The sequence below is a fragment of the Ursus arctos genome, unplaced genomic scaffold, assembly GCF_023065955.2.
Source record: "Ursus arctos isolate Adak ecotype North America unplaced genomic scaffold, UrsArc2.0 scaffold_2, whole genome shotgun sequence".
Classification (NCBI taxonomy): domain Eukaryota; kingdom Metazoa; phylum Chordata; class Mammalia; order Carnivora; family Ursidae; genus Ursus; species Ursus arctos.
In genome coordinates, this window is record NW_026622874.1 from 44936572 (window position 1) to 45008660 (window position 72089).

The window sequence follows — 72089 nt, forward strand, 5'->3', positions numbered from 1 at the left end:
ACAGGACTCAAGGAGGAGTGGGACACTCAGAGTGTGAGAGAGCCTGGAGATGTAGAGGCTCTGAGACGCAGAGGCCAACATGCACAGCCCAACAGGAGCCTCTTGGAGATCACAGAAAGCATGGGAAGAAATGCAAGCAGCCTAAAAAATGCAAAGTCTGGCCCTTATCTGACATTCAGCAAGGAAACTGAAACCTCAGTCTTAGAACCACAAGGAACTAAATTCTGCTGACAACCTGAATAAGTTCGACAGCATATTATTCCATAGAGCCTCCTCTAAGGAAAGCAGCCTTGTGGAGTCTTGATTTTAGCCCCAGGAGACCATATACAGAATGATGAGGTGATAAATGGGTGTTGTTTTAAGCCACTAGATTTGTGATAATTTGATAATGCAGCAACAGAAAACTAATACACTGATTAAACAAGCTTTTTGGACTGCAAGTAGAAGAAAAACAACTCTTTCATTGTCTAACATATGTTTTTCTAAAAATTCTAAAACACATGTTCTAAATTTTATGATTATAACAGAATACATCCATTAGTTCTAAAAAGGTAAACTTGATTTTATTCCAAAATAATGTCCACATGATTTCTGTTCTACTCATTTATATGGGTGTAAATATCATTTTCTTCGTTAGAGAGGGAAGCAATTGCTTGATACTCCAATAACTTCACTGGATCAAACATAAATATTTTACAAGATATTGTTATATCTTATAAAATGTAAACAGATAATGTGAGGAAGCTCACTGCATTTGCATCTTAGAAAGCTCCATGAGCCAAAGACCACTTGAAAAAATTTGCCTGTTGGGTCAAAAAGGCATGTGGTTAATCTTGCATAACATAGAAAGGCCATTATATAGATGGAGATAAATTCTTTCAATGTGAAAAACATGCCACTTGCCATGTGGCTGTTGAATTCATGATCCAATTGTAAAATCTATCGTGTGTGACAATGCGGATGTTTCTTTCCAGGTATTTATGTAAGACTGAGATATTTCTCTTCAGCATTCCATTTCCCTTCTGTTCTGTAAAGGCATTTTTATTTACACGATTATTCTTGCCTTTGCATCCTTGAAAATAAGACAAAAAATTAAGACAATGCCTGGTGTCCACAGCCTTTGGAGCAGCTGCCTAAATACAACAGCAGCCAAACTACGTTTACACCCACTTAGGTTTCAGTAAGAGTCGAAGAAATGTGGGTCATGAACATTTGACAAAATGACTTGATAAAACAATAGTATGTTACAGAACAGTCACATAGAGTCATTTTTAAATGTTAAGTTTTATTTTCTAACAAGGGCAGTCAATGAAAAATTAAAACATTTTATACATCTAATGATTTCTAAATACCATACTCAATAGATCCACTGAAGATCTATTATCTGAGTTATTTCAAGCCCCTCCTACCAACACCTGCCAAATACCAGCTTCAGAAGAAAAATCACTTAATGTAAAACTAATTCACCATGTGATTCCTATGAAAAAACCTTTCTCTCTGTTATATGAAAAATATTTAATTTTATCTATTTATTATTGTAACAAATACTGAGTTCCTTTATCTGGAGCATTGTTCTTTGTGTAGGGGTTGCAGCAAAGGACAAATCAGATGAAGTTCATGGAAAGTGATTATAAAAAATAAAATAAAAGCGAACAAGCTATGTGTTGGTGACGGGTGTTACTATTTTGTTAGAGTGTTCAGAGAAGAAGGGTGTAGGCATGAGAATAAACTGAAAGAATGAGTCATGAAGATACCTGTGGGTAAGAGTCGCAGCCGCCAGAGCCCTGATATGGAAGTGCAATTGGCTTGTTAGCGGTACCACCAAGTAAACAACATAAACTAGTGAAGAAGTTGAACATGATGATAGAGGAAATAGCCAGAATAAGACTACGTAAGACCTTCTAACCTTCACAAGGATTCAGAACTCTATTGTAATTTTTTTTATCATAAAAAATCATGGCAAGTGATAAACACATTTTAAAAAGCATTACTCTCAGTTTGTTTCTCAGAATCCATAGAGGGTGGGGGAATGGGATAGACTGGTGATGGGTAGTAAGGAGGGCACGTATTGCATGGTGCACTGGGTGTTATACGCAACTAATGAATCATCGAACCTTACATCAGAAACCAGGGATATACTGTACGGTGACTAACATAATATAATAAAAAAACATTAAAAAAAAAAAAGCATTACTCTGACCACCCAAATAAATTGGTGGAAAAGCTGAGTCTGGTGGAGTGTCCTTTGTTATAGTCCAAACAATTAATGATGATGCCATGGAAAAGCATGAAAGCTATGGAAGTGATGAAAAAGAGAAAGATTGGGGGAGTATTTTAAAGAAAGAGCAGGAGTTGTTGGTGGATTAGATTTAAGGAATGAGGCAAAGAAGGGATTCAAGATGGTCACTGAGGTGTTTTCCCCAAGGGACTAGGTGAATGGTGGTACATTTGATTAAGATGGGGAGTAGTGAGAGACAATTTTTCAACAAAGTAGTTTTAGACCTGTTGAGTTTGAGGTACTTACTAAACAAATAAAAAAAGATACCAAGTTCAAAATTGAATATATAAATGCAGACCTCAGGAAAAAAGCTCTGATTTGAGATGTAAAATTAGGAGTCATCAATCTTCAAATTATATTTAATAGTATGGGGCTAGATGACTTACAGAATAGATTTGGACAGAAATGACATGAAGTCCAAGTTCTAAGTCATAGACATGATAATATTTAAAGTGCAAGAAGAGATGAAGACATCATTAAAAATCAAGAAGAAGAGGAGTGTGTGGTCTCCCAGAACAAAGTGAAGAAAGAGTTTCAAGAATGACAGAGTGATCAACTGGATATTTTTGAGGGTGGGGTAGGTTGTGGACTGGAAGACAGAATTTTGGATTTGGCCATGTCTGAAGTCCTAATTTAAATGAATGTAAGAAAAGAAGCGGAGAAGGGATACAAACACAGAGTGGAAGGAGTCAGGATAACTTTAGTAAAATGGTAGCTGAAGACAGACTATGGTGTTGTACACATTGAAGGAGCATGAGCTTGCTAGGAAGGGGGTGGTAACAATGGCCTGGGGTGGCAATGATCCACAAGGGGAGTCTCTACAAACCTTAGTCTAAGTAATTTATGGGAAGGGAAGGTATTGCTCAAAGAAGAATTTAAGAATACAAGGAAATCTGAGTTTCTAGAGAGCACATTAGAAGTTTTGAGAGGCTAGGAAAAGGTGTGAATCAGGTCAGTTTATGGCATGAATATGAGGATAAAAGTCCAGGAGATGAGAAATGACCTAGGAAACTTTAACTTTTTATGATGATTAAGGGAAACAGGATTAGTTGGCATTATCATCCTAGAGATGATTATTGTTTTAATGGATAATGAATTCCAATTCCACTTGGGATCGGTCTCTTGGGCAGTTTGTAGTGTTATGGTTGGAATTACTAAGTAAGTGAGGAAGGATGAGGCATAAGGTCTCTCCACAGTTATAGCTAGCTCTGATGAAAGTAATACTGAAGCCAGCTGAGGGTCTTCAATACAACTTTGTAGAAGAAGAAGAATTACATAAAGTGTGTGTGGGGGGGTGAGTGTGTACATATGCACTTCTCTCTTTATTCAACAACTACGTTTTTTACATTTTCCAAGAGCTAGACTCTGTGTTAGGTGCTGGAGATGTAATAATGAACAAAGCTGACATATTTCCTTTAATATTAAAGCTATTTATTTTACCTTCATTATGGCTTAGATGGATTTCAGGATCAGTCAATGGGTTAAAATCCCTCAATAATAAATCATCTCTTAAAAATACTACATTATCCTCTTTATTCTCATTTAAATTAATCTCGGAAAATACAATCCCCAAATAACATTTGACAAATTTTTATCTGTGGACACGAGATTCCTACTTTAAAAGTGTCTTGGGGCACGTGGGTGGCTCAGCTAGTTAAGCATCTGCCTTTGGCTCAGGTCATGATCTCAGGATCCTGGGATCAAGTCTGGCCTTGGGTTCCCTGCTCAGTGGGGAGTCTGCTTCTCCCTCTCCCTCTGCTGCTCCCCCTGCTTGTGCTCTCTCACTCGCATTCTCTCTCAAATAAACAAATGAGATTTAATATAAATAAATAAATAAATAAATAAATAAAAGTGACTTGGTAGGGCAGCTGGGTGGCTCAGTCAGTTGAGCATCTGACTCATGTTTCAGCTCAGGTCATGATTCAGGGTCATGAGATCGAGCCCCAGGCTGGCTCCATGCTCAACATGGAGTTGGCCTGAGCTTCTCTCCCTCTCCCTCTACCCCTCCCCCCACTTGCACACATTCTCTCTCTTAAATAAATTAAATTAAATTAAATTAAAAATAAAAGTGACTTGGTAGCTTAGTTTTTTCACTAAACTGTATGTACTTAACATAGAGTCAATATCATGAAGTCTGATGTTAAGTTTCATGTTTATGATTTCTCTTAGCACTGTGTTTCTTAATTGTCTATAAAATCTTTCTACATCAGAAATTCTGCTGGATAGTAAAAAAGAATGAAATTCTGTTTAGAGATTTTAATTTATAAATAAAAAGACACTCATTTGACTTTTCTTCTAGCTCCTGGGAGAAAGCTAATTTGACAATTTAAAATATTCCCTCCAGGCATCTAAACCTTAACAAATTTACTTAAGAGATTTCCTATTTGACGTAATAACCTTGCAAAGAGACAGGATTGCTTAATTTAGGCAGGTTTAATTGCCTTATGACCACAATTTTAAGAAAAGTATTCCAAAAATATTAAATATCTTATACCCTGGCTCTTTGGAAAATTAACAAAATGCTTCTATTAATTCTGAGATTACACGAGGCTTGCAAGGGTGGTTCCAAGCTGAATGAGGACTACTATTCACAATCCTTAATTATAAGAATTGATTCATGTCCACAACAATATCAAAGGGAATATTTGTTTTTAAATAACCAAAATTTAGTTTTCTCTACAGACCCTCAAACATTTTCCATTATGAATTTATGACATCATTATTATGAAGAAGTAAAATGTGTAAAAATCAGAATAATGAGTAAACCATTCATAATTTTGCATTTGTCACAAAAAATTTTTTATAAATCAATAAGAAAAATTAAAGGCATTTCAGCACTTCAGATCTTTTGCCTAAAATGGCAAGGAACTGGCATATTCAACATGTCAGACTTACATGGAAAGGATGCAGGAGACATTTGTAGTAAATTGGATGTGATCTGGACCACAATGACCTTAATTGAAATTGAAAAATTCACAGGAGACTGATTACAGAAGTGGGAAGTTAAAGATATGGAAATTACACTTGATAGACATGACACAATTTTAGCTAAGAATGAGAGCACTAAAGGCTATAAAAATGGAAAGTGATGGCCTGGAAAATAAGCAAGGAGCATGCAGCATCCAGGGCTTTTTTTCTAGAAACAAGGACTTTTTTTTTTAATGGAAAAATAATTACTACTGCCCTGATTTAACTCACTGAAAACCAATGTTGTACACTAACACAAACTGTAGAACTTTCAAAACATCTGAAAGTACTTTACCAATTAAAATTCATGTAAATAAGTTTTAAGAACTTCCTCTACTTTGGAAAACTTATATTGTTGAATACTAATAAGGGAGGAAAAGGAGAGAATTTAATACACAAGTTAGCGCTATTTGCATATTTTAGATGTTATGTGTTCTCAAAATATTTATGATTTGGAGGTGAGCTCCATTTTAGACTATTAACTCCTTGAAGGTGATCACAAAATCATATATACCTCTTTAACACCCACTCCCCAAACATCACTGGCAATTCTTCTTTAGTGTCTTATACCTTCTCTACTTGGCCTTTAAATGTATAAATGCTGACGGCGCAGAACTTCACTCAGATCCCTTTTAAATTTATTCTCTTTTCCAAGAGCATGTCATCTTTTTTTCATGGATTTTAATGCTCTAACTTCTCTCTTGAGGCCAGGACTCTATGTACAACAGTATATAATAGCCTTCACTATCTCCACATGGAAGTCAGACAGGTATTTCATGGTTGATGCTTTCAAAAGACAATTATATTTTTCCTCATACCCTAAACATGCTAACTGCCCCAGGCACCATCATCCAAATACCTGGGATAAAAGACTATACTTCTGTGATACTTTGATACTTTTTTTCCCTCTCATACTCCATATACTGTTCAATAGCATGTCATATCAGCTTTACCTCCCAAACATTCTATAAAATTCAAATTCTCCCTATCTCGTTTTAGTTCAGTCCTCCTCACAGCACAATATGGATCACTGACACATGAATGGAAAGACAATTTATCACTAGGAAAATCAAAGTTTTTACCTAAATACCTACAAACTGAATCTGTGATCAATTTATTTCAAGCAGAATTTATTCATCAGTTAAGTGCTAGGGATTGTAGAAATAAAATAAATATGACAGAGTTTAATTTTTGTCAAAACTTATATAACACTGACTACATGAGAGCACTTTTGAAAACACAGTGCTTACAAATATAACTCTTTTAATCCTCGTTGTAACCTTTAAGGAACATGCTGTCACTACTCAAATTAAGTGTCACAGAGAGGGACCGGAGTCTCAAAGGGATTGAGAAAATTGCCCAAGGACACACAGCTGATAAATACCAGAGCCAAGACTTGAACCTGAGCGTTATGGCTTCACCACACTGAGCAGTTCACCACCACACTATGCTCTTCTTGTTCCTGTAATGAACACATAAACCAGGGGGAAAATTACAAGAACAAATGATTTTAGTATATAATGTGTTAAATTCATGGTTACGGTGTTATAGAAGAACTCAAGTTTTTTAAAGACTGGGTAATATTTTCTAATTTAAGATATGATGAAAGACCTTCATTGAAAAAGAAATACCACGGAAAAGAAGCTGAGAGATGGGGGATAATAGCATTTTCACTAGCATCAAATTTGACCTGGTAGAGGGCATTAGATTCACTTAACTCACTTAAAACGTTTCTTTAGTGCCGACTGCAGGGCAAGCCCCGTTCTGGGAAAGAGGGATACAAGACACACTAATAGGGAGTTAGGTTCTAGACAAAGGAGAAAGAAAATAATCAACTGGAAAATACAGACAGTAAAGAACGCAGTGAGGAAATCAAGATAGGTTGAAGAGAGAGAGAAGCACGTGGGAAGGACACGATGGTGAGAAGAGGACTGCAAAGGCCACAAGGCAGGCATAAGACCGGCTGGCTGTGGCTGGTGAGGAACGCCACTGTACCTGAACACAGGGACCCAAGTACAGAAATGCGTAAGAGAAAATCTGAGAGTAGTCAGGGTCCATATAATACAGTCTTAAAAGCCATGGTAAGAACTTTCCAGTTGATTTTAGATGTAGTAAACTTTTGCAGGATTAGAGAAGAATTACTCATTTTCTGTCTTGGAACAGGTGAAGCTGCAGCTTACCACCACAAAATCTGTTTAGGCTACGTATCTGCTATGGGTTCACTGCGGTTTTTCACTACGTATCTTCTTTACTCTGAGATCCAGGCTGAAGGAACAAGCTCCGTCCAGGGCATTATTTTTCTGGCTGCCAAGGAAAAATAGCAATGGTACCCCAACCCCGCCATGGTGTCTCTTAATACTCCCTCTCAGAGGCAACACACACCACCTTACTCACATTTGAATAGCCAAAGTAAGCATACGGCAAAGTCGAAAGAGTGGGGTAAGGAAGTATCTATAATCCTTTAGCGGTAGGGGCTATGAACGATGAACAATTTACTACATTCACAGGTGCTGTGAAAAAAAAAATGGGGGCTAAAAACAGATAAAGATTTTGAGTGGAAAGCAGTGGGAGCCCAGTTACAAGCAGGATTAGCAAAAGATGACTGTGACCTGACTGGGGGTGATGGCGGAGGAAACAGAGAGAAGTGGACAGATTTGGGGTATGTTGTGGTGGCCATGTTGATAGGGTTTGGTGATGGACTGAATGAGGATGCGATGGTGAGGGAAAGAGATAAATGAAGATTGATCCCTGTGCTTTAAACAGAAGGAGCTGCAAATGTTCTTGGCTTTTGATACTTAGTACCATCTAAGCAGTGTTGAAAACATTTCATCTAAATGTGGCTACTCCTGATATTTTGTCAACAATGTCATAACTTAATTCCCTTTCCCATTTCCAGCAATAACAGATTGCACAATATCAAAATAATCAGGCCTTTCATAATAATTAGGAAAAATAAGAGAAAAGAATAAGCAGAGGTTCTGATAATTTATTTCTGTTTAATCAATGAATAAGGACAGTACCCACTACTGAGAACACATTAGAAGAAATATTAAAAAACATTTTTAGATCCCCATCATTTACTATAGACGTACAAAATAGCACACCATTGCTCCCCAAATTGGAAATAAAGCACCTAACCTACCAGATGCATATATTTTTAAAGATTAGAAAATAACAAAAACCATTATTGGCAAAGGTGGAATAAAAAGACAATTTCATGTAATTTTAGAGGAATCATAAATCAATCCAATATTCTAGAATATAATCTGGTGGTGTGTATTAAAGGTTAAAAATCAACCATGATCTTTACCCAGTGATTTCTATTCCTAGGAATCTGTCTTAGACCAATAACTAGAATTTTGACAAGATTTTATGAACAAAGGTGTTCTTGTAGCACTATAACATCAAACATAAGACTCAAACGATACATAATAACTGTCTTGTTAGTGGACATGATAGGATAGTTATGGAATATTTATTTAAATGACTAATATTAACAAGTTATTTTAACACATTAATTGAAAATGACATTTCATATATTAGATGAACAGCATCATCAGCTATATAGATTAATAGAAGTTCATATACAAATCATTAGAACAGAAACACCAAAAGCACATTAAAGTGCTAGTTTTACAGTGTAAGTGTATAATGTAGGCTTGTGTTGTAAGGCAAGAGGACGCAAGAGAGCAGGGACAGCAGAGACAGAAAAAAGAAATATGGTGTTAAACAGAAGAAAGGAAGGAGTTCATGGGAAAAAAATTGCTTGTAATGTGAAACAAATTCATTTACTTTATTTCTCAACATTGAATATAGACAGAGTATTTTCTTTATCAAAAATCACAACACCTCATGCAACCTATACAACTGTTAAAACTGATCTCCTTTTCGCCACAAAAGGAAATAATATTGAAATCATCATTGTCCAGAATAAACATCTTCGACAAAATCACTTACTGCAACAAGAAACTTCTCTCTTTTCAGAAAAGAATTAACCTTTCAAGTAAAAAGTAACAGACAAAAAATGAACCAACTACCCAATAATCCCATCTAAGAAATTGGTTAACCTAAGTAAGAAGCAATAACTCTTAGTGTTAATTCACAAAGACTTAATATAGATACTCTAAGCTATTACCCTAACAGCCATCCCATACCCAACTCACATGAATCAACTTAGAATATGTCACAGTTACCTCCTTCACCCTCTTTGAAATGATTCCCCTCACCCAGGAGCCCATACTTCTGCAGAAAATATTTTGTCTGGTGGGGGGTGGGGGGCATGTAACTTTTATTAAATTTACAAATTAGACTGAATAGTTATCCCAAAATTTGGCAACTTTGTGAGAAATTTTAAGGGGTGTGGTGTATTTTATGATTCAGTTGTTTTGCCCTTAGGGAACTCACCAATCCTATTGTGAATTAATTTTGTGTCAGAAATGGAGATAAGACGGCACAGCTTAAAATAGACTTCCTTTTAATTTAGGTCATAAAAGCTCCTCCTAAAAGTGATAGATTTTAAATGAAAATTTAATACTAAATTTGGTAGGACTTTTCTTTTGATGTTTCGTAATAAAAATCTAGGAGTAACAGAGTAAAAACCTTCCATTAAGTAACACTGAATCATATACAATTGACAGAATGAATAATCCACACAAGTGATGATTTTGGGACTAGTTGAAAATGTGATAAAATAAATAGAACATTATCCTTCCAGGTTCTAGTAAAAGTTCTAATTTTAGGATGTGAGCTAAGAGGTTTTAAAATAAAAATAAATCATGTTATGAGCAGGAGAAAAAAGAAACAAGATAAATTAATATGTACCTCTACTGGAAAACACATGGTGAGGAAAAAAAATCCAAGTAAAACCTTTACAAAATTGGACTTAAATTAATGGACATGTGAAAGAGGGCCCATCTAAGTAAAAAATCAATACACTGAATTAAGCTGTTCCTTCCAGTCTGTTATAACTATAAAAGTCAAGTATCTCCCTCAGTTGAAATGCCTCAATTTAACATCAGCTGAAGGTAAGTTTATATAGGGAAAATAGAATCAAGTGAGGGGGAAAAAATGCTTTAGAATGAAATAAATGGTTAATGTTAGTGGGATATATAGTTTAAAAGACACAAAAGCAAACACAGAGATACATAGATATGTTTAGCCAACAAATGTTGAGTTTAAATGAACAGTTTAATAATAACTTCTTTTTAAAAAAAGGCAATGAAGTCATGATTAGCAGAGTCTACTCAGCTCGCTGGTTACCAAGTCACTGTAATTTTTTTTCCTCAATGTTCTCTATTTTTCATTCCTTAAAACTAGTATCTCCAAAAGGTAGACACTACTGAACTTTAAATCTGTCCATTTTAGTGTTTATCCAGCACTTGTGGTGCTGGGTGAGTAGGAGGAGATATGTAAACTAATGATTACAGGGAGTTTCTCCATTACCACTCTGAATCATGATCAGTATTTGCTAGGTCTCCCTTTCATTAATATGAAAGTGAACAATTACTAGAAGTTACTCATAAATCTCTACATTAAATACATATATAAACCTTAACAGGTAATACACATTTATTCATGTTTCTAAAGAAATTTAACTATTATTTTTTAAGATTTTATTTATTTATTTGACAGAGAGAGAGGCAGCCAGCGAGAGAGGGAACACAAGCAGGGAGTGTGGGAGAGGAAGAAGCAGGCTCGCACTGGAGCAGGGAGCCCGATGCGGGGCTCGATTCCAGGACTCTGGGATCACACTCTGAGCCAAAGGCAGATGTTTAATGACTGAGCCACCCAGGCACCCCAGAAACTTCATTATTCTTGATCTCATTTTTCTTTTAAATTTCAGAAATGCCATCCAACTCTAACCGTGTTTTTGTATCTTATAAATGGGCATTCACTGTATAGAGTAGCCAGCCTAATTCATTACAACTGATTTAAAACAACAGAGCAGCATGACATAGATAAAATTTTACACCACCTGGTCAATTTTATATTCATGTAACCCTGGAAATATGAGCTGAAGCAACCTGAACACCTGTCTGAACCCCACATCTAGTTCACTGCTCTCCCTCTAAATACTACCTATATTTTCCAGATATTTTTTCCACCAAAGCAAATAACATAAATTAACAAAATGTTGTCTTAATTCTTAACATATGTTGTGATCTTATCCCTTGTTATCTTTATGAACTTTATCCATTAAAATTCCATCTAGGTCTTGGGGCACCTGCATGGCTCAGTGGGTTAGATGTCTGACTCTTGATTTTGTCTCAGGTCATGATCTCAGGGTCTTGAGATCAAGCTACAAGTCAGGCTCCACACTAAGCATAGAGCCTACTTAAGATTCTCTCCCTCTCCATCTGCCCCTCTCCCTGCTCACAGGAGCGCACTCTCTCTCAAAAGAAAAGAAAAGAAAAGAAAAGAAAAGAAAAGAAAAGAAAAGGAAAGAAAAGGAAAGGAAAGAAAAGAAAAGAAAAGAAAAGAAAAGAAAAGAAAAGAAAAGAAAAAAAGAAAAGAAAAGAAAAGAAAAGAAAAGAAAAGAAAAGAAAAGAAAAGAAAAGAAAAAAAATTCCATCTAAGTCTTGAAGATGTCATCTCTCCACATCATGGGCTCTTCATTTCTTGCCTATAACTGAGTCATCCCCACTCTAACTTAAGAAAATCTGCCTTTATCTATATCTCCCCTTCCTTACTTCTGCATTAACTCTTAAAATTGTAGGTTCCATGTGATAAATATATTTCCTTGTTATCAATGCAGGTCATTTTCATGTTCAACTTCATCTATGGAATTTTTATCAATGTTCTACAATAAAGTTGGACATATTTAATGTCTAACACATGAGAAACTTGAGTCTTGAGACACCTGTGGACTCTCTACAGCCACATGAACAACGAAGTCCATGACAAATCCAAGCTAGGCTGGCTATTGCTCCTAATTTCTGTGTCTATTGTTCCATTATTTATCTGAACTTTTCAGATTAGTGGCTATCCCAAGAAGTTTATAGTATTTCTTCTGAAATATAAATCATAAAATATAAACACAAAAAATCGAGGAAAAACCTTAAAGGTACTTTTTCAGTTACTTCTTTCACTGGTAAACTTTTAAACTGATAATACGCTTCAGCTCACCCCACTTCTCACAGTCCCTGTTTCTTCATCCTCTGCAATTGGACTCTCAGTGGTTGACTCTAACAGCGGTGATGAAGGTTCCAGTGAGTTCCTACCTTAACATATTCAGCGTTTTTGAAAACAAAATGGTTTCCATGAGACTGGACTGCGAGCAGCACTATACTAACATTCCTTCTACATCATCAAACGCCTCCACTCCCACTCCTTTTGTCCCCTATACTCCTTGAAAAGGAACATGCTTTGAGGCTGTCTTCAGCACTCTATGTCTTAATCTATAGTACTTTTTCAGATATCATTAAAAACTCGTCAGCTTCTCTATTTAGGTGACATATTAATGCATACAAATACACACAGCCACAGACTTATGCCTCCATTCACATGCATGAACGTGCATGTATGTGTGCATATATATTCTCCCATATGCATGAGGATAAGCCATTTATGTTATTCATGTGTATGCAGGATATGTGTGAAACTAGAATGATATACATCTCTTCTGAGCCCAATTATCTAACAATCTTCTCTCTATATATACATCAATGCTCTATCATGCCATTATATATTAGAAATGAAATCCATTCTAATGTTCCTCTCATGGGACTGCCTTCTCTTTGTCATCTTTTGCTTGCATTTAGCTCATCACTCATCTTTTTCTTCCATAATGCAACCAATGACTTCGTAACATCACTTCTATTTTTTAAATCACATCCTACTCTAGATTTTTATAAACCTGTGCCAGCTATATTTATAATTTCTAACAATACTTGCCCATAGCCTTTTTTTAAAAAAGATTTTGTTTATTTGTCAGAGAAAGAGAGAGAGCACAAGCAGGGGGAGCGGCAGACAGAGGCAAAGGGACAAGCAGCCTCACCACTGAGCAAGGAGCCCAATGTAGAACTCAATTCCAGGACCCAGGACCCTGCGATTATGACCTGAGCTGTAGGCAGACGCTCAACCGACAGAGCCACCCAGGCATCCCATGTCTATAATCTTCTTAATGAGCATTTTAATTTATCCCTATTCCTCATAAAATTTAATATTTGGGGCACTCTGAAAATAAGTGTTAAAAAAATAAAAGAAATATTAAGCAAATGGAATTTATAAGCATTATTTTTCAATTTTCAAACTTTTGTAAAGTCTTCACCTCTTTCATAGAAGCTGAAGTAGCAGGACGATATTTGCTTTTTTTTTTTCCCCTCCCACTGGGATCTGTCACCTGCTTTCTAAGGCAGTGGTAATATCCCCTTCCCCATTGCCTGAGTTGTGGACATAAAATGAGGGCTTTCAAAATCACAGAAGCATTTCTGCAATACCTAAGGTATAGATGTGACTATATCTTTGGATCCTTGGATATTTTGAAATTATCTTTTGGGATATTATAAACTTGATAGAGAAAAAAAGGGAACAAAAATTATGACGTTATGTTGGCATGGCAAATTCTTCTCTAAAGATCTGCCTTTATTTCCTTCTTCATTTCTCTAACTTACAAAAAGCCACTCATCCTGCCTGAAAGATGATTTATATTAATTTCTGGGTTATGATTATATTATCCATGACTAACATATTTGCCTTATTGATTTGAGAATGGCCTATCTACAAATATATCACAACATCTATTTTGACTGATATTCAGAATCATGTGAAAGTCAAAAAACACACATATTGCTCATCTCAAAGCTCTAATTTCTTATGTTAGACAAAATTAAACTTAAAATTCTATAGACTTTGCAGCAGAAAAGCAAAATGATAATAATAATATGGGAACTAAGGAACTACAGTAAATATGATCAATTAATCTAAGTCTCACATTTCATTTAGACAGCCACACAATTAAGACTCCTTCCTGGATTGACTGATAATGAACATATTGAAAATAAAAGCAAAATACAGGTATCTCCTTAAAGATGGTACTCATTGTAACTAGATAGTAAAAGTAAAATCAGAATTGGATGGAAAAATTCAGTCAGTATGAACTGACCTGCCTTAGGAGAGGTAAATCTCTAGTCTTGTCTTTTAGTTTTTTAAATTGTGTTTCCTCCATATTAACCTGATTTTTAAAAGTCACTCCAAGAGATATCTAACTTTCATTATTACAATTATTGGATGCTCTTCCACCCTCTAAATCTCCTTTTCCTCTCATCTTGTGTTTTTTATCTTCCTTTCATCACATACATCATCAGAGTAGAGAACGTACACTCTATAATAAAGATGTCACTGTCAAAGCAACACAGGGAAGATTCTGGAAGAAACTGTAAAATATTCAATTCCTTCTTTCATATAGGTTAAAAAGTTGAAGTAAATTCATCTTTAAAGATGAATCGTGTTTCCTTGGGATCATCACTCAGCCTCAACTCCATGGATAAAAAAAAAACTAATTCAGCAATTACTGAATGAAATATCAAGAATTACACATCAAGAATCATCTGTATAATAGCAAAAAATATTGAAATGAATTTGGGAAGTGATATGTAAACCTTTATCTAAAACAGCTACTGTTCAAGGGCTATATACCTCAAGGAATACTAATTTAAATGTTTCAAAGAAGACAGTTGTTATCAACTTGAAACTTAGTTTAGATGAACAGATAAAGCATATTTTACACATACAATAAATATTTGACATTTTCTTGCAGCTCTATATGATTTTGTAGAACTTGCAGCATTATTACAAAATGGGTAAGCATTAAATGAGAAAAAATAATTATAATTGAATGTAGATTGCAAGAAATGAAGGCTAAAAGGTAATGATGTTCAGTATATAAACAGATACTAACAGGAGATGTTTACTTAATTTTATCTAGGCAATATTGCTGGAAATTAAAATTTTAATGAATGTAATTACTAGTGCACAAGCAAAAGAATATTAAATACAGATATAATTTTTCATTAAAGGTTTTAAATCAGTTCCTTTTTTTATTCCACTGTATAATCAAGAAAAATATCAACTCGTACATTATTGTTATTAAAATAATCATTATCTATTTTTATGTAGTTAACAACTTAATCTATATGCCTAAAATATTACAGAATAATTAAAGAAGCAAGTTATAAATGTTCCAATGTGCTAAATACCAGCTATACTGAGAAATAACAATTCATTGCCTACTTACTATTCTATTATAAATGGAAAAAGAAGTTGCTTATAAAACATTAAGATCCCACTTTCATCTACTACAAAGACATGAATTTCCATATTTAAAATAAAATCTATTTATAAAATAGGATGTCAGCAGTTATTCAGCATCAAAAGCAAAAGATATTTCAAATTATTTGAATTTGTCATTCTTGACTCATTTTAGAAATAATACATAGGGCTCAAAAATTTTTTTAAAAGATTGCATACAAATAAAAGAATATAAACCTGACGTGTGAAAACGAATATTTTCATATGATATATGAAAACAGTTCAACAAAAGAGAAATTAAATATTCACTGGTATTCAAAGGCATTTAATCTTGGAATATATCATAATTTCTTATAGCATTGAAACTATTTATAGTATGGAACCTCTCACACTGAACATTTAGATATGGCTTATGACTTGTATCTACTGTACACTTTCTAGTTGTAGTTCCATGGCTACAGGCAGCAGTATTGCCTCAAGACTCTCTGAAATCCATCTGCAAACTCTTCTCATATAGCTTTATTTTTTAAAATCTCTTATGTCCTAACTTACTGCTATTCAATCTTTAGAAATTTTTAATAATGTAGATTCCCAGGCCTTATCTGCAAAGCCAAAATACCTGGAAACAATGATATGGCAAAGCAGTCCAGTTCCCTTTTACAGGCATCTGAATGTCCTAAAAACCATGTACTATGAGGCAGACTGAAAACCAGGTAAGAATGCAATTAAAAGTTTAGTCAGTTGTTTAGGTATATCTTCAACATGACCCGTATTACCTTGCCATAACATGTAATCAATTAACAGCAAACATACTATTTTGTAATACTGAAAACAATTTTATAAATATCATTTATGAAAGGAAATATTTTATCAATAGTAAGATTAATTACTAGTTAATAATATTGATGCTAATATTATTAAGTCAGATACAACATTTGCTTTTCAAATGATGCTTAAATAACATCTTTTAAGATTATAATGAAGTATGAGGCAGTGCTTCAGGATATTAAACCTTTATCCTTTATTAATAGTGGTAGCAAACATTCACCTAGTACTCATGTGTTCAGCATTGTCCAAAGGCCTACAAACAGTAACTATTTTAACCCTTACAAGACTTACTGATGTTATTATTTTACAAATAAGGAAGGCATATAAAAATAAGTATTCTGTCCAACATCACATAACAAGTATATGACAGAGCGAGGATTCTAACTCAAGTAGTCTGACTCCAGAACCATACTCTTAATAATACTACCATGTTTTTATACATGGTATTATTTTCTGGTGTTTTAGAGTGTTTAATTTGGATCAAGTGGATTAGTGTATAAAAAATATCTGCTACCTAGCAGGCATTAAGTCAAAAAACCTTTTTCCCCCCTTTCTGCCCTGGGCTGCACATTTACCTTCTCGGTAGGATACAAGTTTCTGTTTTCATCTTCAATGCTCTCTCTCATCACAAACTATGGATGGTAACTTTTCCATAGGTGGCTTCAATCCAACCTCTAAATAAGTATAACAGTAAAGCACATTCACTTCCTGCTGGTAACTTGGCTCCAAATCAGTTTCCTTTCATACAAAGACAAATCACATGCAAGATTTATAACAAAATGTCTCATTACCAATTAATCAAACTGAGGCATAATTTCCCCCCCAATTTATAAATAGAAGATGTAAATTAAAAGGAAAACCAGATCCTTTTTACTGTGTTTTTTTTTTAATTAAAAATACTATGGGCATGCCAGATCCCTTTTTACTGTTTTCTTTAAAAAATTAAAAATACTATGGGCATGCCAGATAGAAAATTTGATAGCAACCCCAGGATTAAAACTGGATACCTCATTTTCAACAAATCAGGATATCTGGCTCTTTGTGATATTTTAAAATTTACAAGACAGAGATGGAGAATGAATGACAAAATGGGTAGGAGAATACTGGGGATTATACACTGAAGTTATCCAGTCCTCAGGATGTAGAAGGGTACCAGGGATGGGTTCTTTGGCAGAAAAATATGGTACTTCATGAAACATTTTTCCCAGTAATGATAAGCAAGTCACCAATAATGCTGACCATTTTTCACTTTTAATAACTGCTGATAATTTATTTGCACAAAGGCAATTGTCCTTATTAAATGTAAAATTTGAGATAGATTATTGAGATTTACAAAGCATTTTTTCCAATATTTAAAACACTAATGATTTGCTAATTGACTTGTCCTTCTCTGCAATAGCCACCATCTTTTCAGAGGGAATCAATTAGCATTTCCATATTTCTTTTCAATAAACTCTGACCATCCATGCTTGGAGATCATTTCCAACAGCAAATGATCTCTCTGGATCCTTCAGCATCTTAGTCCCTCGATAGCCACCACTTTTTATTTTTAAACCTTCCTTTCAGCAATTCCACAACACTAAAGTTAATGGCTTGCTAAACTCCTGAATACCATTAAAAGCAGGATTCTGCACATTTGTCTTTTAACTTTGTCTCTGTTCTACTTTCCATTCTTCTTTAAACATTTGTTCTTCTGTAAAGGCTCAGTAGGGAACTGTTCCCCACAGACTCAATCAAGTGTTCACTTTCACTGAGCTTTCTAGCAGCAGATTTAATACATTTATTTGGACAAAATTAGGCCTTTGGAACACGTGGCTAGCTCTGAATTTATCTAATGACAAAACAAAAATAAACTAAAAAGATAAAATAGACCCTGTATTACCAACCTTACAAATATAACATCTGTCAGATATTTCTTAATCAATTAGTATCAAAAAATCAAATGTTACAACTCCATAAACAAGGAGGAAATTCCAATATATCCCCTTCATATAAAAAATAATAAAAACGCCCTCTACAGTTTTTGTATCTCTGCCATTTTTATCTTTTTTTCTTTGAAACTTAAATTATAAGAAAACAAATGTTCTGGGGATGCCTGGGTGGTTTAGTCGGTTAAGTGTCCAACTTTTTATCTGAACTCAGGTCTTGATCTCTGGGTCGTACATTCAAGCCCTGTATTGGGCTCCACACTTGGTGTGGAAAGAAAAAAAGAAAGGAAAATAAAGAAAACAAATGTTCTCTATTAAAATATTTTAAAGTAATGAGCTTACCTAAATTTTTAATAATAGCATGTATCTGAAAGTCATTGAAATTCAAGTAAATTGAGTATTACATAGAAATTTGTCAAAGCTTCAATTACTGACACTTGAAGGAGTGTGTGTAAACCATACCTTATCAAAACTCATGTACGACCGTATAGGTAACTCCTCAATTTGTAAGAAGAAATGTTGGAACATACAAACATATTGGAATCAGAATATAAGAAATGAGTACACCACCACAGAATCTTAATTAGCAGACTAGAAAAGATGGTACACTATAATTTATGTAACTATAAATAGGATCTGGTTAGTGTCGATGAAACTTATGGCAACATAGGGCCTTATGAGAGGTTTCAACTGGACCAACACTGAGTTAATAAGAATTTTTAAAACTAAACAACATGTTATTTTCCTTGATATCTTCTCCTGAATATTGGATGCATAATTAATGAAACAATTCAAAAACAGATGATGTGCCGTTCTAAGAATGAACTGTAGGAAACTATTCATCTTATCAGTCTTGATATAAAATCACTTGGAAGAAGAAAAGGCTAAATCAAGGTTGTTCTATTTGCACTATGAATGATTTGATCACTTTGAAAAAATAAGGAGAGGGGTAGACGTGGATCAAAGGGAAAAGAGAACATATAATAAATTTCAAATGTCATTCATCAAAGGATTTGATTCCAGAGCTATCACTTTATTAAACTTTGTCTACCTTCTCCATACTTCTAAACAGAAAATAAATATGAGATAATATCTGGCCCTGAGATTCCATCATAAATCTCACTAAAAATGTCATCTAAGAGTTTGAAACTTGATGTAATTTCATTTATTACTTCTCATTTGGATTCCCAGCTAAAACTTTATTTTAACAGTATGTTAGCAATATGTTTCACCATCTAATAATTAAAATACGCTAATAATGGTAGATTTGTTTAAATCATAAAAATGGGCAATGAAATTAGAACTACTCCCAGTATTTATAAAGAACAGATAAGTTTTAAGTGCATTATCATCACGCTATGCATGGGACTATGTCAATGACACAGTTCTAAGTAATAAACTCTTCAACTGTCAATGAGTTGGACCTAGCAAGGTGTTCTATTTGTCATAAGTAAAAATCCTTGATAGTGGAGATGGAGCTTAGGTCTGTAATGGTATTCAAATTATCTGTTCATAGTACCCAAATGTAGACATTTACGAACAACCAAGCAGCTGGCATCATATAAGAAATACCATGTACTACTAAGTGCGTTAAATCCATTTAGTTGTTGTACCACACTTTAATTTACACCAAAATATATGATCTCCAACATACAATCTATGTGAATCAAATAAAGGGTAGCAAGTCAGATCAGACATATCTTTCCAAAAATATATTTAAGTGTTGTAATTAGTTGCAGGAGAAGCCTCTGCTTTAAAATAAACCAAAATGCATGCTCTTCTTGACTACTAGGGACAAGTGATTCCTTCCCTAGAGTTCGTGAAAGGCTACTAAAGGAAACAAGGGCAAGGCTAAAAGCAGGGTAAATTGGGTCCTCCTTTATCATCCAGATAACATTTTGAATAAGATTTTGTTTAAGAGAAAAAAGGTTTCTATTACTTGGATGAAATCTGAAATTTTCTGTATTATACCTCAACTTGTATCATTGCTTTTACAAAGACTTGAGGGAAGACAGAATAAAACAAAGACTAGCCAACAAGAACAAGAATTTAACTTAAAATACTGGGGATGTATAAAAAGTTCAGGAGTATACAAAGACTCAATTTCTGAATAAATGGAAAATTTCAGTTATCATTTCCTCATTGTGTAGTCTCACTCTTCTACCATAATCCTCGTCTCATTAGAATATGAGATAGAAACAGTTAAGACTACACCTACCTACTAAGAGGTCATTCAGTGCTCCTACTAAAGAGAAGACGTTGGTACTCTAAATCTATTAAATGAATCCTTAGCAGTATCTGTTAAAGTTGAATCAAGTAGAGCCCATTCATGACATGATATCAACAACTGGTATCTGTTAATATTTTATAGCTATCATCATGGTAAGACCTTGATTAATTCTCCAACATTAAAATAACTTTTTTTTTTCCAATTTAACACATCTCTTCTCTTCCAAAATAAAATAATTGCATATCTCATTTCTATCATGAGCCACGTAAGAAGGAAGTGCCACTGTACTCTGTGTTCTGCTGAATCACAGTATTGTACTCTAAGAACTGACAACATTATTTTAATCTTCCTCACTGAAAAGTACTTGAAAATGTTCATACTCTTTGAAACTGTTGGGCATATATTCTGAAATATGCTATTAGCTTGTGGCAAATATGACTCTTAAACCATAGTTATATTTTTCATGTGAAGAATTGCTTTTGAAACTGAAACCTGATACCGTATGCCATATGCATTGGATTTCTGTAGCAAATGCTTTGTGGGAATGAGAATTATTTTCACCCTGAATGATTCTGAACTTCATACAGAACTGAATTAGCAAGTTTTAAAGAAAGCAAACTAAAGACCTAACCAACTAATTTTACTACAGACCACAGAGACTTCTCAGGATTATAGGCATTAGTGCTGCCAGAATGGAGATATTCCAACTTGGGTAATGATGTTCACCCCACCTAAATTCACCATGTGGTTTCATTTAACTATGCGACCTTCTTTTGTTGTCCTAAACTATTTTGTTGTGATTTTATACACTATAAACAATTGCTGAATTTACTGATAGGAAAATATCCTGAGTGTACCAATGCATTTTAAACAAAACATGAAAAAATAAAAATCAATCAATCAATCCAACCTGACCAATCAAGGAATAGAGAGGAAATAAAATTATTTCTCTATGCCTTCCACATTTTTTGTGTTTTAATCTTGGTCTTTCATGTTAAAACCTTTCTCAGATGTTTAGGACCCCACGTAGATCTTCTCATATTTAAGACAGTGGTGAACAGTTCAAAGGAAACTCTATGGTACAGAACAAGGAAATTTTAATTTGTTGAATTGACTAGAGTGACCCTGCTAAGCCACTTCAATGAGGAAACACTGAACAATAGTGTATTTACATTGTTTTTTCAGGGCTAAATTTCCCAGAGGAAAAATATCTATCACTTTCCTGCCTGGAAACCACCATGACTATGGAAACCTAATGATGAAAGAGGAATAAGTGATCCACTCTGCAGTACATAGAATCAATTTGATTTTCCTTTCACATATGGTATCCCTACCTGGTGTTCACCAGCTCAAATTCAATTTGGATCAGCTTCTCCAGAAAATAAACCTCTAATCTTTTGCTGGCATTGTGTGTGTTTGTGTGTGTGTGGGGGGGGGGGGATAATACCAGTGGTCTATCAATTTACTTCAACTGATATATTCCTGTTTACATATGGGCATTCATCCCTCATTTTCAGAGGGACCTAGTGCCCTTACTCCTGATTATCTGGTGGGTTTTAAGAGCAAGTGTGTTATGGTTCTTGTATACTAGCTTTATTTCACGTTCTCCAGTCATCTAAGTCAGTTACAACATTAGCTTCAGAATTTCAGCGTCCAAGATTTTGTTGCTATTTTTTTCCTCTTCATTTTCCTTCATCTTTGTGGATTTGATTGTTTCTAAAAATCTACTCGATGTTATTTTAGTGGTGTTTTCAAAGATTACAGAGCTTAACCTCTTTAGAAACCCCCTCTTTACATTATGTTTTGCTCCTAATATGGCAATTACATGGAAGCATCTTGAGAATCTGATGGTACTGGCCAAATCTGATGCATTCTAAGCATTTTGAAAGTCTTTGTCTATCAGTTAATTAAAAATAAATGATATGGGTTGACTGGGTGGTGCAGTTGCTTAAGTGTCTGACTCTTAATTTTGGCTCACGTCATGATCTCAGGGTCATGAGATACAGCCCTGCGTTGGGCTCTGCACTGAGTACAGAGTCTGTTTGAGTTTCTCTCTCCCTCTCCCTCTGTTTCCTCCCTGCCTTTCAAATACATACATACATACATACCATTCATGTAAATAATACTGTAGTTAAAAATCGCAATAGGGTGATGTCACTAAGAATGAAAGTGTAGGGAGCACTGGACTCCCATTCCTCAACAAATGACTAATTCCTCAACAAATGACTCCCATTCCTCCAAAACAATGACTAATCTGGCAAAAACTGTCTGAAACAACTTTTGCAGAACATTGGGAATCCAATAAGAATCTTAAAGCAATCAGGGGAGTGCTTAATGAAAAAAGAATCCACTAGGTTTTGGTAAGAGCATGTTGTGGCATTTTGCTTACCTGCCTACCATCCCCCATTATCTAGCTTAGAGATGGCCATAGGGATGGCAGCTCCTCTTCTTTGTGAAGCTTCTTGGTTATCTTTGAATGTCAGAACAAGAACACAGACCTTGTTCTCAAATAATTATGATTATCCATTGGGCTCTGTCTTGTCTTTCTGTAGTGAATCTATTCAGGGGCTTGCACTTACTTCACCTTCTTTGGAAACTCTCTCAGGGCTGGAGTGATCTCTCTGTGGCATTTGCAGAAAGCACTGAAAGGCATATAATACCTATTGCCACCTGGTGCAAGGCACACAGACAGGGAAAGCAGCAGCCTAAGAAAGATGAAGCTGGGGAAGGAGATACACTAGGAAATAAAGGTTTTAAAGAATTCCAACACCAGGGATTCAAGAAGGCCAAGCACACACTCAGAAAAGATCTAGGAAGTCCATAAGTCTCCTCCACTGGCTATATTTTAGTCCCTAGGTAAGCAAGAAGTGAGGGCTAAGGCAGGATTATAAATAATCTGGCTAAGCATTGAAGGAGAGAGAAAAAAATTGAAGAAAATAGTTTAAAACTTTTAAATTTTGATGAAAGACATAAATCTATACATCCAAGAAGCTCAAAGAACTCCAAGTGGTATAAAGTAAAAAGTATCCACACCGAGACCTATAATCAAACTATTGAAAGACAATGAAAGAGTTTGAAAACAAGCAAGAAAAAATGACACATTGTGTCCAAAGGATCCTCAATAAGATTAGTGGCCAATTTCTAATCAGAAATTTTGGAGGTCAGAAGGCAGTGGAATGCCATATTTAAAATGCTGAGAAAAGACTGTCAATAAGAATTCTGTATCCAGCAAAACTAAGCTTTAACAATGAAGGAGAAATACAGACATTCACAGAAAAACAAAGGCAGAGGAAAGTGTTGGCAGTAAACCTGTCCTGTAAGAAGTGCTAAAGGGATCCTCTGGGCAAATCAAAGAACACTACAGAGTGAACCCAAGCCATATGAAGAAATAAGAACATCAGCAAAAGAAACTGTTTAGGTAGGGGCGCCTGGGTGGCACAGCGGTTAAGCATCTGCCTTCGGCTCAGGGTGTGATCCTGGCGTTCTGGGATCGAGCCCCACATCAGGCTCCTCCGCTATGAGCCTGCTTCTTCCTCTCCCACTCCCCCTGCTTGTGTTCCCTCTCTCGCTGGTTGTCTCTATCTCTGTCGAATAAATAAATAAAATCTTCAAAAAAAAAAAAAAAGAAGGTGAGGCCAGACCTTCCTTTAAAAAAAAAAAAAAAGAAAAAAGAAACTGTTTAGGTAAATGTAAAAATCAGTATTAATGTATATTTGGTTCATAATCACTTTGTTTTTTATATTAATTAAAAAATAAATGAATAGGGACACCTGGGTGGTTCAGTGAGTTAAGTGTCTGCCTTCAACTCAGGTCATAATCCCAGGGTCCTGGGGTTGAGTCCCACATTGAGCTCCTTGCTGAGCGGGAAGCCTGCTTCTTCTTCTACCCCTCCTCCGCTTGTGCTCTCTCTCGCCCTCTGACAAATAAATAAATAAAGCCTTTTAAAAAAATAAATGAGTAAATAATAATTATAAACCTATATTAATGGGCACATAATGTATAAAGATGTAGTTATATGGCAATTACACACAAGAGAGAGGGAGAGATGGAGCTGCATAAGAGCAGAGATACTGTATACTGTCAAATTTAAGTAGGTACTAATTCAAACTAACTTCTTATAAGTATAGATGTTGACTGTATTCCCATATTAACCATTGAGAAAAGACTTCAAAAATATACAGAAATATACAAAAACATACAAAAAAGTAATTAAACATAATTAAACATAAAAGAAGGACAGTAATGGAGAAAAAAGAACAATAAGTATATAAGATATACAGGGAAAAAAAGGAAAATGACAGAAGTCCTTCCTTATCAGTAATTACTTTATACATAAGTATATATACGTCATTCCTTTGTATGTAAATGGTTTAAACCCCCTAGTCAAAAGGCAGAGATTTGGCCCAACAGAATTTAAAAAGAAAAAAAAAAATGTTATCCAACTATATGCTCTCTGTAAGATACTTGCTTTAGATCCAAAGACACAAATAAATTAAAAGGGAAAAAAATATAAACCTATATCCCATGCAAATTAGTAACCAAAGGAGAGCCTATATAGTTATTCTAATATCAGAAGAAATAAACTTTAAGTCAAAAATTATACAAGAGGGGCACCTGGGTGGCTCAGTTGGTTAAGTATCTGCCTTAGGCTCAGGTCATGATCTCGGCGTTCTGCAATCAAGCCCCACATCAGGTTCCCTGCTCAGCAGGGAAGTCTGCTTCTCCCTTTGCTCCTTCCCACTTTGTGCTCGCTGTCAAATAAATAAATTAAATCTTAAAGAAAAAAGAAAAGACACTTAACCAACTGAGCCACCCAGGCACCCCCATTTCTGCCTTCCTTATATATATCTACACAGTAAAAGAAATGATCTTTTAAAAACAAAATCAGTGTATGCCATTCCTCTACTCAAAAAATTCTAATTGCTCCACATTTCATACAGAATAAAATCCATCTTATAAAAATACATAAGGACTTTTATTACATGGTCCTATCAATTTCTTAAATAAACATAAGCAGGAAAGAATACACGTGATACAGGATATTTTGTGGTTATAGGAGAAATGCAAGTGGGGGTGATAGTGAAAGCATAATAAATACTCATCTTCCATAGAGGATGCCAAAATATTTAACCTCATTAAATAAAAAAGGAGTAAAAAAAATTATATTACTTAAGAATACAAAGGGATTTACTAAGAGAAACAAATAAAAATATTTGAAAATTTCAGCAAAAGACTTTTTTATTATTATTTATTTAATAAATGCAAGGTGATTAATAATACTTAATTTTCAAGCAGTAGGTAATTCCTTGGGTATGAAAACTATATCACAGTATAAGGCAGATTGCCTCCCACTTCATTTTGCAATGCTGGCTTACACTTCTTATCACAAACTGATTAAGAAAATAAGACCTCACTTTATTTATAAAAGGATGATAAATTAAAAATGCATGATTAACAACAACAATAACCCAGCAGCACTTAAAAGAATAATGCAGAGACAAATTAGGTAGGACTTAATTCACAAATGAAAAGATGGTTCAATCATTAAAATATCTATCAACAAAATTCCTTTTATGAAAATATTTAAGAATTAACTTTATGAAGAACCATTAGAAAGAACTTGATTTAGCAGCCATACCTAAGCAACCTTTAAGCATGATAGAGTAAAAAGTTTCCAAACTCAATTAGTATTGAGAAAGAAATCAAAGTCGAAGTGTACTTTTTTTAAAAAAAGATCTATTTGAGAGACAGAGAGTGAGAGAGCACTAGAAGGGGGAGTGTCAGAGGGAGAAGCAGACTCTCTGCTGAGCAGGGAGCCCAATGCGGGCTCAATCCTGGGACTCTGGGATCTTGACCTGAGTGCAAGGCAGATGCCTAACCTTAACCACTTAACCAACTGAGCCACCCAGATACCCCATCAAATGTTTACAATACACTTTTAATATTTTAATATACATTGTAATATACAATTATTAAGGGCAGTTTCATTAGAATCAGGAAACAGACAGCACTGTCACTATTTCTTCTGATACTGAACAGTGATGTGGAGTTTCTAACTAAATGCAATGAGAGAGGCAATGAAATTAAATTACAAAATCCTGGACAAAAGGAGAGGGCAATATCTTTTTTTTTTTTTTTTTTTTGAGAAAAGATGAGATTATATCATTAGAAACCTAAAGGACTCAACTAAAGATATCAGAATAATTAGAATCAACTATAAATAATTTTCTTTTTGATATCATTAACCAAAGAGATGGAAGTGGCAAAAATCAGCAAAATTATAAAATGTCACAGAATTAAAAACAAAACAAAACTCTGTTGGGTCACTACCCAATTATGTTAAACGGCAAAACAGGACCAAAAAAAAAAAGAGAAATGGGTCATCTTCTATTATGTGAAGACCTAATATTATTAAAAAAACAGTTCTTCTCAAATTAATATATGAATTAAACTGCAATTGCTGCTTCAATGCTTTTGTATTCTTGGAAGTGGGTGGCAGGAATTTGACAAATTGATTTCTTTAATTAGGAGTCTCAGTCACAGGACTCCATTTCCCTGGATGGCGATCAGTTAAACGATGAGCTTATAAACCATTTCTGGTCAATTAGACGGGAGAGAAAGCCTGTTTGGCAAGACTTCTGAGAAAGTATCCATCGTTCCTAAGACATAGGGGAGAACAGCCTCAGTCCCATCTTCCTAGGGATGTTGCTATGTCCAGAAATGAAGCCTGGAATTAGAATGGGTATTACCACCTTGAAAACCTTCTGAGGATAAAGTTAACAAACAGGATGGGAACACAAAGAAGACATGGGAACTACAGCTGATGAAAAAGAATAAATGTCTTAGAGTCGGGGGATGGAGTAATTGGGTGATGGGCATTAAAGGGGGGGCACTTGATGTAATTAGCACTGAGTATTATACGCAACTGATGAATCACTAAATTCTACCCTTGAAACTAGTACTACACTATATATGAACTACCTTGAATTTAAATAAAATCTTGAAAAAAAAAAGAATAAATTTCCTTATCATGTAAGCCAGTTTGAGTCAAGATTATTTGCTACTGACACCATCTCAAAAGACATAACTGAATTGCAGATTTAAAAAGCAATACAAGTAAATCTAAACAATGGACCTGAAATGTGCTAAGAGGCTATCAGTCAAGAAGCTCAGTACTAGATAATATAGATCAGCAGAAAATGTTGAGATGTGACTTTGAAAGTAGCTATCAACAATACAGTATAATTGAGGTCAATTCATATTCACACAGCGTAGGAAGCATATTTTTGTTTAAGCTGTATAATTTTATTGTTTTCTAATATTACACATTTCCTATTTTATAGATAAAGTCATTCACGTGCACATTTGTGTGCCATGAGATACTAAAAGCCTACAGAAAAAGTTTGCTAGACTAAAATAGAGAAAATAAGTACAGTATCTCCAAATTGGGCTTGCTCTTCCTTTTTATCTCTTGATTAATAAACAAAAAACAAACAAAAAACCCTGAAAGTGTTTTAATGGGGTATGTATTAGGGATGGGTAAGGGAATGAACTGGCATGGGATTTACAATGTAAATCAGGCAATGTGTGAATATGTGGAAATCATCTCATATACACCTGTATAAAAGTTCGTACATGGGATCTGAACTATGAATCCACATGATCTGTCCTCAACATGTTCATCAGTGTAGCATCTAAAGATATTTTCTGAAGAAACCATGAGTTAAAATAGTTTCTGTTTCCACAAGAGTAACATAAAATCACTGGGATGCTGTTTCTGCTGTGGGATGGTGGAAGGATATTCCTTAAGGCAGCTACAGAAATCACTTGGTAGAAAAGTTTTATTCCCAAAACAATTAGGACATTGTTGTCATCAATCACTTGCACTGATGAATCTTTGTGAATGCATGACTCCGTTTCAGGGGAAATGCAACCTTAGTAGTAAATTCTCTGCCTGAAGATGATAGATTCTATAGAATTAATTATCAGTTGATTCCATTTTTAAATGAAAATTGATTAGCCACCCTTGGGAAAAGATACTATGTACTTAGCCAAAATTAATTGGACTTAAAATAAAAATGTCCCTCCAAGCTTAAATAGCATTATAAATTGTTAAGTATTCAAAGATATTAAGAATAAAAGGCACATACAAAATAAAAATAAGGTATACAAATAGCAAAATAACAGTGATCAAAGAACTGGAAGAGGGCTTCTGTATCATTATCTTTTATCTGTTTTTTTATAATAAATGATAAACAATCCTTTAAAATTTTAATTCCAAAAGAAATATCATACCTCGAAATGACACAGTACATATTTTATACAGGTATATTTGCCAACTTTTATAATGACCTGGAAGTTTTACTGCTTTGTTTGTAAAATGATTGGAATAAAATTAAATTTTGACTGTGAGCTTAATTCCACTGTCTTTACTCAAGTACAGATTCTCATGACTACATTTAATTAGGTTCAGTATGTTAAGTGAGTATTAAAAGAATAACTTCAAAAAAAACTAAAAATGTGAAACTCTAATGAAACCTGGGGACAGAAAAACACACAGCATAAATGTAGAAATCCTTTCACTGCTCTGCTCCAGTGAAGCCTAAAATGCCAAGAAACAAGAGCTGAGTTATCTAAATATAAAGTTCCATTGATATGCTGAACTGCTGTAGTTTGTTAATTAAATAATAATTTTAAGAACGATGCTAAGAAAAAAACTGGGAAAACTTTTACAAGTATTCCACCCTACTGATCCCCATAGAAGTAATAACAGTCTATGCTGGAAACGTTTTTAAATTAATGAAAACTTCTTTGTAATAGAATTTTCATTATTATGCTACTTCGGATAGGTTCTCTCCCTTAGCTCCTGTGGAAAGCAAATTATTTGGTTTGGACAAATGCCCTGTCCAGTCACAAAAGTTCCCAATTCTGTAAGCTTTAACAAGTTAAACATTTGGCATCTCATACATATAGCCATGGATCCATTTTGCAGTGCCCTAGGAATCACTTAAATTTCTAATGAATGTGAAGGCTATCCTAGCATAAGGAATTAACTATTATTTTAAATGAAACTTTAGTCAAATATTTTATTTACTTCAGGTTATGAAGAATAAAACAGCAAAGATAAATATGATTTTAGGGTAGCTATTATTTGTTTGTACTTTGGGGCATCTTACAAAGAAAACCTATAATATAACAGCCCGTGTCATTTCACTAATTCAATCACTTTCCGTTGCTTTGGTACTACCGACAAACACTATACATCACATCACACTCCTTTACTACTTCAATTAATGATGCTTGGAACTGTCAGTGTTGGTTAAATTATCTCAAAAGGTCAAACCAAACACGTACATACAGTCATTTTTACTTTCTCTGTGTATGAGCAACATCTAGTAGTAAGCAGTAAAAGCAAATGTAGACATACGACAGAGATTCAATGAGTGAAGTGTACTAAAAAACACATGTGCAGTAGGGTGTTTTCAGATCATGTCAGGGCAATCTACCCAAGAAGTGATGCAACTTAACAAGAAAGTCACTATAAATATATTGTTGATCTCAGTAAGACTTGATATCATCACAAATCTAGTCCCCTCATTAGGAAACAAAACACAAAAAACTTCAAAGTCCTTGCCTTAATATGAAGAAGGTCAGTAGCAGCATTTATGTAACAATAACCTTTTTAGCTAAAATTATGTCTTATCTGTCAGCCTTGAGCTAAGCACTCTACATGTATTGCCTCATTTAATGCTCAGAGCAGTTTTCTGAACCTGTTCTGTTACCATCTTCATTTTATATATGAAGAAAATGAGATTGAGAGAAATTAAATAATTGCTCAAGGTCATGCAGCTATGAGAATACAGAATAGAAATGTAAAATTGAAATGGAATGTCATTAAAAAATAATATGTCAAAAATATGATGCTATTAAATTTCAATAAAGCCTAAGGAGATCTATTGCATCCAATCAAGCCTTGCAACTTTAAATAGTAACCAGGAAACTGAGAAACCTATCTCAATGGAAGGAAATATATTAGAGTTCACCTGTTTACAGAGAAGTTATTAAGAAAATAGAAAAGTCATCACACACATCTTTTGGAGAGGTAGGATCTTCCTGAAATCATATGGTGTCTATATTCTACGCCCTCACATAAAACCTACACCCAGTCCACAGTTGTATAGCAAACCAGATCTTTAACTCAATCCTCCATGTGAGATAATAAAATTAGTCCTACTAGCTGAGTTAGTAATGTTTCAACCTGGAAAGATAGACTTAAATATAAAGATGAAAAAGTATATCAAGCCCATAATGCAGATATTTCCACGTAAGAATAATATGTGTGTATTTATGCACAGTGTGGCAAAATTAAAACAAATCTGGAGTATTAGGGCATCTGAGAGATTAGACTTGTGACTCTTACTTGAAGTACAGAAATGACTTTATACTTCTTATTTGATGTTGAAAGAGGTAAGACAATGTGTCTAATTTTGTAAGGAGGATTAGAATACTTCAAATTTAATGTCCTAAGTTTAATTCAATTTAAAAGTCTTGCCTAAATGTTTAGGTAAAGTTTTCTTGTAAGGACCTGTTTGGCATTTGAAGTACTTAAAAAGAAAATTGAAATCATTAAATGTGTAATGCAACTTTAAGTATTAGAGGCAATTTAATTATTCAAGATTATGAATAAGACTACTTATTAAATGAGCTCAATTTTAATCAAACATTAATCAAGGATCAAGAAAAAGTGATTGTTCTACTGTTTATATAAAGATTACTAGATTTATAAACAATATAAAAGTAATGATCAGGCAACCCCCAAAAAACAAAAAGAGGAAAGCAGTATAGCTTGAAGCCATATATATGTAAAATAAAACTCTATAAATATTCAAATAAATCAAAGTAAGGAGGGGAAAGAGGGACAGGGAAACACAAAAGGTACAAATAGAGAAAATAGTGAAATCACAAATTACAACCCAAAATATCAATAATTAAATTATCAATGGCATAAGTACTCTAATTGAAAGGCAAAGACTGTGGAAACGGATACATGAATCAATTATATGCTATTTATAGGAAACTCAAATATAAAGACACAGGATAAAAATAAATAATGGGGAAAAATATATAAGATGCAAACAGTAAACACAAGAAGTCTGGAGTGCTTACACAAAACACATTAAATGTAAAGACATAAATATGTTAAAAGTAAAATGATAGAAAAAGATATACACAAGGGTGCATGTGAAAAATAGTATCATTTGCATAGCATCAAAAACACGGAATCCATGAGAGTAAATATGAAAAAAGACTTATGAAACCCACACACTGACAAACAAAAAACACAGCTGAGAGAAATTAAAGAAGGCCTAACTAAAGAGGGAGATACACCTTCGTTGTGGGTCAGAAGACTCAATATTGATATGGTGTCAATTTTTCCCTTATTGATTCCTTGATTCAATGCAATCCCAATTCAAATCTCAGATTTTTTTTTTTTTTGTAGAAGCTGGAAAACTGGAACTATAATTGATAAGAAAACGCAAAGGACCTACAACAGCTGAAGAAGAGTCAAGAATTTTTTTTAAAGATACAGATAAGCATACAGATAAGCAAATAGATCAACAAACTCACAAAGGAACAACTGATTTCTGAGTTTGAAAATAAATCAGAGAATTTTTTTCAACAAAGGTGTTAGAACTGGATTTTCATAGTCAAAAGGAAAAAAAAGAATTTTAATCCATACTTCATATCAAATACAAAAATTAGTTGAAAATGAATTTCATACCTAAATGTAAACTTCTAGAAAAAAACATGGTAGATATATATTAGATATGTTTACTTCAATTAGGCAAAATTTCTTGTCTATGACACCAAAACATAATCCATAAAAGAACAAATTTATAAATTAGACTTCATCAAAATCAAAAACTTCTGGTCTTCAAAAGACACTAAAAATATGAAAGGCAAGTGAATGTAGTGATAAAATATTTGTAAAGGACATATTTGATAAAGTGTTAGAATATAAAGGAGCTCTCAAAACTCAGGAATAAGAAACCAAACCCAGCGGGGGAGTGGAGGAATAGACAAAAGATGTGGACAGACACTTCATGAAAGAAGACAGACAGAAAAGAAATGCCAACACAGAAGAGATCCTCAACATCAGTAGACACTGGAGAAATGCAAATTAATACCAGGATGAAGTATCAGTATACATCTACTATGATGTTTGAAAGTAAAAACACCGACTATTTGAAATATAGGTGAAGTTATGAAACAGCACACACTGCTAGAAGAAATGTAAAAGTGTATAAGTGTTTTGGAAAAGGAATAAACTGCCCACATAGGCAACAACACAATGAATTTTAAAATAAGTCTGCTGAGATGATATGATACTCTATATGGAAAACCCAAAAGACTCCACCCCCAAACTACTAGAACTTATAGAACAATTCAGTAATGTGGCGGGATACAAAATCAATGCTCAGAAATCAGTTGCATTTCTATACACGAACAATGAGACTGAAGAAAGAGAAATTAGGGAATCCATTCCATTTACAAGAGCACCAAAAATCATACATTATCTCGGAATTAACTTAACCAGAGATGTAAAGGATCTATATTCTAGAAACTACAAATCACTCATGAAAGACACTGGAGAAGACACAAAAAGATGGAAAAATATTCCATGCTCATGAATCGGAAGAATGAACATAGTTAAAATGTCTATGCTACCCAGAGCAATCTACACGTTCAATGCCATCCCGATTAAAATACCAATGACATTTTTCAAAGAACTGGAACAAACAGCCCTTAAATTTGTGTGGAACCAGAAAAGACCCTGAATCTCCAAGGAATTGTTGAAAAGGAAAATCAAAGCTGGGGGCATCACGTTGCCAAACTTCAAGCTATACTACAGAGCTGTGATCACAAAGTCAGCATGGTACTGGCACAAAAACAGACACATAGACCAATGGAACAGAATAGAGAACCCAGAAATGGACCCTCAGCTCTTTGGGTAACTAATCCTTGACAAAGCAGGAAAAAATATCCAGTGGAAAAAAGACAGTCTCTTCAACAAATGGTGCTGGGAAAATTGGACAGCTACATGCAAAAGAATGAAACTTGACCACTCTCTCACACCATACACGAAGATAAACTCCAAATGGTTGAAAGACCTCGATGTGAGATGGGAATCCATCAAAATCCTAGAGGAGAACATAGGCAGCAACCTCTACGACATCGGCCAAAGCAACCTTTTTCATGACAGATCTCCAAAGGCAAGAGAAACAAAAGAAAAAATGAACTTGTGGGACTTCATCAAGATAAAAAGCTTCTGCAGAGCCAAGGAAACAGTAAAAAAAACTGAGAGGCAGTCCATGGAATGGGAGAAGATATTTGCAAATGACACGACAGATAAAAGACTAGCATCCAAGATCTACAAAGAACTTCTCAAACTCAATACACAAGAAACAAATAATCAAAGTAATAAATGGACAGAAGATATGAACAGACACTTTTCCAATGAAGACATAGAAATAGCTAACAGACACATGAAAAATGTTCAAAATCATTAGCCGCCTGTGAAATTCAAATCAAAACCACCTTGAGATACCACCTTACACCAGTTAGAATGGCAAAAATGGACAAGGCAGGAAACAACAATTGTTGGAGACGATTTGGAGAAAGAGGATCCTTCTTACACTGTTGGTGGGAATGCAAGTTGGTATAGCCACTTTGGAAAACAGTGTGGAGGTCCCTTAAAAAGTTAAAAATTGAGCTACCCTATGATCCAGCCATTGCACTACTGGGTATTTACCCCAAAAATACAGACATAGTGAAGAGAAGGGCCATATGCACCCCGATGTTCATAGCAGCATTGTCCACAATAGCTAAATTGTGGAAGGAGCCGAGATGCCCTTCAGTAGATGCCTGGATTAAGAAGATGTGGTCTGTATATACAATGGAATATTACTCAGCCATCAGAAAAAACGATTACACAACATTTGCGGCAACATGGACGGCACTGGAGGAGATTATGCTACGTGAAATAAGTCAAGAAGAGAAAGACAATTATCATATGGTTTCACTCCTTTATGGAACATAAGAAATAGGAAGATTGGTAAGAGAAGGAAGGGAAGAATGAAGGGGGGGGGTAAAGAGAAGGGGGAATGAACCATGAGAGACTGTGGACTCTGAGAAACAAACTGAAGGCTTCAGAGAGGAGGGGGGTGGGGGATTGGTATAGGCCGGTGATGGGTATTAAGGAGGGCACATATTGCATGGTGCTCTGGTTGTTATATGCAAGTAATGAATCATGGAACATTGCATCAAGAACTGGGGATGTACGGTATGGTGACTAATATAACTAAATAAATATTATTAAAAAATAAAAAAATAAAAATAAAAAATAAATAAATAAAATAAAATAAGTCTGCTGAGTGAAAGGAGCCATATATACACACAAATACATAGCATATACTTTCATTTATTTAAAATTCTATAGAAAGCAAATTAATCTATTGTAACAGAAAGCAGATTGTGGTTACCTAGGTAGGGAGAGTATGGAATGGGAGGGAGCGATAACAAAATAGTGTAAGGGAAGTATTTAGGGTGACAGATACACTCACTATCTTGAGTGTGGTAATGGTTTCATGAGTGTACACCATGTTAAAGCTCAGCAACTTGTACATTTAAATATGTAAGTTCTATTTTTTTTTAATATTTCAGTAAAAGGAGAGTCAATACACAGATCAGATTATCTACTATGGAAAAAGGAATCTGATCCAATTTTCTTCCAATTTATTTGTAAAAAGAAAGAAAAGAAAGAAGAATGAAATCTAGAATTTGAATATAGATTTAATAGGAAATAATTTAAATTGAATAAGCAATAAGTAAATACTATTAAAAGCTATAGGTACATATATTTTCCTTAATTATTTTTTCCTTTATAAAAGATATTTTAACATCATGAATATTAATTCATTTTCTGTAAATATATGTTGCATCTATTTCCCATGTTATGTTTTCTTTCAACTTTATAATTCCATTTTTAAAATTTTATTATACTATTCACATTGAGAAACAAACATTTTAAAAACTATAAAAATACAGAAAACATGGAATAATAAAGCATAATTTGGAATAAAGCCTTTTATATCTACAAAAACATCCCAACATTTTAAAAGAAAAATTTAAATAATTAAAAGCTCAGAAGTAGACCTCTTAGGGATTTATTTTTACATAGCATGAAATAATCTAAAATCTTTTTCTACAATTCTAATTGTCATTTAATAAATTCTCATACATGCCTGGCTCTATTCCCATACTTCCCATTCTGTACTATCAGATTTATTTATATCTGCAACTGCATCAAATGTTTTATTAATATATGTTTATATAAAATTTCATAGTAATTAAATTAGTTCCCAGTCATTGTTACCCTTTTTTCAAAATTTACTTGGCAATTTATTCACCTAGATAAATACTGTATAATTTTCAAGCTTAACAAAAAGCACTACCTCGAATTTTTATTAACTTTAATTAACTAATTAAAAAAGACTGACATATTAAACATGTTTTGTTTTCCTAACCTAGAACATCAATTATGGGAGTTGTCTCTCATGCATTCAATGAAGTAAGCCAGTTTCTTCATGTTGTTGTCACTTCACATATAACTACAAATAGTATTATTAAATGTGTTTGTATATCATATTTAATGAAATTGGAAAAAATTATTTTGGAAATTGACCAAAATTAAACCCACCACCACCAATAAGAAAAAGAAGGATGAGTTGTCTTTAGAGAACAGTTATATGCTTCCTATGCAAAACCTAATTCCAAAAAGTTCTAAAATGTTATTTTAAAAATAATAGTATTATTGGAATTATCTGTACTAAATTCTCCTTAGCAAGTTACTTTGTAGATGAAATTTCTTTTATGTAACCATACATATACTGGCATGTTTATAAAGAAAACCAAAGGGGGGGGGTAAACAGAAGGGGGAATGAACCATGAGAGACTATGGACTCTGGGAAACAAACTGAGGGCTTCAGAGGGGAGGGGGTTGGGGGAATGGGATAGGCTGGTGATGGGTATTAAGGAGGGCACGTATTGCATGGTGCACTGGGTGTTATATGCAAGTAATGAATCATGGAGCTTTACATCAAAAACTGGGGATGTACTGTATGGTGACTAACATAATAAAAAATATTATTAAAAAAATTAGTATCTTTACTGTCACACTTTGCAAATCTTTGTATATCCCAAGACCCTTGGGATAGTAATATAATCTAAACAAAAACACAAAGAAATTTTTGTGATTTTTTTTTTGTTTCAAAATATGTAACTCTCTGCCATGTAGGCTGAGAAGGTCAGCACAATGTTCTCTCTGTAAACTGCCTCCTAAGAGAATAAATTAACTACTAACTGTAGCTCTAAGAGTTGCAAAAACAAAATGTGTAACTCTGAAAGGCCCCATTGCAGTAAATGTCTTCTAAACACAGAAAAATAATTGCTGAGTGACTGATCAGGTATGCTGTAAGAAAATACTTCACTTCCTGAATGCTAAGTTATGAAGTTTTGATCTCGTTCCTTGTTTTCCCTAGTGACTCCAATAATGTGGCTTCATCTCTAGTAGAAAGGAGGCTGACTTTTTTTCCCATCTAACCTATAATATCTTTTGCTATTGTGTACAGTGTCATTTTGCTGTCATTCAATACACAGAAGCAGATGTCCCTTTGCTCCCATATCCCACTTTCCATTGTCCCTGCTGCAAATTTTTCAGTGATTCTTTTATGATAGAATGACAATTCCATTCTATCAGCCTTTCCTTTTCATGAGCATTCAGGGAATACAATAAGACAGGGCATGGTGCAAGGAGACAGAAAGTAAGGCATTATATTCTGAGATGTGAAGTCAACAATAAGTTGAGTAAGAGACAGGTAGAGCTTAGGGAAACATTTACTCTAGTGCTCCCAAGAAAAGTAGATTGACAGTTGATACGTACTATTTAGGAAAACTTTCTTCTTATAGAATAAAAAGAAAAGCAAGACTTGTGAACAGAATCGCTAGAGTTGGTGCCATTTTCCATCCAATTCTATTTCTCCTTATTCCATAGCAATAAGGCCTTAACTAATCAGATAGTTATCTAGCTAATGTAGCTTCTCTTTCAGCTACTGGTGGGGATGTAATAAAGTTCTAAACAATGATATGTGAGTGAAGATGATGCTTGTAACTTGAGTAACTTGCTTAACAGAAGATTACCTGGGATGCCTGGGTGGTTCAGTAGTTAAGCATCAGACTCTTGATTTCAGCTCAGGTCATGATCTCACCAAATGAGATCAAGCCCCACATTGCACTCTGTGCTCAGCATGGAGTATGCTTAGATTCTCTCTCCTTCTCCCTCTGCCCATCCCCCCCCATGCTTTCTCGCTCTCTCTCCCCCTGAAATAAATAAATAAAATCTTTAAAGGAAGGAAAGAAGGGAGGGAGGGAAGGAGGGAGGAAAAATAGATAGATGATAGATAGATAGATATATAGATATATAGATGATAGATAGATAGATAGATAGATAGATAGATAGATAGATAACTAACCTGAACTTCCCTTCCTTACTTACTTTTCTCTCAGACTGAAACATGGTATGGTAGTAGTCTAGTTCTGACTCGACAGATAAGGAAAACATTCTTTGAGATGAACAGATGGAAGGAGCCTGGGTTCCTGAATGGTCTCATCAGGTTGATTCCCCATCAGTCTACCTTCCAGATGGTTATGGAATAACTACATTTCTATCTTATTCAAGCAACTATATTTGGGGATCTTTATTAGCATAAGCATAACCCTAACTGAAATAGGGACTTACATATAAACCTGACGCCTACCTTAAAATGTGAAAAAATATTGTGTTAACACCCAAATTGACTGTGAGAATATAATCAAGGGAGACCAAACAGAAAACAAAAGGGGGAGTATGAAAAAAATTTTTGGCAATCCTATATATATGAGAAAATAATGATTTTTAAAAGATTTAATACCAAAAACCAAAGAAAAATACAAATCATTTGTATATGTTATCAGAAAAATATAAAATAAAAAACTGGACTGTAAGACACAGAAAAAAAACTATGAAATGCCAAGTGCCAGACTGGTACATAAAGTCAGATACAAGGAGAGCTGACTGAAATAAGCTGGGATCACAAAGAAACTAAAATTTTAAATTAGGTTTCAATCTGCCTATAGAAAGTTTTAAAGAATTAGAATCTCATCACAGAAAATGCAGAGTAAAATGGATAAAGAGGTTAAAGTGATGGAATAAAATGAGTATTTTAAAATTAGAAAAGTCAACAAAACTAATGATAAATACATAAGAGAAAACCTCACAAAGCTGAAAGAAAAACATGATGATAAATCTTTTTTGAGTTGCATGTTTAAAGAATAAATTTCTACAGGGGTCAAAAAAAGAGAAAGCAGATGGGTTACTTATAATGGAATGAAAATTAGGCCTTAAGCATCTAATAATACAACCAAATGAAAAAAACTGCAATCGAATGATGCTTAACAGGTACAGAAAAGAGTATGGAGTATATATATATATATATATATATATATACTCAGTGAAGCTATCATTTTTCTGTGAAAGTACTGGAATTATACTCATGGATACGTAAAGGTTCAGAAAATATGCTATGTACTGACTCTATGAAAATTACTTGCAGACACTCCTGTCAATCTTGAAATGAATCAAATAGGTTTTAAAAGACTAATCATCTATACCATTTAAGTATTTTTTGGTTAGGGAAAGAAAGAAAAAGAAGTAAAAGGAATGAGATGTGAGGATGTGTACTTTTAGAACAAAACATTAGTGACAATAAGATAGGAGAAACCAATGACAGTTTGAGAAAATATCTGAACCCCTAAGTCCTAAAGGAGGCAGAATCCTTAAACTGAACACAGGGGACATCCAAAGACATGTTACTATCCATGCCATTTCCTCACAAAAGAAATCTGTGATAATTGTGCATGCTTACAGAAGGAACCATACATGTCTGCAACATTGAGAATGTTTTGTGTATCTGGACTGGACCTGAGTGCACATTATTCCCATAGTGCTCCAGATAGACTTAGGTAGTATTTAAGTAGCCCATGTGGCTCGCCATAGATAAGCTATGAATAACAACTTAAAATCTTGCAAAATGTATTGTTTTCTATATTTTTGCAAGAATTGCCTGGAGCTGACAAACCAAAGAGGATATTGTTAACTCTTAAGCTAAAATACAAAGTATCTCTAAATAGACACTGTGAATGTTTTTTAATGCAAAAGATAAAAAAGGATCTTTAAAAAAGAACAAAAACAATTTTTTAAATGTACCTAATAATCCATACGATTACACGTTTTACAAAATGGAAGTTTGGGAATAATTAGGTTTCCAATTTTGCATAAAGGACAGCCAAAAGTTATTGATTTATTTTTGGATGTAATGTGATTAAAATCCCCTACTAGGCAAAGAATGTTACACTGATCTGAAAGTCTTACACCTTCTGTTATTATATTTAAAATTCTAGACTACTCCCCTTCTTAAAGCACTCTTTCCCCTGGTATTTATTCCGCTACATCACACCCTCTTGGCTCTCCTTTCTTCTTTACCAGCTCTTTCCTATCTTCTTGACCAATGGCTATTAACTGTGTAAACCTGGCCTGTTTTTGTTATCAAAAAAAGAAGAAAAAAGTTTCATTTTAAAAAACAAACAGCCCTGTTTATGGGTTAACATATTGTCTATGGCTGCATTCACATTGCAATGGTAGAACCGAGTTAGTACAACAGAGACCATAAGGCCTGCAAAATTTTAAAATATTTAGTGTCTAGCCCTATGCAGAAAAAATGTACTGGTCCTGCTCTTCATGATTATCATTCCTCAGTTTTGTCCTGAGCCTTCCTCTCTTCTTCTTCTGCATACTCTCCCTCATCATTTAATCTACTCTAATCACTTCATTACTTCCAACTCACAAGCCTGCACCTGCAGGCCAGACCTCTCTTCTTACCTTCAGACTCCCATGTTCAACACTCTTTGGGGCGTGCCCATCTGGATGTTTTCTAGTTTTCTTGTTCTCAGTGCATCCAAAAATTAACTCATTATCCTCTTTCCACCAAATCCTGACATTCTTGTTTCTTGGCAAATGTAACCACTGTTCCCCTGGTTTTTAAATAATAGGAGAACCTTTGCTGACTACTCCTTCCCAGATCATACATTCATTCTGGGATGCTGCCATATCATCTCAAATCCTTCTAATTTTCCTCCATATACCACTCTAGCCCATCATTTCTTCTCTGGATTACTAAAACACTCTTTAATTAATATGCATATGGTCCTTCTCTCTAATCCTTTCTTTATATTAGACAAACATTATTCTTTAGACATAAAGACCAAATAAATACTTGTGTTTCTACTATAGTCCCTGATATCTAATAAGCGATCAGTATTTTTGCATGAATAAGTAAATGAATGAATACTGGTAACCACAATATGCTAAAAGGAATAGAAGAAACAATACATAGATCTGAGTCCACCTGCTCATTATCGGGGGTGGGGAGTGTTGCAGGGCAGGGTGGTATAAATTAAAAACTCTCACTTCATATTAAAAATATTATTTAAATAATACAGCAGAGATTTCAAGCAGACCAACAAATCTGCTTATTCTTCTTTTGGGGCACACAGCTAGGTTATTTCCCATTTTTGTTTTTGTTCTTGATTTTTCAGTTGTATTTGGATATATAAAATATTTCTAAGCAATAGAATGTGAGAAGGAGTGAAAACCGTCACTTAGAGGCCTCATCTCTTTAACACTTCCCATTTGTGAGCTTCCATGCACCTTCCCCTTCCTACCTGATGCAAGAAAAGAACAGCAACTTTGGAATACTCGTGTTTAAAATAGCAGAGGCACTGGAGGAGATAATGCTAAGTGAAATAAGTCAAGCAGAGAAAGACAATTATCATATGGTTTCTCTCATTTATGGATCATAAGAAATGGGAAGATCGGTAGGAGAAGAAAGGGATAAAGAAAGGGGGGTAATCAGAAGGGGGAATGAAGCATGAGAGACTATGGACTCTGAGAAACAAACTGAGGGCTTCAGAGGGGAGGGGGTGGAGGAATGGGATAGACTGGTGATGGGTAGTAAGGAGGGCACATATTGCATGGTGCACTGGGTGTTATACGCAACTAATGAATCATCGAGCCTTACATCAAAAACCAGGGATGTACTGTATGGTGACTAACATAATATAATAAAAAAATATTATTATAATAAAAACAAAAACAAAAAAACTAAGGATATACTGTATGGTGACTAACATAACATAATAAAAAATTATTATAAAAAATAAATAAAATAAAATAAATATAAATTTTAAAAAAATAAATAAAAATAAAATAAAATAGCAGAGGCAGAAAGAGAAAAACAAAGATCCCCTGAGTTTCTGAATCACCACTTAAAGGGAAAATACCTCTTATCAAGAACACTGTGGTAGACTGAATAATGATTCCCCCCCAAATATGTCAGGCACTAATCCATGAACCTGTGAATGTTAGCTTATATTGCAAAAAAGGACTTTCCAGATAAGATCAAGTGAAGGATCTTGAAATGCAGCATTAACCTAGGTTATCTGGGTGGACCCAAGGTAAACACAATGATCCTAAGAGGGACACAAGAGGACACAGAGTCAGAGCAGAAGGCACTGTGATGATGGAATGAGAGGAGGGAAAAGGAAAGTGATGTGGGACCATGATGAGAGAATGAAATGGAAAACACTAGAAATGGATTCTACCTTAGAGCCTCCAGAAGGAGCCAGAACTGCTGATACTTCGATTTTAGTCCCGTAAGGCTCATTTTGGATTTCTGATCCTTAAAAGAGAAGGAATTTCTGTCATTCTAGCCACTAAGTTTGTGGTAATTTATTGATTTTGGCAACATGGGGTCCTTGATGACTACCCGTGAAAAGACCAAAAACGGATTTCGAGATGAAGCTAGATGGAGACAGAGTATAAGGAAGTTGAGGAAGTGGAGACAGCAAGTGCAAATAACGTTTTCATAAAAAGTGAGGATTGAATGGAAAAAAATTAGTTTATATTGGTGGATACTGGAGCATATACAGACTCTGAGGATGACCATTCTCTTGGGAGGGAGAAACAGATGATGCAGGGCAGAGTGGAAATGACTGGAAGAGAAAAGTCCTTGAAAATGAGAAAGTGGGTCTGGTTAGAACTCAAAGAGAATACGCTGGCCTTGATGAGAAAAGGGACACTTGCTCTTCTTCACAACTGTAGGAGAAGATGTACACAGGTGCTTACAGATAAATAATTTGGTGATACCAAGGTGAGAGTCTTTACAAATGAGAGGTTCTATTTCCCCATGAAGGAAAAGCAACAGCTGAAATTACATATAAAGTAAGAAGTTTAATAAGTTATGAAAGAATAGGGTTTTCATGAGCTTACAGAGAAAGTTAGTCTTGTTTCAAAATTGACAGTTATGCATTTATAATGACATCAGCACGGTTGTGTGTGTGTGTGTGTACGTGTTTTGTTTTCTCCAACAATATTTAGCAATACAAGTGCAAGCATAGAGAAGGCACAAGTTTGGGCTCATGGACGCCTGCTGATTGTAGAGAAGGAAAAGGAAAGACACTTCAGAATATTTACAAAGGAGTAATAAGTGGCAGTAGTAAATAGTAATAATCAAATTTAAAAAGAGCAAATAGGAGGGGGTGGTAGATAGAATAAAAATAGTATCAATAAATTCACGATGTCCATAGGATTGCCCAAACAAATGATTTTCATTGTCAGGGGTCTACAAAGAGGGCCTGAGTTACAGCTGAAGATGCAGGAAAAACAAACAAATATAAAGGCAAAACATGGCAGCTCATAGGATGTGTTTAAAGCTCACATATTCCTGGTGGGAACTTCTCTCAATAATTTGGGGTGCAGGACTTTGAAAGGGAATGTTGTGCACCCAATGTTACAACCTATAAAAAGCAAGTAAGAGCCAGACCCACAGAAATACAGTATATTACTACTGTTTGACTTCATCTTAACTTTCTCTAAAAATTAGAAATACATATGCATGAACCCAAAGGCCCATGTTGAGATGGTTACGGTGTAATAAGTGATCCATCTGGCTTCTCACATTAGCACTCAAGACCTTGATAAACTTGCCCTGTTACAATATCTGTTCCTAAACTTGTATATGAGAAATCTTACTTGTTAACATACCCAGAGAAGATCCATTAACCAAGTTTAGACAAGTAAATATAAAATCAGAATGAAAATATAAAATGAAAAGTATTAGAATACTAATGAGCAAAGCACATTCCTTCCCTAAATCAACACCAACATTGGATAAGGAAAAAAAAAAAGATTTTATAATCATACAATTAAGACAAGTGCTAACAGGCAAAATAACTATTTAAGAGTACCTTATGGTTTTTACTTTGTGATGGATGCAAAAGGTGTTAAACAGCACTCATTTCATCTATATCATGATAGGAATGTTTTGCCAAAAGAATTATAAAATTAATCACTGACTTCAACTCCCTGATTCTACATAAGTACCTGATCTTTAGGTAACTGCACACTTCGCTCTGAGAAGTTTTTTTTGTGCATCAATTTAGCAACCAAATAATGACAATAATTTCTGTCCATTTTATTTGTAGGAAAGTTAATGCACATCATGGAGCACTGCAATGACTCTAAGTTCTTCCTAGGACTCTGCTAAGGAAACAGTAACCAAGATATAGTTACAAATAGGGATGAATGAGGAAAAGGGGAGAGGGTGGAAGAGTAGTTCATATTTAAAATACAATGAATCACTATCATGGTCTACGTCAGAAACCTAAGTGATAGGGAGGAACTGGGGGAAAAAAATCCTTCATTCCTGGGCCAATCAAAAAATAGAAATAGAAATATGTTAACTTATGACATTTCCATGGAATAGTTTTGTTTGTTGTTATTCTCTTCCATTAATTCTAAACTCTATTTACTTTTTACTTAATTTTACCAACAGAAATAATGAAATCAAAAGTAACTTACTAAGTCAAATACCATTTATCTAATACTTGAAAACATAAATCAAGGAAAGCAGGGGAGGAAATACTCAAGGAAACGCACAAGGAAATAGTTATCAAAAAGGGTAAAGGTAAGGCACCTGAGTGCCTCTTACATCATGGTAAAAGCAAAGTGAATATACACAGCTGACATTCCAAATCTGTTTATACTAGATAAGTTCTTTCTTCCCCTCCATTTGCATTAAAAACTTATGTCCATGCATTACTCGAGGTTTTCATTTAACTTATAGAGTATTGAAGTTGTTTACATCCATAAATAAGTAAATGGATCTTGTGTCACCATGCACCCCTGTAGTGATACACGTGATCAAGGTGATGATCCCAAGATCTTTGAGATGCACCCTTCCCCTGCCATCCTCACTGGGTTTTATTCCCTCTTTTCTCTCAACTATCCTTGGCGTATTGGCTATATAACTCATCCTATCCCTCCTGCTCACCAAGATACTTGTGATAGCTCTGGATATTCATGCTACCTAACAAATCAGTTTCCCAGGTCTCCCATCACCTTAGGTACCCAGCTTAGGTAACTCCCTGAACCTTGCTTTAAAAATCCACCTAAATTTAGCTAAACACAGAGACCTCTGAAAAATCACATTTAGGTGAAAGATCAATAGCACAGATTATTTAATAGGATTCTTGAAGAATTTCAAAAATGGATCAGGACTGTAGACTGTTTCAATTATTAACCATGTACACAAAGCAAGAGAAAAACAATATGAATCTTGAAAAATGGTATGTAGATAAATATGCAAACCAAAAAATCACCCATTAAAGTGGATTATTTCAAGAAAAATATGATTGTGTGTAAAATTAGGGCTTAGAAAGAAAAAAATTTAAAAATAAAAGAAATAGTATAATAGAACCCTAGCTTTATTCAATGTTACTTATCAAAGCCTCAAATTAATAAAATAATAGCAATGTGCTAAATGAAAGTCTCTTACAAATAGAAGATCTATACTAGCATTTGAAAAAGAGCCTAAGATTGTATTTAAAGCAATGATCAGAAACAGAACTTTTAGTAGATCAAGGTAACATCCTCTATGTCATGTTTCTTTGCAGAACAATTAAGGATTCTGTTATTAACCATCTGCTAGATTGAGGCTTTTTATAAAATGAAATTGAAAAGAACAGGACATACCATCTCATGACTGTATTTGAGTCATCATATGCAGAATTTGTTTACATCAGAATGACAATTTTTTGCCATAGAGTCCTATTAAAAGCAGCTTTCAAAGGAGTAGATAAATTATATGATGTGCTCAGATAAGGTAACAGAGTCAACCAGAAAATCTCTAATTAGATAAGATTCTAATAGTTGTGAGGTTATGATAGTTGTGAATAAGATGGGTGCTAATTAAAATGTCCAAAAAGCTATAACTAAGACCTTATCTTTTACAACAGTACCTTATACAAGAGTTTTCCCTCTCTTTGATTTTCAATAAAATTGGAAAAAATTAAGGGTTAAGTATTTAAGCTTTGAAAACTAGGCTTATTCTGTCATAATCGGAAAATTCACTAGTTAAGAGAAGACTGTTCATTAGATTTTGTAAAGCAACCTATTTTTTTTTTCAGTGACAACCTTTATGGAATTTTCTGTGAAAATTGCTCTTTGCTTTAATCAAAATATTTTTAACTAATAATACACTATATGCCTCAGGGGATAGAAGAAAAAAGAAACTAATGGGAAAAGACATCCATCATTTGCATTTTATTAATAGAGTGTTCAGAGAAACATTTAAATATCCAGAAAAGAAAAGAAAAAATACCTTTAAACAAAACATAAAACCATATCTGGTCAAGTAACCAAAGTATTTTTTTAATCCTCTGTTCTCCTGCCCTGCACTTTGAAATCAGGTGCAGCCATATGTCACATTTCACTCTATCCCACAGACCTTCATGATGGGTCTTCAGAACTCCAATCGTGGAGAGTTTATAAAGAGGCAAGGCACCTTCAAAATTATTTCTTTGATGATGTCTCTCTCAATTCTGAAGGTAAATGCCTGGAATAAAAATAGAATGTTAAATTCTAGTTTAATTGGTAGATGGCAGTTGAGGAAGAATACAGAATTTTTCATTTTTTATGCACAGTGTCTTTGTATGCTCACTCTCTTCAGAAAACTTGGAATTATAAATTTAAGATCCAGAAGATATCTTAGAGAATTTCCAGCCCACATTTCCATTACAAAGATTAAGTGTAGCAGAGCGCAGAAGAGGCTGACCCTGATTCCTACCCCCAAAACCAGATTCTGAGCAGCCCTGAAAAACTAGGAGAACCACAAATGCCGTAGGTCTTTCTACGGGGCAATTAAGATTCATCAGAGAAGAAGCATTTACTCTTGTAGGGAAAAGGCAAATACCTTATAGTCGGCCACCTTTACGCTGGAAAGCAGAAAGAGGGAAGGCTGAGGATCCCGTAGTCCTGCTTATGGATTTCAACTTATTTCTATTTTCTTTTTTTAAAAAATATCATTTTTTGAGAGAGAGCGAGAAAACATAAGCAGGCACGGGGCTGAGGGAGAGGGACAAGCAGACTCCCCACTGAGCAAGGAACCCAACATGGGGCTCGATCCCAGGACCCCAAGATCATGACTGAGCCGAAGTCAGTTGCTTAACAGACTGACCCACCCAGACGCTCCAACTTATTTCTCTTTTCACTGTTGGTTTCACTCCTGCCTTCTACTATTACAGCACTCCAGCCATGTCTAAGTGTCAACTTGCTTATGTACTCCTTCCTTGCTGACCTAACTCCCTTGAACTGCAGCAGAACTTTCTTTGAGAATTACAGACCACAGCCCTAAGGAGTAAAGAACCAAACTCTCCCGGAAGATAGGGCGTGCTACATGTGAAAACAGCTGCTGCAGACGCCAGCACATCTGTCTGGGTGAAGCCACATCTGACTCACCGCCTGAGCACCTGCTTCTCCTACATGTAGCACCCCCGTCCCTTTCCCCCAAGCTTTCCCTTTAAAACTCTCCAGCTTTGCCTGGGTGGGGAAGATGGTCTTTGAAACATCAGTCCAACCAGGGCTTCCCAGGTTGCCAGCTTCCTGAAGCAAGCCAGCTTTCCTTTCCCACCATCACTCAGCTCTCAAATATTGATTTTCAAGCGGTGAGTAGCCAAACCTGAGTTTGGAACCAGTCTGGTAACACTGCCATGTCTGGTGCCCATAAGCTGAGAATATCTCCGCTCCAATTTTTCCAAAGAATAAAGCTCCTCTCACTTCCTGGGGTGTGGGAGGGGGTAGTTGCTTGGCTGCATGGAAAAGGGAGAGCTCTGGAAATCCTACGTTTCTATTGACAGACATCCAAGTAGTCACCTGTCTTCAATGCTCTTCCTCTCTTGTGCCTTCTGCACTACTTGCTACCTCTAAGCACAGAATCTTTTAGTAACTCTGCAGGAACATTTTCCCCCACCTGTAGGGTCCATGTGTCCAACCTCCGACACAGACAACACATATGTTTTTACTTCATTGGAATACAACTCCTCCAACCTTTGGAAATTATTGAGATTTAAACTCCTTTGCAGTGGGGCGCTTGGCTGGCTCAGTGGGTTAAGCATCTGACTTCGGCTCAAGTCACGATCTTGGGGTCCTGGGATTGAGCACTGCATTGGGCTCCCTGCTGAGCGGGAAGTCTGCTTCTCCCTCTGCCTCTGCCCCCTCCCCCTTAGTGCTCTCTCTCACTCTTAAATAAAATCTTTTAAAAAATAAACTCCTTTGCTGTCTTTCCTGTTATTTTTAACTGTTGCTTAATACCATTCTTATTTCCTTATCATTTTCACTGTAATGAGGTTTTTATAATGGCATAAAACATATTCATATAAATTACCAAATTTAGTATTTTCCTCTTCAATAAATGTGTATTTTTAAAAGCACAGGAGTATAATTATATATGGGCTATGATAAAAGTTCTATGAAAATTTTGTCTGTTCTGGCCTCCGTGCTTCCTCATCATCTAGAACACGGCTTAATCAATAATTACTTTTGCATGAATGCACATGCACATGTATTTACAAAACATAACTTGTGAAGTATTTTCACATGGCAATTCTAGATCATGTTTCTATCAATGTTTAAGTTGCCATTAATACATACGTTCATGGTATTCCATTGCACAGGATTTCTGTAAATACAGACTCACACATGATTGCTAAAAGCAAACCTACACTCCATAGAATCAGAATTAGAAATAACTGAGAAAGTATGTAACTGTAGGTGTGTATATGCATATAGATAGATACAGCTATATAGTTATAGCCTCTGATTTAAGTTAACAACAGCTTCTTCTTCTGTTTATCCTTAGCAGTTTAGCTCAAGCATCTCTGAGCCATCTATAAAATCAGTCCCAGAGACAGGAAATTTGAGCAATGCTTGTGGCTTGACATAAAAAGTGGACCTTATCTGGAGTCATACAGTACGTCATTACTCTGTGGCAGATAACCACCACATGTAATTTAGAAAGGTCCTTCATACACTTTGACTGCATGCACTCTGGTCAATTACATAAAATATGCCTAAGGTCAAGTTCAACAGGAAAAATTAGAAAGTATGCCTCTTTCCCTCCTTTGAGTAACTCTGTATTTATTTTCATTTTCAAATTTGTGAGTTACTGGAGATACACAGTCTAGTCCAAACTGAAGATGTGTTCTCCCTTCTTGGTATTCTCTTCATCTAATTCATAACTTTCTTTCTCTTTTCTCCTATTCTTGTTCTGCCTTCTAGATTCCTTCCTACCCTGGCTTTTCAAATTCTTCTTCCTTTTTCTTTCCCTTCTGTGCTTTTTCTATGTCCTCTTCCATTATTGTGCAGTGGTGTAAGTCTTCTGAGAAAAACAGATTAAATAGGCAAGCTTGAGATTCATGCTCCAAAAATTACAGCCCTTTTCTGTCTTGTACATGCCTGATTTACTGAAGGCTTATTACTTTGAGTTGAAAAGTGCCACTATTCAAATCAAGTCTGGGTAATCTGAGAGGAAAGACCCTAAGAGAGTGGGGGTGGGGGTGGGCAGGCATTTAGGGAGGTAGAATTGTGTTGGGAATTGAGAGAAATCTCTAACAGAATATATGCGATTGATCTTAATGCCATTCATATTGTACTATACAGCTTTCTACCATGAGGCACAAACAATTAAATGGAAAACCTCATCTGTTCCCTTTCACTCTCCACATATCTTCACACATACGCATTTTCTGTTTTTCCATGTCTCTACGTGTGTGTGTAACAGAGTGGTGAAAATCATGGATTGTTTAGTCATAAAGATACAATTTGGATCTTTACTCTGCTATTGATTATTCAAGTGAAATTGAGCAAGTTACTAATTACTCTAAGCCTTAGAACTCCTTTATACAATGAGGACACAAATACTTAATGCTCAGGTTGTTTTCACAGTATGTGAATAATATTGTATATCTAGTTGTTGATTTGGCATAGAGCCTTGCAAACACTCCATCGTGGTGAAAACTGCTAGCTATTTACCAAAATCCATGTTCTCTCTTCCCTCAGACCAGAGCAAGACCACAATAGCTAGCTGCCTTTGAAGATAAAAGAGCCACGTAGTGGAACTATTGTGAGTAGACCATGAGCAAAAGTGCTATGCTCCATTCTGGCCAATAAATATCTTGCAGCATCATTCTCTCTGCTCTTTCTCCTTCAGCTGATGATGAAGCTTGACCTTGGAATCTGTGTAAATTCTTCTCCTGCCCCTTTTAAATGTAGGTAAATTTTCTCCCAGGTTCTTTCCAGTTTTAGGACTCTGAAAATATCATTCTTAAAGACCTAAGAATCCTATCTTTGAAATATAATGATGGAAGGAGAGAACACCGCTACAGATCAATTACTTTGGGAGGTAGTTAGAAAGAGTAAGAATGTTTATGAGTTTAATGTACTCCTTGCTCCCTATATTCAGGTAACACAAAAAAGAGGGGAACTCAGAAAAGAGTTCCTGGTTTGACAGCAGAGATGCAAGTGAGCAGAGTCCTGAACTTCAGGATCTTTAAACTTGAAAAGTAAATTGTAACCTAGGAATAGGAAATAAGACTGAGAGAGCATTTGAATAAAAAAAAAATCCCTTTGATTTTAAAGTTTATCAGAGGAATGCAGCACACATGAGGCATAACCTATTCGAACAGCCTCAACTACCATTTAGTTGAAAAAAAAAAATAAGGAAGGGAGGGAAGGAAAGAGGGAGGGAGGAAGGAAGGAAGTTGTCTACTGTGCCTAAGCCACTGTATATTCTTAAGGGTCCAGATATCAGAAATTCTATAGCAACACTGGGAAAATCATACCAGCATGTTGATAAGAACCACAGGAAACATTTTTCATATTCCTCAACCCAAAATGATAGTAGGGAAGAGTCCTGAGAGTTTCATCTTAATTCTTGGCCTAAATCTGTGCCTTCAGTAATTCATTTAATTGTCTTTGTTTCAATTTCTGCACTTCTAATGAATGTTGGAATTGATCATTTAAGCTCTTTTACATGATTTTTGTACTTCCAAATGCAGTCTGATAATGACCACAAAAATATGACTTAATTTCTAGAAAGGAACTCAGATCTTATGGTCAATTATTTTAATCCAGTTCACTTGAAATTTAAAGGACCTCTGCTCCCTGGCAAGCCACTTCCGCCAGGTGAAAAAGCATTCTGACTCACGACATGTTGAGCTCCTCATGGAGGTGAGGGGATAAGAAATACACAGATATGCAAGCTTGAAACAGGCATATACTATTAAGAAACCTTTAGAACATTTTTAAAGCTGAATGGTGTAGCAAAATATTTTCCTTTGTAGAAGAAACCAGTAGGAACAAATAATATTTCTTTGTTCATTATAGCATATTTGTATACAGACCTTTGCAATTGATTAGAGCAGTGCTAAATTTCAAAGAACAGCAATCTAGTTTTTATATAGTTGAGTGGCCTAGATATTAATAAGGATATACATACTAATGATGATGAACCAGCTGTCCATGGAAAAGCTGATTTAGAGCATATACCGTTTTATCATTCTGACAGCTCGCATGGGAAAACATACCATATTCATTCCCCTTCCTTGTGTTAGAGTCAAATTAGAATTTCATTTAAAGATAAGGAGCCAATATCATACCATTTTACATTCTCATCTTTATGACCTACTTATTTTTCATACTTGCTGTTAAGAGATGGGCATTCTTCAATGTCATATGGGAGTGGTTTTATTTCTCTATTTTCTGTTTTAGTGATCTTTTGAAAGAAATATCTCTTCCCTCTATTTCAGACACACTTCAAATATCAGATCATATTTGATGGACTGGCTTGAGAGCAGGGCCACCTAAGATGGCCGACTTCCCGCCTAAAATGGCCGGTTTCCCGCCAGAGCACTTCCCCAGACTTCCCAGCAAGGACGGACCCAACAGCGGCAACGTCACTCCCAGTAAACTGAAACCTAGGCGGGAAACAGAAACCTACCGCCAAAACCCATCCGGACTTTCCAAACCCCACGGTGACCAATCACGGGCCGCCACACCCTACCTGTACCCAATAAAAACCCCTGTTAGTTTCCAAACCCCCCCTCCCCCCCCCCCCGCTGACCAATCACGGACCGCCACATCCTACCTGTACCCAATAAAAACCCCTGTTACTTTGCCTTGGGCGCGACTTCCTCGACTCCTCCTTTGAGTCGTGGAACCTCCCCCGAGGGTGCTTGCAATAAACTTGCCTCATTGCCGATATTGCCTTGTGGTCTCCATTCGTCTGCCGGTCACCATTCGCCCTGATACCTGACAATATTGATTCTTTCTTTTAAACTTTTTTTTTTTGATTGGGGGACTTCTTTTGGTATTTTCTTATTTCTTATTTAATATGACTTCATGATATTTAATCCCTTATTTAATGGTGTGTCATTAATTTCTAATTAGTGGTAGACAATTTCTAATTTGAATTAGATAACAGTACTATATGCCTCTGTAATATTTTAAATGACTATAATAACAATTTGATCAGAAGAACTAATTATTAATCCAACTTTTTAATGTCCTCTTGGATGACAACTGAATTAAAGGGGATGGAAATGAACAAACTGCATCAGGGCAGAGAGATCAGAGAAAAAGAGAAACTGAGTTAAGATTTCATACATCAGTTTTCCTTGGAAAATGAGCTTGTATTCCTTTCTTAATGAACCCAACCTGTTCTACAAAGCGTCTATGGATCCACAGTACTAATGCCATGCGGGACAGATATAAGGTTAACTGGAGCAAAACTCAAAACCAGAGAAGGAATGGAACATATGTGGTCCCCTAAGTTCTCATTATCTTACAGCTTAGGCAGGGCACAGATGGTCTGAAAGCATCATGGCCAACAATCCTGTAGAGAGAGGTCCCAAACTTGTAATGGCCTATGTATTTACTGGAACAGATGTGGGGGTAGGGAGGGTAAGGTAGGAGACAGGAAACATTTCTACTACAAAGTAACAACAGGAAATGGCCTTATTTAAAAGGACAAGTCATGGAACCCAACAGCTGGAATTAGCCTAGGTTTTCTTTTGTTGAGCTAACACCTGCAGGGCCAGCTCTTGGCTAACCTAGCAAAGGAGGAGGAAACAGCCTTTAGGGCTATCCAAATTGGTCATCTCGGATCCTTATAAAAATATTCCTACCTTGTCTCCTACTTCTCAGGGCCCTATTGTCTGCTAAAGAAGTCACAAGTCAATGATTGCTGTTGCATTAAAACACTGTGAGGTTGTTACTTTATGCAGGTAATGTAATAATTACAGTCATAATCATCATCATAATGCTCATAATAAAATAACCAGTGTTTATTGAATCTTTACTATGCTCCGAGCACTATGCTAAGCACTTTATAGGCATGAAGTCATTCAGTTTAATCCTTGTAAGAATCCCATGAGATAAATATTATTATTAGCCACAAACTATTTAGATATTAAAAGGGTGCATTAGTAAATTATGCCTTCACCAAAATAACTGAATTTAAGATGCAGAATTTAAACACTATCACATTCTGAATGGGAAAGCCATTTGAGTGGGAAATACACCTTCTAGTTTTACCCAGCTCATAACCAATTCTGATTGCTTTTTACTCCTTTGAAGAGGCACAGATCAGCTGGTTTACCAGAAATACCCTAAACTCTCTGGAAGTAAAGGTGTGAAGAACAAATTTCTGTGCCCTGGATATTAAACAGAGATAGCCTCCCTCATAAATTAACCAGAGCCAATTTACGCAGATACCCACTGTAGGAAAAGCACAAAACAATATAAAGTAAGCGTTCTCTTCTTCAATTTCTAGCAGCTCTGTCTTCTGAAAATACATAATTCATGCAGCTATCAGGTCACTTTCTTGTCAGCATCACAAAGGAAAGTGGGGAGGAAGGGCCATTTTCATACTAATCAGAGAATATTTACATTACAGCCAACTGCTCTTCCTTCAAACTTGCGTGCAGGCTCCCTGCGAAACCTCAATGTCTTATGAGTTATTAAAGCATCAAGACTAAATTGGAGCGTTGGCATTTTTAAAAGTAGACTATAAAAAATTACCATTCGATTCCCTTTACCCTTTTCTCCCTACCATTAGTTTCCCGTTTAACAACCTGAGGTCTCCCTAATAGGGCTTTCATTCCTCTACTTTCTGCCACTTCTGCAGTAACCACTTTGGAATCTTGAAGACCAGTCACCCTTATTTGCCCTTCTTTTATCCAGAAACAGATCGCTACTTAATCCCCATCCGTTTTTAAAAGGAGTTCACCAAGATGTTTCAGATGGAAGAAAAGAATACTAAACACTCTAATTGCCCTAAAAGTGCTATTTCCACTGCCAGTTTTCACCTTAGAAGCGCAGGAAACACCTCAAAGCCCTGCACTGAGATAGGTCCGGCCTTGGGAATGACTGCTGGGCCAGTGCTTTGGGTTTTGTAGGTACACACACGGTAAGGCCCCACACAGCAGTACCAACATGAGATAACAAGAGAAACCCTGATACTTTATTCTCTTAAGTCCCCAGTTCAAAGAAATAAAATCAGTGATTCAGACCTATTCAAGTTTCTACAGCATCTCTCTCTCTTTTTTTTTTTTTTTTGGACACTATGAGGTGTTCTTTTTGCAGCCTAATTTCATTTATTCTGTGTGCTTCGGGGAACAGGACTCCTCCCAATTGCTTTGGAAAACGATGCCATAGTTTAATAGATGTCACTGGCACAGAAGAACTTTCATGATGTTGTGACTAAATTTTTCTTTTCTTAATTGCATACCATTATTCCTAATTATGTTTACTGGTATGGTGCTAAGTAATTATGCTCCCTTCTTCCTGTTAACACCCTTCAGATATTAGAAGCAGTTATGTCCCTCATTAATTTTAGCTGAGAAGGCTATGTATATTTAATTTGGTATTATTTCCCAGATTTGTGTCAAATTTTCCTCCTCTTCCAAGATGTTTTGCTCCCCTACACACAAAGTGCTTCTCTGTGTTTTAGAGTATGTAATTTTCATACCTCTGATCTCTGTGGCCCCCAGTCTTAATGGGGATTGATGTTTCACTTTTCACTTTGTTACCTGATCTTTAGCAAAAATCCTATCTTCATCTCCACAGTCTTTCTATAATTTATCCTTGCTTCCACTCACCTCCAACTGGGTTAACAACCTGTCTGTCTGTTTGGGCTGCTGTAACAAATGCCATAGACTGCGGGGCTCATAAACAACAAAAATTCATTTCTCATACTTCTGGAGGCTGGAAGTCCAAGATGAAGGCATCTAGCAGATCTGGGGTCTGGTTGAGAGACCTCTTCCCGGTTCATGGTCTCCTCATGGTGTCCTCACGTGGCAAACAAGCTAAAAAGCTACCAGGGGTCTCTTATATAAGCGCACCAATCTAATTCAAGACCTAATCACCTCCTGAAGATCCCACCTCTTACTACCATCATACTGAGGATTTGGTTTCAACATATACATTTTGGGGAGACACAAATATTCAGTCTATAGCACAACCCTTTCAGAAACTTGTCCTCTGAAACTCTCCACCTTTCTCTCTACATGCATATTGTTATGTTCTGGGTCCTCTCAGCTGTGCGATCTTCAGTCCCAAACTGCAGGTGAGGTTTCTCCTCCGGTAGGGCTTCTGACTACCTTTATGCTTCTCATCTTTTGCCTCCAGCTCTGAAGCTTCTCTCTTGGTGCCTAAGAGACCACAGGAATCCCAGGACTCACATATGAGGTACAAATGGAGGGGTAAGTGAGTTTGTGCTCCACAGGGCAAAACCTAGACCAGTGGGGCAGGAGCTGGTAAATAAATCCTCCCTTCCTTGCTCCCCACCAGCCCCCCACCTCCTGGACTGAAAAGGAGGTTGTCTCACTTAATGTAGTGAAGTGGACATCACAGTCTTTTTTCTGTTTTCTAACCTAATCATGGAAATGGCATCCATCACTGCTGATAGAAGTAATTTAAGGGGAGGGGATTACACAAAGTCACGGATGCCTAGGCAGGCAGACACCTTCTGGACCACCTTAAAAGCTTTCCTACCATGCATTTCTATTTAGTAAACAAGACATACGGCAAAACTACAAAATGAGAAAAGAAAGATATGATATAGTTCTAAGGTACAAATTATAAATCATAGGTTATAATGTTTAACATGACTACCAATTTACAGTCAGTTTTTCTAAGTCCATAGCTCCTTCTCTTCCTACCAAACCACATCACATTTCTAGAGGCAGAGCAGTTTTACTGACTTGTGAGAGGTTAGGTAGGAATGCAGAAGTCCTTGGTACCAGGTTGGAACGTTTGGATTTGATTCAATTTAGACATTTGGCAGTCTCTGAATTCTTTACTCAAAACTGGTATATTCTCAAGATATCTATATGGCAAACTGCTTACAAAAATGTCCCCAATTCTCCACATCTTTGCTATAACTATACTCTTTACAATGTGACTTGAATATGGGCTAGCCTTTTGACTTGTTGTAGCCAGTAAAAAGCAAAGGAAGCGACAGCATGCTTGAGCTCGACCTTAAGCAGATTTCCATACTTCCACTGTCTCTCTTGAACCCTGAAACCCCCATGAGAATAAAGCCAAGTTTGCCTACTGAAGAATGGGAGGCCACATTGAGCAGAGCCAAGTCAGTCCAGTTGTCCACATGATAGAGCCCAATAAAGATCAACAGAGCTACCTAGCTGACCTAAACTGATTAAAGACCCAAGAGTGAGTCACTCTCAGACCAGTCTTGGTCGCCAGAGCAACCTCGCCGACTGGTGGACTCATGAGAAAAAGTGGTTGTTATTTTAAGTCACTCATTTTAGGGTTGATTTATTCTGTAGTACTATTTAAATGACAATCAGTACGGTCACCATAAAGAAGGTCAATTTAGGAAGGCATAAGTGAAGTCAAGCCATCCTAGAAAACTAGCAGTGTGAGTGGGAAGTAATGAGGCCCTCAGCTATAGAGCAGGAGCAGTTAGGAGGGATCCAACATTTAAGAGGCCAGGTTTCAATAATTGTCTCTGAAAATAAGTTCAGATGCCACGGAGTATACTAGGGACCAGAGCCTTAAAATTGAACAGAAAATTTTCCTGAAGATAATTCACAGAGATTATCTTACTCCTTGTTTTACTTTATATTTTGAAATAGATAATTATAAATACTACAAACAATCGTATTTTAGAGAAGACACAGAAGCAATTTTAAAGTAAAATCACAAAGTAGATGCATTTCTCACATTATCTGTAGGGAGCCTCTCTGATACATTAAAAGGACAACCTCACTAGGTATGTGACTGGTTTGCCGTGTTTTCAAGCAGTAAGAGGAAAGAGGATACCACCCAACATGCATTTGAAAACCAGCAAGAGGAAAGAGGATACCACCCAACATGCATTTGAAAACCAGGAGGGTCCTAGAATGGGGTTCAAACATAGAAGGAACCAGAAGAATCATTTCACCTGATAGGTTTTGTTGAACGGATTTCCTAGATGATATCCTTCAGTGAAGGTAAGAACTTCCATTGGCTACCTCGTCTGATTCTGGCTCTAAATGTTAGTTCTTCCTTATATTTAGCCTCAATGCGTTACCCCATAGCTCCTGTTCACGGACGATTGCTCTGCCCTCCACAGCAGCAACACAATGAATGTAACCCCTCTTCTCTGTACCATTTGCTTCAAATATCTGAAGGCAGTTAGTGCAGGCCTCCAAAGCCCACTCCTTTTAAACAACCTCCCATCCTTCCTTCCCTCCCACTTGACCAGTTTTAAGTCTTCTCAGTATTCCAGTGGATTTCCCATAAGTAAATTTAAATTAAAAGAAAAATAAAAAAATCAAATTAAAACAAAATGAAGGAAATTAAAAATGTTTAATGCAGTATATAAAACTCAAGACAGTAGTCCAGTCCCTACTGAACTTGAGTAACTAAAACACCATGTCTTTTTCCTAGATAGTTCCATCCTACCCTCCATTCTCTTGTCCTTGAACCTTGGTGCAACTTGTACTATGGAACTAGATGCATTGCGAGAGTGTGTGTCAAAGACAGAGAGAGAGGGAGGGAGGGAGAGAGAAAGAGAGAGAGTCCCCACAATAAATGTACTATGTCTGTGCATACATATATACATATATACATACATATAATTTCTTTCTGTAAATTTGGACAAGTGCCAACTGTTGGACCCCTATTTCCAACCTCTCCTTGCTTCTAGGTAATCACAAACTTTCTTTCAGGATGGGCAAGTCACTGAATAAATGATAATGAGTACCAAGACTATAAAGGAAACTTACATAAAGTCTCCACAATCCTCCATCCAGGCTGGCGCTGAGTCATCAGTAAGTACTTTGGGTACAATTTACCAGCTATTATGAAACCACCTAATTGTGCTGTTATTGTCCCCATTTCTGTCACTCTCTTACTCAGTGAGGTTAAGCTAGCACTGACATATACCTTGCCTGCAAAACTTCTGTGACTCTTGTCCGAAATGAAAACACATCAGAATGACAGGTCTTGATCGTGTTCTTCATCCATACTATAAAAACCTAAAACTTTACTTGCTGTTAAAACAACTGTGCAACTTTGAATAGAATCTTTATTTTCTAATCACTGAGGCTTTTACATTTTCTCTTGTATCTTTTTTTGCTTACATATTTTTTCAAGTAGATCTTCATTACACTACTAATCGTATGACCTCATAACTATCACCTTACCTCTTTACCTCGTTGTGTGACCCAACTACACTGAGAAACTTCACTACTGTTAGTGTTCCAACCCTGTGTTCATTGATGTTATTTTCTTCAAAAATCATGCCATTTGTAGACAGGATAAATTCAAGCAGAAAGAGCTCAATGAGGGGCTAGATTGATCAGACACAATCTTTTAAGTAAAATAAAAAAGCAAGGATGGGGGGAGTGAAAAATGATCAGAATGACTTTGACTAAGTTTTAATAAAATGGAAATCAACTAAAATCAATAGATATTTACTGAATGGCCTACATTTCCAGGCTGTGAGCTAGGAACTGTACAAAATATAAACTATATATATGCTGCCTTGTGAGAAAAGAAAACACATAACCATGTGAAGAAAAAAAAAGAAAACCCAAAATATTTAAATAACAGCACCAGACAGTTATAAAAGAGATGTCACAAGGCAGAACATGATTCATTGCCAGATGAATTATTCAGACAATAAATTCTACAAGAGTTCAGAAGAGGGAGGGATCACTTCAGGCTGGGGTGGTCAGGTCCATGAAGATAGATGCGAGCGAGGACTGAAGCCGGATAAATGGACAAACTTCAGACGGGGAGAGGGCAGTGGGGAGGGTGCTGTGGGAACTGGGCACAGCTTCAGTAAAAGGCTTTCCTGGAATGAATGGAGTGTTAGTCAAACTTTTTTGGAAAGGTTTTTAGAAACTGTCAGAAAGAAAGAGGAGTAGTCAGTAAGTTCTTGGAGGAGATGGTGACATATTTTTGGAAAGAAGATTGAGAAAGCTATTTGGAGAGAGGTGATGATTTGTGAAAGGGCTTCGGATGGGAAGAGGCCGGGAACATGAGCTGTAGCAAGGAGGTAACCTTGTCAGCAGTGCAGTGTGGAGGAGAAAACAAGAGAATGGAAGATAAAAGAGAGGCAGAAAATGCATCTGGGCTGCCACTAAAAAATGGCCAAAGGTTCTTCTCTGCCTCATCCTTTATTCACTCAATAGATATTAAATGGGAATTGCTTAATTCCTTACTCATTCTGTTATTTATAGACACATGAGACTATCACTCGTGTGTCTGATATTATGGATGCCCCACCCGTGGAACCAGTTAGTGAAAAGTCTGTGAGCCCAGGGCCAGTAAGAGGTCCTCTTCCCTAGACCTTGCAGGAGGCAGATGGAAGTCAGATAAGGATTTAAAATCAGTCACTCAGAGTGGCAAGGGCCAGAACAAAACACGGAACCTAAAGCAAAGAGCAAAGCTAAAGGCAGGAGAGCTGGAAAAACCATTTAACAACAAAGCATGTAAGTGTTCCAAAGACAAATCTGAAATAGGTACTGCGATCGCAGATGGCTTTTGTGTTGCCACAGTGCTACAAAGCACCATGAATGAATGGGAGGACAGTGCCTAGCATGGCAATCTAATTTTCTGGCATTTGAGTCCAGATGATACTATGCTCAACCACAGTACACCCACAGCTCCCCTCTATGATCTCTGCAAACCTCTTGATCTGGCCCTTGTACCTTCACTGTCGCTGCCTGAGGCCGTCCCCCGCATTCTCACCCCAGCATTTACTCTGAGACCAACATGTTGCCTCTTCCTCATTTCCCATGTGCTGCAAATCCTTTCAGACCTAATCCAACCTCCCTTCTGCTTTACCCTTAAGTGAACTCTGCTTTCTCAAAGCTCCTTGCACAACTTGTGTCCACACCACAAATTTGGCACATATCCTAGGTTACTCTTATTAACCATTTAGTTGTATATAGATTGTTATTTAGATTTTGAACTTCTTACATGCACAGTTTTATCTCTTTATACATCTTTACATAGCACCTAACAAAATGCCTTTTTTTTACATATATACATACTATGCAAAGCATATAATTACGCTTTATATATACACATAAACAGGGACACTTGCACGCACAAACACTTATTGCTTTTAACGTGTAGTCACCGCAAATCTCTCTCGGAAATGTCCTGGGCACAATATGTTTTAAAGCAAATGTGTATATTCAAGATTTTTTCTTTCCCCTCAATTCAATAGTTCAATCATAAATAATTATTTATATAATGACGCAGGTAGTCCACAATTAAGTGTTCATGAAATTACTTCCTTTACCAAGTGTTTTCTGAAATGGCACTCCTGTTGGTCTTCCCCTAAGATACCCCACAAACACATTTTAGTTACGAGATTCCAGCTAAGAAAATAAGCAGGTTTTCAATCAAGATTCTTAGAAGAATGTCTCCCACTGTTGAATAAATTACTGGAGAGGACAATAACAATTAAATTCCCCACAGTATACAGAAGTTACTAGAAGAATGATTTCAAATTACTGGTAAAAGATTTTGTTCAAAAAGCTCCATAAACACAAAGCAGAGATGATCTAAATGCTGTATTTTTAATAATGAGGTCTATATTATTTATTTTTCATAATATATGCATATACACATTTTCCCAGTATGCTTATTATTCTAAACCAAGCAAAAAGAAACAAAAAAAATCAAACAAATGAAAGCCTTTGTGTTAAAGTAGATGGAACTCAAGGAGGCATAGGAATGTGCTGGCATATAGCAGGCTTGAGACCGTCCTATCATTTTGGATGTAGAACAGATGAAATACATTTGACCACAAGGCCAGGGAACTTGCCACCTATCTTTTGAATGAATATGTTTCTATATCTACAAAGCCACTAAAGGAAGCTGATTATTTAAATGATAGTACTAATGTAATCATTCTGTAAAAGTTATATTTAATTATCTAAATTATAACTGAACAGGTAAAATTAAAATCACTTTTTTTTCAATATTAGAGAAAAACTGAAGCAATGTAGTACATGGAGAAATCCTAAGTGTGATAATACACATCAGTGCCTACTATAGAAAACTTATTTTACAATAATAAGTTTATGATAAGAATAACATTTTAAAGTATTTAATAATTGCATTTTCAAGAATAAAAGATAAATTTTAATTACAAATCGGGCTACCTTTCATTATATATAGCATATAAAAGGTCATTACTGCAACTGTTCAAAAATATAATTGTATAGAGATGTTAAACCAGACAAAGGAAGATAAATTCACAATCATAGATTTTCTAAAGGAAGAATGACTAGCCTGAAATCAATCTCGATCTTCCCTATTTGCAAACTTATGGTATATTTTTCTAAGAATCAAATGAAATAATTTAGAAAGACTGCTTTTATACATGTAATATATTTAATTTTATCACTGACAAGTTTAATATATTTCAGTCAGTTTGACGACATAATGACAGAGCAAAAGTGTCCTCCAACCACTGTTCCTTTCTTTCTCTCTCTCTCTCTCTCCCCTCCCTTGAAACTTTTTTTTTTCTTTCAGGGATCACTATTCTGGGCCCAGAGGACAAGACAGGTAATACACAGGACCTGTTTCAAAGACCTCTCAAACTATTAGGCGAGGTAGAGACAGCAGCAAGTTACTCATGAGAACTTAGGCTTTCCTTCCTGGGAGCGGGGCACTACCCTGTGAGCAACCTGCCTGGTTGTGAACTACATTTCTCAGCTGCCTGCATTCAGGTTTGGCCCTGTGCTGGGCAAGCACTAGGGTAAAATTTAAGGATGCACTTATTCTCAGGGTCTTGTTAATGCCAACCCTGCACTTACACAAACCTGAGAGTGAGTGCCACCTTAAACGTCCCGCCTCAGGTGTCTCACCTGCCTCACTGTGATTAGTGCTCACCAACAGAATGTGAGCGGAAGTCATATAAGTTACTTTTGACTGGAGTCTTTAAAAAGTAGGGGTGCCTTGTCCACTGTCTATATAGTATGGTGTGCCTAACATTTAAGAAATTGACAAGCTGCTTTCCACAATGGCTGGACCATTTTACATCCCCACCAGTACTATATATAGTAAGTTCCAGTGTCTCCACATCTCTATCAACACTTGGTACAGTCTTTTTAATTTAATTTCGCCTTTTGAGTAGGTGCACTGTGGTATCTCACTGTGGTTTTAATTTGCAGTTCCCTAATGACTAATGATATTTACACTCCTTTCATGTGATTTTTCAAGGCCACTAATTAGGACCTCAACAGTGACTTTTGTTGTTAATTAGCTTGAAAATTATACTTGCTACTTCTAGAAAGACTTCCTGTGTGTTTTAATTCTTTTTTAAATTCTTCATGTTTAGGTTTGATTCCTCTATCCCTTCCGGTAGGACTGCTTTGCTAAGGGTGTCCTCTATCTTGAATATTCCGCTCCTTTCTCTAATTACTGGCCTCTTCTCTAATTACTGTGATGTTATTTTGTCTGTTTATCAGGTTTCAGGTCCAGTTTTCAGAGCTCTCTAAGCAGCAGTAGTCTGGTGAGAAGGGTGCCCTGTGGGCTCTCTGCCTCTGGGCAGCAAGTACAGGAGGAGGCATAATGCCACTCTCCCAGCAAAGCACCAAGAGGAAACCTTTTTTGCTCCTGTGTCTCTTTAAATTTTCCTGAACTCTCTGAGAGTCAGCTCACCTCTTTAGTGCCTTTTCACACTCTTCAGCAAGGGAGAGCAGACACACTGTCCTATTTATGCCATCTGTGACTCAACCTTTTCTTTCATAACTAATAGACCACATTTTTTGCTTCTCTTTATCTCTAGGTCATGATTTCCATGGTTTCTTCCATGTTGTCAGTTAAAAATTAACCAGGTCTTTGTTTTGTTTAGTGAATTTGCTATTTTTTGGCCTCGTTTTTGTTTAAATTTTCATATGGCAGTTTTTTCAGTATTTGTCACCCAATGTATACTTTGTAAAAATTCTCAAACTGCATTTCTAAATTGTCTTACATTTGCTTCTCTTGAGTTGAGGAATAGAACATTTTCTTCTTGCAATTCTGTCAACTTTGAAAACATTATTCTGGTTTCCAGTGTTGCAGAAGAAAAGCCCACAGCTGGTATGATATTTTCTTTTTTAAAGATTTATTTATTTGACAAAGAGAGAGAGAGAGCACAAGCAATGAGAGCAGCAGAGGGAGAAGAAGAAGCAGACTCCCCGTTGAGCAGGAAGCCCTATGTGGTTCTCCATCCGGGACCCTGGGATCATGAACTGAGCCAAAGGCAGATGCTTAACAGAATGAACCACCCAGGTGCCCTAGGATTCTATTTTTTATTGTAATATGTTCCCTTACGCTTACAATGTTCTTAGAATTCAGAAAATATACAAGAATTAGGTCTGTTTGTTCATTAATCCCTTTAAATCAACTAGTAAGAATTTTTATTCTGATAGGGTATCTCAAACATTTTCTCCTGTAATTCTTTGATTAATGAACTCTTCCCAATCTTTTATTTTTTTTTTTGCCTTATTAGTTTAACTTTCCATGGTATATGCTCCAGAATCTATCTTTTCAATTAATAACAAAAGATTTAAATATTATTTATGTATTTATTTTCATGTGAGTGCCAGGTGATATCCTGAAGGTAACTTTAGTTTCTTGCCATTTTTTAAACTGAATTTACAGGTTCAGTTAATTATTCTCCCTTGTTCTTGATACTCTGTAATCTCTGCCTGTGCGAGAAAGACCCTCTCTCATTGAATTTATTTTATTTTTTGTCCTAATTCCCTGTTTTTCCTTTATCCTTTATAAACTAGTCTAAAGCCTTTTGTGCTTTTCCTTTTTATTCTGTTTCTTTATATAAAACACTATATTGTTTTATATATATTGTTTTTGTATATATTTAAGTTGCACAAATGATACGTCTCAGACCTTTTTTCCAAAAGCATTATTTTTAAGATATATCACTGTTGTCTTGTGTGCTTCTAGTTAACTGCTTCCAAAGTGTGCATCCACAACATTATATTCATCACCACCACCGGAGACAGACACCAGGGCTGCCTACAACTTCCTGCTGTGATCAAATTCCTCTCACGGATGACTTATACGGACCTGTATGAGAATCTCCCTTGGCTATATACCCAGGCGCCTGACTGTTGGTCACAGAGTATGCATACACCTAATTTATTACACTCAGTTCTGGCAGGCAAATCTCCAGAATGACTTTTCTAGTTTATATCCCCAAGAGGATACGTGAGGATTGCTGCAATCCAACATCTCTTCCAACATTCAGTGTTGTTCTGCTTTATAATGTTTGCCAATCTGATAGATGGAAAGTAATAGGCCACTCTTGTTTTAATTTGCAGTTTTTTAAATGAGTATGAATTTGAGCATCCTTTCACCACTGTTACTAACGTTAATTTGGTTTTCCACTCTGTGAACTGGCCCTTTGTATCATTTGTTAGTTCTCTATTGTTTCTTTTTTTCCGGTTGATATAAAATGTCAAAAAATTACCTATGGAAAAAAAAATACCTACATGAAATAAATGTACACCTAAAATGTATCTATATCCAAGATGAAAGATTTAAGAGAGCATTGTACACCTCATGGCAACCCTCCTAAAGGCGGGAGATGGGGGGGGGAGGACATGGTATTTCGGAGGAAAAAAAGCTTCATTTAAAATGTGAAACTGCAAGTCAGAAAGAAATCCCAATATTTAGGCATTTGAATATTAGTTCCAGTTTCTGCTTTCTGGATAAATGACCTCAGATCACCACAAAAATTATTTGCTAGAGGGAAAAAATCAAATTAAAAAAGGAAATTTGCATATGACACCTCAGGTTATAGCATGCAATATTTTTCTGGCTATTTGTACCTTTTAGTTTTAAATTTCCTTTTAACCAAAAATCCAACAACTGAATTTTATCTGGCATATTCAAACATTATTGATAGTATCCTCTCCAAGAATAAAAAAAGTGAAGTTTAACAGAATCACTGTCAACAAAACAAAGAGCAGCCCTTCTGAGTTCTTTCACTTTTTTGCACTTTCCCATTTCCTTTTGGTTTTATTTTGTGCCTCTTCTTTAGGAGAAATTACTTTTTTTTAAGGCATCTGAATGATCTTACTGCTTCTTTTTAACTAGGGAACTTTCTTCTAAATAAATATTCAAATATGATGAAAGAAGTATTTGGGCTAAATGCAACATACTGTATCTATTTAACACCTACAAATTGACACACAAATTGACACAAATTGACAATCCCAAGTTTCAGGTCCAGATTTCACTAAATATGGAGTATTTGCATGTTACTTAACTTCCCTAAGTCAGTTTCTTCATTTATGAAATTGGATTAAAAATAATACTTATCTCACTAGATTATTTTGGCATTAAGATGATTAATGCAAAGTGTACCTCATATTGCCTCCCTTCTCAAATTTTTGAATCCTCACTTTTCTCATTTTCAACTGGCCTCATCTTCTATTGAAATTACAAATCAGGGACACCTGGGTGACTCAGGTGGTTAAGTGTCTGTCCTCGGCTCAGGTCATGATCCCAGGGTCTTGGGATCGAGTCCCACATCGGACTCTGCTCAGCAGAAAGTCTGCTTCTCCCTCTCCCTCTGCTGCTCTCCCTGCTTGTGCTCTCTCCCTCTCCCTTTGCCCGCCGCTCCCTCTGCTTCTCCCCACCGCCCCCCCCCCGTTCTCTTTCTGACAAGCAAATTAAAAAAAAGTCTTTAAAAAATTGCAAATCATCAGACACTAATGCAAAAAGATATGTACTTCTATGTTCATTGCACAATATTTATGATAGTCAAGACATGGTCATAACCTAAGTGTCCAACAGTGGATTAATAAAATGGGGTATATATGCACAATGAAATATTCATTCACTCATAAAGAAGGACATCCTGCCATTTTCAATAACACAGATGGACCTTGAAGGTACTATGCTAAGTCAAATAAATCAGACAGAAAAAGACAACCCGTGCTATAATTTGTATCTTTTTTTTCCCTCTTTATGTTGTGGTTCTTTTCTTCATGCTGCCTCAAGGTTTTTGCCTTTCTTACAAGTTTGAATATTATATGTCTAGGGTGTATGTGTTGTTTGTTCATGTTTTTGTATGTATTCAGTTTGGTGTTTTTCTGAGCTTCCTCGATTAGTTTTTGCGGTATTAATAATCTTGGAAACTTACTTCTTCAAATATTACTCCTGCCCAGTTTACTTTCTTTTCTTTCTGGAAATATATATGTATATACATTAGGTTGTTTCATATTGTCCCTCAACTCTTGAATGATCTATTTTCTTTTTTTCCACTTTGTATTTGGTTTGGGTCATTTCTTTGGATTATTTTAAATTCACTGATTCTGTCCTGTGACTGTTGCAAGTCTACAAATAAGCCCTTCCAAGTCATGCTTCCTATTTGTTTCTTTATCTGTGTTACATCTAGGTCTAGTTCTGTAAATTATTTTATCTCTTAACAGTCTATTCTCTTGATTTTTCATTTGCCTTACTTTCATAGTTGTTGAAAGCAAAACATTTTGTACAGGGAAGTAGAGACTAAGGTAATAAAATTTGAAATTCTTTATGCATAAACTGTAACCTGAAGACTATATTTAACTTTGTTGAGCTTCATTTTATCAGTCTATAAAATGGACACAATATTAACTATACCAAAATATTGTTTACATTAAAATTTTAAAAACAAGACACAGCAAAGCCCTTAAAATGGTACCTAATAAAAATTTGCCATAGATTTTACTGCCCCTATTATTATTAGTTATTTTCATCATTACATGAAAGAGATTACTTGTCAGAGTACAGGTATCACATGTATTACAAAATGAATATTTCCCATAAAGCATGAGAACCTACTTTTAAATTATTCATGACCATACCTGTCCTTCTAAATTTTTCCCTAGAAAACAATTCCATGTGTATTATCTAAGGCACATTGCATCAGGAGGAGATAAACAGGTAAAGAAGACTTAATTCAAGACTATTGCTTTAGGGGAGATACTGAACTCAACTCTGTTGAAATTAAAGGCAGGAATGTTTTTGAGCGTTGCATGAACTAGTGGAAAAGTACTGGAAAATATTAGTGGGGAAGTTGATCAATGTGACCAGGTCATGTGTGTTTGCTAGTTGGTGCTTATGACATTTAGACTCCTACCTTTTCACAGAGACTTGGAGATGGGGCCCTATATTTCCTGATGATTACATTTCAAAAAGATGGCTCTCAGGTCTCTGTGAAAGACATTCATCCCTAGGTTGTAGTACTTTGGCAAAGGGGCAAGGAAAGCATTTATAATTGAAAGTTTCCTAAAGTAAATGCTCTAAGAAAAGGGAAGTCAAGGACCTGTAGTTAGGAAGAAACTTGCCCAAAGTTCAGTCAAGCTGAGGGGAACATTAAGGCCATCTTTATCCGTATTAAATCCAGGAATCTATCCCAAATACTCCATTATTCAAGATACTATGTTTTTGCTTAAGTTACCTTTAGGCTCCTGAGATAGGAGACATAATAATTTTATTACTGTGTAATTAACCACCCCCAAACTCAGTGCCTTAAAACAACAACCTATTGTCACTCATGGGATAGTTGATTTAGACTGGATTGAAGTTGAGTTTTCCTGAAAGTTGGGGCCAGGCTGAAGAGGCAGCAGCTGCCTAGAAGGTCTTCCACAAGTCACTGATAGAAGTACAAAGATTAGCTCATTGTGCTACAAGTTTCTGCTTATGCTAATGTCCCCCTAAATCCCCTTTAAACAAAGCAAGTAACGTGACTGATCTCAAAGTCAAGAATCCCAAAAGTATACTCTGACCACAGAAGGGGGAGTGAGGTACATATTTACTATAACAACAATTGAAAGTAGCAAAAGAAAGTCCTATTTCTTCATTATATCTCTGGCCAGATTCTTTCAGAATATATAGCAATGATGGTTTCCCATATTTCCATATTAACGGTTGGATCCATTTTTTTTTATCATTCCTAAATATTATTAATCTCTCGGTGTGTGACCAGGTACTGTTTTGGAGGCTGGGCATATAATGGTAAGCAAAACCAGACATGGCCTATGCCCTTACAATTTAGTGAATGCTAGAGACTGAATGCTTGTGTCCCCCAAAATTCATATACTGAAAATCTCCAACATGAGGGTATTTGGAGATGGGGCCTTTGGGAACTGATTAGGTCATGAAGGTGAGCCTTTATTAATGAGATCAGTGCCCTTAAGTACTCAGAGAGATCCTTTTTGCCATCTACCATGTGAGGACACAGCAAAAAGACAGCTGTGGGTCCTCACCAGGAACTGAATTTGCTGGAGCTTTGCTCTTGGATTTCTCAGCCTCTACAACTGTGAGAAATAAATTCTGTAGTTTATAAGCCACCTGGTCTATGGTATTTCTATTATAACAGTCAAAACAGACTAAGATAGTGGACAAAACACAAAAAATATACAGAAATTCCTAAAATTATTTACCGTGATCAATGCCTTGACAGAGAAATCTCTGGTGCTATAAGAGTTTATAATCCAAGAATTTAACCTAATCAGACACATAAAGAATCTTTCCTAAGTGATAACCGAACTGAGATCTTAAGAAATTATAGGAGGACATAGCGTGAGTAGATCATTGCAAAGACATGGAAAAAAGTTAAGTGCTCTAGATAGAAGAAATAACATACAATGGCCAAGCACTGTACTTTACAGGAACTTAAAGAAGTACAATGAAACTGGAGAAGAAAAGTGAGAGCAGGATTCTGGTTTAGACAAGTGCTACCTAATTAAAATATCAAGACAAAACTTTTTATAGTTTTAAATTTTCTAATAGCTACATTAAAAAGGTAAAAAAAGAATCAGTATAGTAAATTTTAATTATATTTAAACCAGTATTTCTAAAATATCATTTTAACATGTAATCAGTATAAAAAATATTGATGGTATGTTTAATAATGCTTTACTTCTTCATACAAAGTCTTGAAAATTCAGTGTGTATTTTATATTAACAGTGTATTTCAATTTAGACTTGTTCTATTTCAAACAAACATGGCTAGTGGCCACCATATAAGACAGTGCAAGTCTAGACCATGAAGTAACTTCCAGGCAATTTTAAGGATAACCACCTATGTACTGGTAACATTGGCATGACATTGAATATTTTAAGCATGGTATATGTGGAGTAAGGAGATGGTAGTAACATGATTAGATCTGAATTTTGAACAGATCACTAGCTATGGTGAGGACAGAGAGAAGTCAACAGATTTGAGAGATACATAAGTGATAAACATGAGCTATGAGGGATTAAACATTAGGATGTGGCACAGATAACCTTTAATTTCCTGAACTGTTTAGCAGAAATATATGAATACGTTCATGGGAAGAAGAAGGAAATAAGTTCAATTTCAGACATGCTGAGCTTTGATTACTTTTAAAACATTTAAAAAGAGAAATAAACTTCATGGCTAGCTACACCAGTTTGGGACTTAGAAGAGAACAGTGGGCTAGAGAAATGACTTATACAGTCATTTCTCAATGACTGGCAAAGCCATGAGCATTCATAAAATAGCCCAAGGAAAAAAGTATAGAGTAAGAAGAAATGACAAGTTGACTTTAAAAAGAGTTTAAGTGTTTTATATTGTTTTCTTGTCTTCAACTGCTTAAGTAGAAGCATTCTCTTGAAGTAGCATTCTCATTAAATGTCCCAGGGTGGAAGCACATAATTCTGAGGTGGAGGAAAGAATGAAGGACTCTGAAATGCCATTCTGTTCTCTTCCTTAATGGAGAAACACAGAACATTTAGCATATGGCTGCACCCTCCACTTCCTTCAAGAGTGATTGCTTATAACTAGCCTCAAAATGTTCCCAAACAAATACAGAATAAATCTCTTAGCTAAGTGCTTTTTGCAGGGCAGGTTAGGTACAATGAGAAATACAAAAGGATACAAAATAATGGAATTAAGAGGGAAAATGATAGCTTTTATGAGCATTATTAATAGTAAAGTGTAAATAGGGTTATTTATGCTTTTATTTTTTGGCAAAGTACAAGTGAATGAACTTGGGCTGCTTAATTTCCATAAATTTCATCCAGTGTGATTCATTTCTTCTTTTAAAATTATAAACTCCAAAATGCCTTCAAAATGTGTATAAATCTAAATGAGATCACAAGGGGCAAGACTAATGACCAGACCCCCTAGTTTCCCTTCCTGAAGTTACACCATAAAAGATTTCATCTTGCCAGAAGGATGATTTGGAGAAATATAGGCTGTGAGACTATGCCCTCCAAGCTCAATTTTGACATCTTCCCCAACCACCATTGTGGACCCTCTACTTTTATGTACAGGATTGTTTTCTGTTATCATTCAGATTGCTTCAGATAAAAAAAAATGACATTTTACCTGACCTAAACCAGCTTATCAAAAAGGAATATATTATTTCACTTAACTGAACACTCCAGCAACAGGAGTGGCTTTAAACACAGCTTGATCATTGGCTCAAAAAATGTCATCAGGATGTGATTTTTCTCAGTTTCTTACCATGGATGCTCCATTTTCAGATCTGCCCTCTCTAAATGGGTGAGAGGTTACTGCAGAGCCTTTATATCTTCCCAGCTTCATTTCCACAGGAAGGAGTTAAGTCTTTTCCCAGAAACATGGTAAGATTGCTTGTCAGTGTGGAAAGTCCATTGGCATTTGAAATTTACAGAGGAATTGTTTAAACTCATTTTATTATCATTCTCTAACTCATAAAATCTTATCCTTATGCACTTAACAATACTAGAAGCAGGGGAATGACTTTATGACCTGTGCTATAAACATATTAGCTTCTTATTAGAATACCTTCATTTGTTCCTTTAAACATGGTATAGGCTAAAGGAAATCAACAAATTATTGTTATAAACCTATCACTGTGATGTATGTGAAGTATGGTCAAAATTTAACCATAGTAGGGGTGCCTGGGTGGCTCAGTCAGTTAAGTGTCTACCTCTGGCTCAGGTCATGATCCCAGGGTACTAGGATAGAGCCCCACTTCGGGTTCCCTGCTCAGCTCCCTCTCCTTCTGCCCCTCTCCCCGTTCATGCTCTCTCTCTCGCTAATATTTTTTTAAATTTAACTACACCATTATTTGCATTTGCAAAGAAACTGTAGCGTCTGTCTTCCATAAGTGTTCATCTTTTTCTTACAACTCTCTACCATTAGAAAAGAAACTTAAGCTCCCCAATTAATATTATCCCAGCATCTTCACACTTAAATAGTCTATGCTGTGCATGAGCTAATTCAAAGTTCAACCCTTTCTCAGTGCTATTTTAAATGTTTTGTTTAAAAAAATTTTTTTTTAACTCTCCCTCATCTCCTTAGACATGGCATCTGAATGTAGGGGAAGAGGGTCACTACAAAATCTCAAGCAGTGGGAAAGAGTAGGTTTTGAATTCTTGAGTGTTTTCTGGAATTTTAATGGCCTGTTGAAGACTGTCCTTGTCTATTTCCAGAAATAGTACAGTTAAAGCATTATGGTCCTATAGTCCATGCCTTTTCAAATGTGAGTTAAGATCACTCCAATAGCACATAGCATTTGC